General features: G+C 38.8%; 2 protein-coding genes across 2 annotated transcripts; both read left to right on the plus strand.

The window, feature by feature from the left end:
- Positions 1–957: 957 nt before the first annotated feature.
- On the plus strand, positions 958–3,645 carry LOC145157583 (putative disease resistance protein RGA4). The gene has a single exon (XM_079076610.1). The coding sequence runs from the start codon at positions 958–960 to the stop codon at positions 3,643–3,645; it is 2,688 nt and encodes an 895-aa protein (XP_078932736.1).
- Positions 3,646–24,090: 20,445 nt separating this feature from the next.
- Positions 24,091–26,778, plus strand: LOC145157584 (putative disease resistance protein RGA4). Its single transcript, XM_079076611.1, has one exon. It carries the CDS (start codon positions 24,091–24,093, stop codon positions 26,776–26,778), a length of 2,688 nt encoding a protein of 895 aa, XP_078932737.1.
- The last annotated feature ends 45,311 nt before the right edge of the window (positions 26,779–72,089 follow it).

Raw genomic sequence — 72,089 nt, forward strand, 5'->3', positions numbered from 1 at the left:
AAAATTAAATATGGGGTACATTTAGTAACAAACGAGGTACATACAGAATAACCACAAAATTAAGAAAAATTTACAAATTTTTTTTTAGAAAGGGAACTTCCCTAACGAGGGTTTCCGGGCCAGCTTTCGCGTACCGACTAATCCCCCGCTGCAAACATGAGGCTTTGTCTCATGCCCTGGAGTCACTGCAGGCGAACCTCCATGGCCACAAGGGCTGAGTGGTGTCAGGATTTGAACATGGGTCAATAGGTTATCCACCATATCTTCCACATGCCTTACCATGTCACCACAACCCAAGTGGTTAAAATTTAGCCATTACCTTAATGAATTTTTAAGAGATAGCCACAAAATCGAGTTTTTCCAAAAATAGTCACTGAAATCGCAGGTGGTTATGCCACTTGCGATTTCCTGAGATGGCCTAGGGCCACCTGCGATTTCCTCTGCTCGATTTTGTTTTTTTATGGACTTGTGATTTTCTCCGATGTACTTATAAATTTTTCGAGTGAAAATTGATTTTGAGCCAGATGGTTGAGATTTTTTATTAAAGTTGGAAGTGTGTGAGGGTTATACCAGATTTTGAGGTTTCTATATACTTCCGACCCATGAGTCGAAAATGGACCCAATTCGTAGCTTAATCTAACGAGATAGCCGCTAGGAAGGATGAAATCGCATGTAAGCTTAATTAATCACCTATGATTTCGTTGGCCATTTTCTGAAAATGTTAATTTTAGCTATTTAGTAAAAAGTTATTAAGCCTTTTAACTAAATTTTATAAATTACTTTAAATTTCTTTTACTTTTACGTTTTCTTTTTCTTTAATTATTTTAAACAATGGGTCTATTCTCCATTTCTCCATATATCTTTATTTATTGGGTTGTGAGTTGTGACTTGTGGTTTCGTTTTCGCATATTTTTTATCATATCTCTCTCTCTCTCTCTCTCATACACACCAGTGAAAATGGCCGACGCTTTAGTTACTGTTGTTGCCGAGGCGATTCTGAAAAAGGTGGCATCCATAGCTGCCAACGAAATCGGCATTGTTTGGGGTTACAAAGAGAAGTTGCACACGCTTGAAGGGACCTTGAAAATGATCCGTGCCAAGTTACAGGATGCAGAGAATGAAAAAGGTAAAAAACATGGGGTGATGGAGTGGCTGAAACAGCTAAAAGATGTTGTTGGTGAAGCTGATGATGTGATGGATGAGGTTCACTACGAAATGTTGAGGCGTGAGGTAAAGAATCGAGATCAGGTAAGAATAAAGGCACCCTCTCTTCCAAGCTTGAAAAAGTTTTTATTTCGTAGAGAACTGGGTCATAAAATCAAAAACATTAACGAAAAGTTGTCTCAAATCAATAAGGATGCAAACGACTTGGGACTACAAAATGAACAGCCTGGCCCTGTTGTTCCATATCGTCCATATCCGGAGACTGTCCCAAATTTAGACGAATTCAAAATTGTTGGGAGGGAGGATGAAGAAGAGCGCATCATACACCTATTAACCGAGTCAAGAAAAGAAGAAAAGCTTACGATTGTTCCCATTACGGGAATGGGCGGGATGGGGAAGACCACTCTGGCTAAGTCCGTATACAATAATATAAAAATCCAGCAATATTTTGATGTGAAAGCTTGGTTGTGTGTGTCTGTTAAGGTTGACATCAACACACTTCTGGCAAAGATCTATGAATCTGTGGCAGGAGAGAAACCTAAGTCTGTTGAAATGGCCAATTTAATTATCTCTCTTGAAGAGAAGTTGGGTTCAAAAAGATATTTGTTAGTTCTGGATGACGTTTGGGATGAAGGGAGATCACACTGGGAAGAATTTAAGAGGCATATGATGATGATAAAGTCACAAATTGGAAGTGGCGTTATTGTCACTACCCGAAAACTTGACATAGGAACAAAGGCTATGACAATGGATTCATGTCCTTTAAAAGGTCTTTCTGATGATCATTGTTGGAATATCTTTAAAGAGAGGGCCTTTCTAGCAGGACAATCACCACCACCCGAATTGGAGAAGATAGGACATGATATTGTGGAAAAGTGTCGTGGTTTGCCGTTGCTAGTAAAGGTAATAGGAGGGGTGTTGCAAAATTACAGTGACCCAAAGAAGTGGTTGGCGATCAGAAATAGCAAAGTTTGGGATCTAGAAGATGAAACGGAGAGAGTTCAAAAGAGTTTGGAACTTAGCTTAGATAATCTGCCTAGACGTTCTATAGCCAAACAATGTTTTGCATCTTGTTCAATCTTTAAGAAAGATAAGGTCATGAAAAGGAAAAAACTGGTCCAACTTTGGATGGCTTTAGGGTTGATTCAAGCAGATGAGGAAAGAAACAAGGAGATGGAGGATGTGGGGAATGATATTTTTCAAATTTTGGTCAGCAATTCGTTGTTCCAAGATGTTAGAAGGGATGAGGATGGTCACATCACTCATTGTAGCATGCATGATCTGGTGCATGATCTTTCATTATTACTTTCCAATTTTGAAAGCAAATGTTTGGTGGGTGTGATGAATGATGACTTTTGCCAAGAAAATACCAACGTTTTCTTTCTCATTGAAAGTATAATGACGGCTCGAACTTTGCGTACGTGCTTCTTCTTCAGGGAGGTTGAAAAGAATGTTTCATTTCAACAATTCAAGAGCATGCGTATCCTAATACTTGAAAGATCTGGAATAAAGAAGATAGACGATTCAATTGGAGGGTTGGTGCATCTCAGGTATCTTGATTTGTCATATACAAGGATCCGTGTTCTTCCTGAATCTATTGGTAACTTGTACCACTTGCAAACTCTGAAGTTGCAATATTGCTATCATCTTAACAAGTTTCCAGAATCCATGAGAAATTTGATAAGCCTGCGATATTGTAAATCTGTTGGAAGCATTCCCAACAATATCGTGGGACAATTGACTTCTCTTCGAACATTAATGCCTAATTCCTTCAGTGTGCTTAGAAATAAGGAACACGGTATTAAAGAGCTAAGCCGTTTGAAACACCTCAGTGGAAAGCTCTGTATTTCCAATCTAGAATATGTCAGGAGCAAAGAGGATGCAGTCATGGCAGATTTATCTGGTAAAAAAAATTTAAACGATATTGAATTCGAATGGAATACAAGTTATGGAAACGACAAGGAAGTATTGGAAGGCTTGCAACCGCCTGGAGATGTGAAAATATTGACAATTACAAGTTTTTCTGGTGATAATTTTCCAGAATGGGTAATGAAGATGGCAGTCAATATTGATGGGAAAGAGACGCCCCTTGACAAGCTCGTGTCAGTCACATTATCTGACTGTAGGAGATGCCTCTCTCTTCCGACGCTTGAGCACCTACCACATCTTCTGGATCTTGAGTTGATTAATATGGACAACTTGACATGCTTAAGGAGTTCCGATGTTACTGGATCTACCAAGCCTTTGTCTCCTTCCTTGAGATCGCTCCGACTAGAATGCATGAAAAGGCTGGAAAAGTGGATAGATGGAGCACCCAACAGCTCAAAAATGATATCGCCTGTCCTCCAGAGCTTGGATATCGAGAATTGCCCGAATATTATTCTCTTAGATGAATGCCATCCCCATCCTCTTGTTTCCTTAGAGATTATTAACCGGTGTCCATTAAGAGCATACAAGGCCTCACATCTCTTAAAAATTTAATGATCCCCAATTGTCCTAGTCTTTTAGAAATAACCAATTTACCCAACCAGTGTCATTCTTTGAAGACTTTGGACATTACGCATTGCCTCAACCTGACTTCCTTGCCTCAAAAAATGTTTGACTGTTTTGCCTTCTTAAATGAGTTGAGAGTTGGTCCGTTCTCAAAGGAGCTCAATTCTTTCCCAAGTCTCCAAGGCATCGAGAAGTTAAGGGACCACCTTCACTCATTAGAATTGTCCGGTTGGGATCATTGGGAGTCGATACCTGAAGAAATACAACACCTCACCTCACTGACTAAGTTAACCATATATGGATTCGGAATACAAGAACTGCCTATGTGGTTAACCAACATGTCATCTATCCAATGTTTGAGGTTCTATAACTGCAAGGGGCTAAATAAAGAAACAGTTAGACGGGGAGCACCACAGGAAGCAAATGATGTCAGTTTAAATAATTCGAAGGTGTACATAAATAGAGATGTTAATTAGTTATTTGAGTGTGTGTTGGTGTATCATTCGTTCCTTCTCTTGTTCAATTTTAAACTCTCCCCAGCCATCCATCCAACTGTATGAGAGATCGCTGGTGTTCAACAACTTAAAGAGACAAATAGAACTATTATTGTGTAAAACTCCAAACTTTTTATGAATTTAATTATTTTTAAACACTTTATACTAAAATAAACAACACTCTTCAACAATTCTCACAATTATCACTCGAACCTACAACTTCTGACCACAATTAATCAACCAACTTTGCAAGATTCATTTCTGCTGAATTTTCTTCTATAAATGATTATCATTGGAATTTTCTTGCATGATGGGTCTCATTCATTGCAACTGATTTGTACTACACCTAAAGGGTACTTTATATCAGTGTAATGTACGTAAGGACTATTTTAGGATCATTAGTGATAGAGATAACACACTAATTATTTTCAGATGAATTTCAAAATGATAGATCAAGTATAGACATAACAAGATTGGGAACCAAAATCAACACGTAGTGGTGTATTTAACTCAAAAGATGATTTGATAACATAGATCTATAACAACATATACATGTACGTCTCTATTAACCCCTAAATTTGTGACAATATCAGTAAATGATATAAGCTTCACCTCTTTACTTGGTCCATTTCTTTCTCTCTCCCAACTCCAGATTTAAATGTCTTTTTCTTCCAGCAATAAAATTTGGTTCCAATGATGCTGATTCCACATTGCAGGGCATATCATTAACTTTTCACCAATCCAAAGCTACAACAGAAGAGAAATGGTATATTAATGTATATTAAAATATAGAAAGAAAAAAAAAGTCATGCACGAAAATCCACTGCAGAGATGGAATTTCTAGAAGACTTGATTTCATTCTATCAGGACAAGAGCAGCGTTCATCTGTCAACATTGCAGAAAATTAGGGTGCGTTTGGTTGGCAGGAAAGAAATGGAATTCGATGGAAAAGGATTCCAATTCCCTCGAATTCATCTGTCAACATTGTAGAAAATACCCTTTGTACTTATCAGAAAACCCACCACAACCACCGCCGCTACCACCACCACCACTGCTGCCGCCACAACCATTATCACCGCCGCCGTTGCCACCATCGCCATCGCCGCCACCGCCATGACCACCACCCACCACCATCGCCACCGCTACCACAACCCACCATCACCACCGCCGCTACCACCCACCGCCACTGCCTCCGACGCCATCACCACTACCATCATCATCGTCACCACCACCACCACCACCACCGCCACCATTGCCTCCATCACCACCACTACCAATCTCATCACCCACCACCACCACCGCCGCCACCACCACCACCACCTCCACCATTGCCGCTGCCACCAGCCGCCACTGCCACCACCAGCACCATCACCGCCGTCGATGTCGCCACCAGCTGCCACTGCCACCATCACCACCACTTCCGCCACCACAATCAAGGCCACCGCCACCATCACCACCACCATCGCAGCCACCATCACCACCACCTACCACTGTCGCCGCCACCACCGCCACTGCCCCACCACCACTGCCACCACCACCGAAATTTTACCGTTTTTATAATTTTCATAATACATCTTTACATATAAGTTAGAAAACAAGGTAAAATTAAGCAAAAAAGACAAAAAGGGTAATTATGTCATTTTACATGAATTCCAATTCCATTTCCTGCAAACCAAACAAAATCTGGAATTAATTCCAATTCCATTTCCTCCCAACCAAACAGCATATGGAATTGGATTCAAATTCATAATAGATTCCTTTCCCAATTGTAATTCAAATTCCTTTGGCAACATTCTGCGAACCAACCAGCAATTTAGAGTTATTTACTTTTTATGCATGCTGCAACAGAAAAATAAACCAGTAAAAAAGATAACACCCGTATAAGCATGATAAATAACCTGTAACTCAACACCATAAATTAAAACAGAAATCAATACAGAAAACCCAACTTACAGAATTATGACAGCAGAAAACTAACTTCTAATATGTATTTACTAGGTATGTAAATGAACTTAACAAGTAAATTTTATCTACAAACAAATGTCAACACATTATGGATGAAGACACTCTTTTGTTTGAATGCAATAAACCATAGTAGAAAGTATTATTTACTTAAAATACTACAGAAATCCAAAATACTACACAACCTTTTGCATAATCTACAGTTTAGATAGCCATGTTTCGGGCTGTTTTGAAGTAGTGAATGACCGCTTTGACAAATATTTCAGCACATTTCAGAGGGTTGAATTTGGGGCTTACAAGTAGTATGATTACAGTGCCAATCATTATTTCAGGGAAAAAAAAAGAACAGAAGATTTTTGATTTTTCTGTACCTTTATCCAACATAAATCAAAGATAGCATTGTTATCTGCTAAAAACACCAAAACTTCTAAACTTCAGTATGTTGAAGAGGTATTACTCTGCAATATGTTTGGTAATTAAATGGATATTAATCGTGCATTTTCTTCGTGGGTTGCTGCATAATGAAGTTTCAAGCGACTATAGCACACATCCATCAATTCGGTTGATTAGATTCATCACCAGAAATGAGAAGTATAATTTTGGAAAATTAAGGTTTCAAAATCGATTCTTTTTAAAATCAGATATATATACAGCCAAACACGTCAATATACATTCTTGTGTAGAGGTGGAAATGATCAGATTGTGAGCTATGCTATCAATAGCGCACTATAGCACTGCTATAGCGGCGCTATAGCGTTTTGCGGTGTTACTGAACCGTTATTTTGAAATAGCGTTAACGAATAGCGGTGACGCTATTAGCGGCGCTATTGACCGCTATTTTCCGCAAACCTCATCAGCGCTATAACGACGCTACACCCGCTTTTACAATTTCGTACATATTGGGGTACTTTGATAAAGAAAAAAAAACGATTGTGTGTTATTTCAATATTAAATCTTTATTTTTTGTCTTAATATGTCAAAATAATAAATATAATTAATTACAAAACTACAAAGCATTAAATGACAACTTCCTTTTTCATCTGTTTCAGTACTTAGAAACCACAAACAACTTGAGTTACGATGACATTTTGACACTTTTTAGTTTCCATATTACTATATTAGAATATTATATATAGATTATGTTATGTTTTTATATGATTTTTTATGATATTAATTCTATATAGTATTAATAATCTAATATATAAATTTTGTATCAATATATAATATAAATTATACATAATATTAAAAAACCGCTATATCACTGCTATACCACCGCGATAACTGCGATTTCAAATAGCGGCATGTGACCGCTATTGAAATTACGACCGCGATAACTGCTTAGATTGTGAGTTAGATTAGGCAAACCTAATGTTAAAATTGACTTCAAATCGACATAATTTTGGATGTCCAGGCGTTTTGGTCGCTTCCTCACGAAATCAAATCGAAGTCGCATGGAAGGGTTAGGATCAGATGGTAGGTGCAGTGGTTGTTCTAAGCGGCGTGAATGGCTGAGGCAGGCGGTTTGCTCGTTGCCTCCTGAGACCGCCTGAATCCCGATCAGCCCTTTTTGTTCTTCATGCACCAAAATTGAGGGAAATAGAGTTTTATTCAAACCCTAGCTTTCTCAATTTACCCAAATCAGCCCCTTAAATTGTATTTCTTCTTATTCCTCCCATAGTAAAACATTATCTTTAGTCTTTAGTACGGGATCTCTCGATGGTAAAATGAAATATGATTTTTTTGGCTTTTGTGATTGCGCGGTGCTTAGGGTCCTCCTACACGGCGCATAAGCGGCGTAATGTCAGAAACCCTAATCGACAGATCGCGACGCAAAAGTTAGGATACAGTAACATGATTATGTTAGTAGGACGCGACATGTAGGGCTCTCCTACGCAACACGTCGATCACTATTTACAGAAGCATATTGTTTGTTTTTCAGTTTCGAGTATGTTTTGGTCACGTTTATGCATCTGACTTGGATCTCATGTCAATCTGTTGGCTTTACAAAAGTTAGATATCGTTTGCTTGTTGTTTTAAATATTTTGTTGTAATTTTTAATTAATAACAAAATCATGACATTATTGTTTAGATGATTAATCGCATGTGAGATCATAGAAACAATTATATGTCGACTTTCTTTCAACTTTATGGTTATCAAGGTTGTAAAAAGCGTTCGTCGGTGGACTGAGAGATTAATCGGATGATTAATTGGGGACCCTAAATTGATAATTTATTGAATTTTTAAAGGGAGTCGGTCCTACCCATAAAGGTGAAGGACCAAACACTAGATCGTTGAAAACACTTCTTTTCCTTTGATTAAGTTATATTAGTAGCAGATTGCAGCCAATCTTTCTAACCGTATGCGGGCCAAGCTTAGAGCACGTGAAGCTCATAACTACCTCGTAAGGGCTTTAAGGGCTTTGAGACCATAACATGATACACGAAAGTGTCGCTTTCTCTATGATATTGTCACACAGCTACCCGCCTAGAGGAGCTACTTGCTTTGTAGTGTTGTCACACAAGATAAGCACACCGCCCGCCTGCTGGCCGGGCGAATCTAAGTTATCTTCCGCTTAACTGTCCACCCAGTCAAGTGAAAAAAATAGTAGAATCACGTAACACACGCTGCTGGTGTGCTTCCTGTTCCCGAGGAAAGAAAGAAGAGCGACAAGGTTAAGTTTAGATTCAACTGTTTGCAGCATGGGAGCAGATTACCCAAAAAATATTTGGGAAAAACGAAAAAGGATATCTCAGTAACTAGAACAGAATTGCTGTTAATATATCCAGATTCACATCCGCCCATTCAAGAGCGCCCATTCAAGAGATTCTTCGTGTCGGGTCGTGAGCTATGTGGAGTGATAAAAAAAATTGGGATAAATATGACTAATATCATAACAAAGTTCATAAATACCACTAATATCATAAAAAAAGTTAATATGATTAATACAAAATAATCATTCCTCAAATAGTTTCTGTTGAGATAGAACCTCTTCAAAGTGTTACAATTTCATTATTTTCTACTCTTTTGCTTGGTGTGTATTTTCAGCCATTGTTGAGACTGCTGCAGCTGTTGCGGCTGCGGGTGTTAGGCCAGGCCGAGTATTTTAGTATTGGGATTTCGATAACACGAAGCCCCCGAATTTCGGGATGAGTGTGAGAGACTTGATCAAGAGTTTTTGGACTTTAGACAGGTTACAGATTCAGTGACGGAGATCACCCGGATGTTTACCGAGAGGGCGATGTTTTGCCCGAAGTTTGCTTTTGAGCAGGCTCAGATGACTCGTTATCTGAGCATGCTCAAGATTGACATCAGACAGTTCGTTGCTACCCAACGTTGTGATACTTTACTGGAGTTACAGGAGGCCGCTAGGCGGTGTGAGTTGGAGATCGAGCTTCAGTTGAGGGTGTAGAGGCAGGCCCCGAGGCAGTTGCAGCCGGCGCCGAAGCGGTTTAAAGCCGCCGATTCTAGGACAGGAGGTCAGCGTGGCCCACTTGTGGGAAGTGCGGGAAGGTTCATACTGGAGCATGTCGATCTGGTAGTGGGTGCCACAAATGTGGAAAGGAGGGGCATTATGCGAGGGACTGTCGCCAGTCCGCCCCGACTCCAGATATGAGGATCTTTTATCATTGTGATCAAGTTGGACATATGAAGGTCAACTTCCCGTTGCTCGCTACCAAGGTGCCGTGCCGGCTACTTTGCGGATCACTGATGGGAGTCAGGGTAGGGCGGTGCCCCCGAGGGCTCGGGGACGCGCTTTCCAGCTCACTGCCGAGGAGGCCAGGACAACACCAAATGTGGTGGCTGGTATGTTTCTGTCCCTTATTTCATTTAGTATGTTTATTGCATGCTTATGTGGTTGTACCTATGTTAGGTACGTTCTTAGTGAACTCTTTGCCTGCTCTGGTATTGTTTTACTCGGGAGCGAGTCGGTCTTTTGTCGCTCAATATTTTAGCAGGGATTTTGGTTTGCCCTTAGGAGAGATAAAGTGTTCGTTGCGAGTTTCCATCGCCAACGAACATGGGGTTTCTGCTTCATTAGTTTATCAGGGCTGCGTTCTAGAGATATTCGGGGTGTCTTTTCCAATTGATTTGATTTCGATTCCCATGGAGGATGTTTGCGTTATAGTGGGTATGGACTGGATGAGTCGTTTCGGTGCCATGATCGACTGCGAGGGTCAGCATGTGGTAGTTCGAACCCCAAGTGGGGGAGATCTGGTTATCTATGGTGAGGGCACCAGGTTGGGTTCAGGGTTTTGCTCAGCCGCCGGGGCTCGACAATACATATATCATGGGTGTGCGGGTTATTTGGTTTATGTTGTGGATACGCGGGACAGGGATCAGGTCTCGGTTTCAGAGGTTCCAGTCGTCAGACAGTTCGCCGATGTGTTTCCAGAGGAATTACCCGGAGTGCCTCCTGAGAGGCAGGTCGAGTTCAGGATCGACCTTGTGCCAGGTGCGGACCCTATTGCCAAGGCGCCGTACCGATTGGCACCGCCCGAGATGCAGGAGCTGTCATCTTAATTGCAAGAGCTACTAGGCAAGCAGTTTATCCGTCCGAGCAGTTCTCCGTGGGGAGCGCCGATCCTTTTTGTCAAGAAGAAGGATGGTGCACATCGATTGTGCATTAACTACCGGGAGCTGAACAAGGTGACGGTGAAGAACCGTTATCCCCTTCCATGGATATATGACCTCTTCGATCAGTTACAGGGAGCATCTTGGTTTTCCAAGATAGATCTGAGGTCTGGGTACCATCAGGTTAGGGTGAGGGAGGAGGACGTGGAGAAGACTGCGTTCTGGACTCGTTAAGGACATTACGAGTTCGTGGTGATGCCGTTTGGGCTCACCAACTCGCCGACAATATTCATGGACTTGATGAATTGGATATGCAGGCCGATGCTTGATCGCTCAGTTATTGTGTTCATCGATGATATCTTGGTGTATTCCAAGACCAGAGATCCTTTACTATCCGGGTGGCTAGACGTAGTCAAGGATTATGACTGTGAGATCCTTTACCATCCGGGTAAAGCGAACGTGGTGGCGGATGCTTTGAGCCGCAAGTCGACTGGATCTTCTGTTCCGACGTCATGTATGAGGATTTTCATGGACTCTCCAGTAGTGGGATTGATTAGAGAGGCTCAGGCCGAGGGAGTACGAGAGGAAAATTGGAAGATTGAGAGGATCATGGGCAAGATCACCCGGTTTGTTCAGGACAGTCGTGGGTTGTTGACCCGCTGCGGTCGGGTGTGGGTTCCGGTGTCTGGTGGGATTAGACAGATCGTGCTAGAGGAGGCTAATAAGTCTTGTTTCTATATTCACCCAGGGGACACCAAGATGTACCAGGATTTGAGTTTGAGTTATTTGTGGCCATGCATGAAGAGAGAGATCACATGGTACGTTGAGAGGTGCTTGACCTGCAGGATGGTCAAGGCCGGGCATCAGAGGCCGCATGGCAAGCTACAGCCTATGGAGGTTCCCATGTGGAAATGGGAGCAGATCACGATGGACTTTATCACCAAGTTGATGAGGACAGCGAAGAGATATGATGCTAAATAGGTCATCATGGATCAATTGACCAAGAGCGCCCATTTCTGGCTATTCGGGAGAGTTCGTCGGCCGAGAAGTTGGCCGATGTGTATCTCCGCGAGATTTTTGCTCACCACGGGGTGCCGATCTCTGTTGTGTCAGACCGTGATGTTCGATTCACCTCCCGTTTCTAGCAGAAGTTCCATGAGGAACTGGGCACGAGATTTCATTTCAGCACCGTTTACCATCTGCAGACAGACGGCCAGAGCGAGCGGACCATTCAGACCCTTGAGGATATGTTGCGGGTCTGCGTCATTGATTTCAGCGGGAGCTGGGACTCCCACCTACCCCTTTCAGAGTTCTACTACAACAACAATATTCATTCCAGCATTGGTGCTCCACCTTTTGAGCTATTGTATGGGCGGAAATGTCGGACCCTAGTTTGTTGGGGCGAGGTTGGCCACAGGGTCATGGGTCGGATCGAGGTGTTTCGGTAGACCACCGAGAAGATTTAGCAGATCAGGTAGCAATTGCAGACTGTTCAAAGTCGGCAGAAGATTTATGCCGACCGGCGCCAATCCGAGTTGGAATTTCAGGTCGACGACATGGTGTTGCTGAAGGTCTCACCCTGGAAGGGTGTGATCCGCTTCAGGAAGAGGGGAAAGTTGGGTCCCCGATATATTGGACCATTTCGGATTATTGCCAGGGTTGGCAAGGTGGCGTATAGACTGGACCTTCCAGAGGAGCTCCGTCAGATTCATAGCACTTTCCACGTTTCGCAATTGCGGAAGTGCATATTAGACGAGGATGCGTTAGTGTCACTGGATGACATTCAAGTCAACGAGTGTAACATACACGTTCAGTTATCATGTTTTGTTAGTTTAAAAATGAACATTATTAAATAGTATATGGTTTTGAGCATTGAGTTCTAATAAGATAGTTTTATGAGATTTGAAGTAAAACTATGTTTAGAATCATTCGGAAAGTATTGGAAGTCTTATAAGATTCCAATCAAAAGTCAAATATTGAAATTAACGAAAATGTAAAATTGAAGTTGGAAATAAGTAAAAATAAGGTTATTGAAAGTTGTAAATTATCTCGTTAGAAACGTTTAGGCGACAAAACCGACACGATGCTATATGACGTAAAAAGTGAGTTTACGATAAAATACTTTTTAGCCTTTGTGATCTAAATGAAAGTCGTAGTGTTCGTTAAACCGAGAACTTTCATAAAAAGAACGTCAAAATTTAACTTCGTATGAGGAAGTTATGATTTTTCTAAGATTCGGCATAGCAGTACACAACCCGAAACTCGAAATAAAGATCGTATGATTTTTAGCCGACACAACCTAAACGGGAATCTAATATTTCGTCAATAGTAGTACAACGGTAAAAAAACAGACGAAAACGGACGTCGGATGAAGAAGTTATGAATTTTTAACAGACTTTTCCTGTCGCGACCCGTTAAAAATATAATATTAAAAATGATTTCAAAATTAGCCGACGGAATCTAAACGAAAGTTGTAGAGTATAATCTCACCTACATGTGGATATAAAGAACGTCAAAAACGGAGTTTATATGCGAAAGTTACGAAATTTTGAAGTTTATGGCACAAATTACGAGGCTGGACCGGAGAAGTACGCCCAACGTACTACGGACGAAGGACACGTATCATGCAGGATTGACACGTCCGAGGCCCGAGAACCGAACCAGTGCCACGTCGCTTGGTACGCCCCGCGTACGAGGTGTACCCCCCGCGTAACGAACGCTAAGCGTCCACGCAGGTACGCCCAACGTACCGAGGGTCAGGCCCCTACTATAAATAGAATGCGAAGGTCTCCGAGTTTAGGTTACAATTTCTCATATTCTTTCACTCTCTTTCACCCTTTACTCTCTCTCAAATTACCCTAACACCCCTCGAAGCCTAGGAAACACCCCGACACCCGAAGCATGTCCCGACGCACCGAAGACCCGAGAATATAATATTTTCAAGTTGAAACTCTGCCCACGCAAGGCCCAGTTTTCAACTAAAATCCCCGGTTTCGTCAAAGAAAATCATTTTTAGAAACGAAGTGCTGCCCAAGTTATCATTTTATCATTCGGTTATTTCACGGTGAGTTCAATATAGGGACAACTATATGTTATGTGTTACATGTGCAATGTGCTTTCCCGTGTTATTATGATAATGGAGCTATACCTTTGATCATGAAGTGAATGACTTAGCATCACTTTGGTACTGGTATGTAGCCTTTGAGCATGAAGTGAATGACTAAGCATTCACTTTGGCATTGGCAGAAGGCTAGGTAGGGCTGAAAGCCTGTAAATGCTAGCCAAATGATAATTCATAAATCGTTTATTTTCTATGCCACATGGGCTGAAGTCTTATTGATGTATATCATGTTGAAACTGTTGTATCTCATTGATTGTAAATCTTTGAATCAGATTATTCGTTGATATGAAAATCCTGTCATATGATACTCATCTACCTTTGTTGTTCTTTGTCCCCCTTTGCTTCTGTCATATTGATATATATATATATATATATATATATATATATATATATATATATATATATGGCATAACGTTATATTGTAACTGTTATTGAACTCACTAAGCATCACCGCTTATCCCTCTCAGTGTTTAATTATTGCAGGTGATAAGCATCCAATATAGTTATGTACTGTTAGAAGATGTAGAATAGATAATATTATAGCTTTTATATTTAGTGTATAAATTTCTGGGAAGTTATGTAATATATAAAACTTTGTAAAAACCTCGTTAGTCGGTTTGTATCCAATCTTTTGTAATAAGACCATATATGTAAAATATGTTTATGAATATGCATGTAGCATTAGTGTAATAATGTTAAGTATGAAAGGGGTCTTTCAACAAGCGCCTGAATTACATAGAGAAGCCGATGGCTGTCTTAGAGAGGAAGATAAAGGTCTTGCGTAACAAGGAGATACCTTTGGTAAAGGTACAGTGGCAGCATCGGAGGGGATCTGAGCGGGCCTGGGAGCCGGAGGCTGAGATGCGGGTGCATTACCCAGTATTGTTCACCGCAGCAGGCTTCGAGGACGAAGCCTAATTCAAGTGGGGGAGAGTTGTAACATCCCAATCTTCAGGTATGAAGTTTAAGCTTATATATTTATATTTTCAGGGAAACTCGACGAGTTAGAAGGCTCCAACTCGTCGTGTAGAGTTTTAATGGCCGTGACTTTTATAGGACCTACTCGACGAGTTGGAAGGCTCCAACTCTAAGAATTGAAGTCTGAACATGAAAGCCCTAATTTTTAGGGTTTGCACCCTATTTAAAGGACTTAAATCTGATTGTTAGCCTCCCTCATCGTCCCCTCAGTCCAGAAAAACCCTAAATCGCGCCTCTTCTTCCATTTTGATTGTGTGAGTGTTTCAAGAGTGTTCTTTTGTGCTTTTCTTGAAGAAGTGTGAAGTTGGTGGTGCATAGTTGAAGGGAGAAGCTTTAGATCCGAGATTTTCAGTGTTGTTGCAGTCATTTGAAGGTATAAAGTCGATATCTTGATCATCCCTTTGCTAGATCTCTTCTTTTGAAAGTTTATGGCCATTATTGGCTTAGTTTGGGACCATTCTTGGATTTGAGCATGATATGAGGCTATGGTTTCAGATTTGGACATCTCATGGTCTCCATGGACTTAAATTTGCCAACTTTATCAAGTCTTAGCCCTCCTTCATGCCCTAAGTCCCATAATAAGCTTTACTTGAGTGTTTTAGCCCCTTGATGCCTTGCATGGATGTAAAGTTAACAACTTTAAGTGGTATCTTAGCCCTAGGGAACCAGATCTATAGTTTGGGGCTTTGGATTCGCTTGGAAAGGACTGAATATGCTAAGACTGGGAAAATTCGACGAGTTGTCCTGACAACTCGATGAGTTGGATCGGGCTTTCCCATTTTCTGGATATTGTAGGAACTTGACGAGTTGTTCTGCTAACTCGGCGAGTTGACTAGGGTTTTTCCTGGTTTTCTGAATACTAGAAGAACTCGATGAGTTCATAGATGCACTCGACGAGTTAGGTCAACATGGACTGTTGACCTTGACTGTTGACTTTAAGTTTGACGATGGTTGACCAAGTTTGACTTGAAGGGTATTTTGGGTATTTTGGGATTGTACTAAAGTTAGTCACCGGGTGGTTGTAGGCAGTTGAGTTCGGGCTACGAGTTGGGATTTGATCTTACCAGTTCAGCACTATTTGTTAGGTGAGTTTTTCCTCACTATAATCAAGGGTCGAAGGCACCAAGGCCCGACCGTTGGATGGTTATCCTGCTTTGTTACTATTGTGATCTGTTAGATCGGTATCCTGGTTGATAGGATGTTGCTATACTTAGTGATCTGTTGACCGGTTTCACTGTCTGTAGATTGGTTATGTGCTTAATTGCTATTTATATGTCGACATGTATGTGTGTGTGTGGTTGGGTTGAGGCGGTCCTGCTTTGTGCTGTAGGCCAACAGACCCAGGGTGGTCTGGATAGGCTGAAGGCCCTGCGAGGCGGTCCAGTTAGGCTGAAGGCCCGACGAGCGGTCCGGATAGGCTGTAGGCCCTATGAGGCGGTCCAGTCATGCCGAAGGCTCGGGAGCGGTCCAGATAGGCTGAAGGCCCTGCGAGGCGGTCCAGTCAGGCTGAAGGCTCATTATGCATGTTGTTATTGGTTATGTTTAGGTGATGGTATTTTGGGGAGGACTCACTTAGCTTTGGGCTTACGGTTGTGGATTTTGTTTCAGGTACTTCGAATGATCGCAGGAAGGCGAAGGCATGATCGTGCACCTCCTCGTTTTTCATATTGTGATTTCTGGGAAAACTCTGATATTGGATTATTTTGAAAACAATTTGTAAACAATGGATGTTTTGGAATGTTTGAAAAGGTTAAATTTTTTACAAATTTTATGGATGTTTCAATCCTCCACTCCTCCAAACCCTAAGAACGAAACCCTAATTGTAATTTGTGAGATTTGAGATTGGAAGTGAGTTCTGGTGGTGTTTTTGGTGATTTGAAGGAAGAAGAACACTTGGAGGTTTCTTTGGTGTGGTGTAAGCTTTTAGATCAAAATTTCTCTCATCATTTCCAGCTTTATTGAGGTATAAAGCTTTGAGCGTGCTCCATGTTTGTTTAGATCTAGTCTTTATAAAGTTTTGGCGCCATTTTGGTCATATGATGAGATCTAGTGGATTCCTTTCACTCTAGAACTTAGGAGTTGCTTCTCTTGATGTTTCCGAGGTCCTTAGTCCATACAGTTAGAATCTTGATGGTTGTGGATAAACCATGCATGTGTTTAGGTCATCATGGTGATAGTAGAATGCTAAAAGTGAGGTTTGGGTCTTTTTGAGCAATGCAAAGGCTCCAAGTTCACGACTTTATGGATTAAGATGTTCATTTAGACTTGGATCTGAATTTTGGATGTTGGAATGCAATTATTAAGCACTTAAGAAAAAAGTGCTTAATAGGCGCGTACGCGGGGCGTACTCAAGAGTACGTTACGCGTGCGTGCCCGTGTCCGTGATATGCATGCAATCTAGCACGTTGGGCGTACGTATGGTACGTGTAGCGTACCAGGCCTGGATTTGGTTTTTGTAACTTTGGGTAACCTCCTCCCATCAGGCTCGCGCCCGATCCCTCAGCATACAAAACACGAATCCCACCTTTTCCGCCTCGGGGCAAAAGCTCGTACGTATAGCATTCTCCATATCAACAATCTAGCGGTGAATAGCTATGGGGTCCTTAACCCCAAAGAACACAGGCACTCCGCATGCCTTGAACTCTCGAAATGAGGGAGTTCGAGTTCCAATCTGACCAGCAGCCATCTCAGCTCGAAAAGACCTGAGCCGCTCCTCCATAATCTCTATGATCCCCTCCTTGACGGTACCAAAAATCACTAGGGTAGCGTCAAGGATGCCACAAGTAACCTCTGTTACGATAAGCTTGCGCAACGTCTCATCAATCGGCTTTGCACTAAATGTTGAACCCGATCATGAACCTGATCCCGAACTTGAACCTCCTCGTGTAGTCATCACCATCCTCAACTGAAAATACAACATAGAAAGCAATTGATTAGGAAGTTCGAAGGGATTCCCCCCCCCCCCCCCACGGGACTCCTTAGAGCTTCCAGGTCTGTCCTTGTCTCGGGTATAGGCCCCGTGCTTTCAGTAGTACGGGCCCAATACTACCTTCCACACCTACATGTACCTTCCCCAAGGCCATACCTGATACCTCTAATTTACCCAACCATAGATAAAACATGACCTACAAAACACAACACAAACGCATATCCTAGACTCTTCTAGGATTTCTCAATCCTCACAGAACCAGAAACCTCAATCAACACCGCAGGTTGCCTTATGCATGCTAGTTATACATAAATAGAATCAAAAAGACTATCAAATAATGCGTATACCCTAACACCACAACCAAACAAGGAACAAAAAATGAGGTAGAATCCATCATTCTAGGTCTATGCAATCCTAAACATATACAACTTTGAAAGCGTACACTTAGCAAATAACAGAGTCAACATCGATTCTAAGAAATATATTCATAGCATGGTTAAATGTTGGGAAACACTTACTTGAGTTCGACTGATTTCACGCATTGCACTCTCCCTTTTTACTTAAGAAAACCATAAAGCTTGACTTTTGTTTCTTTTGAAAAGGTTTACCATTTCCTCAGTTTGAGTTCTAACACACCCGAGAGTGTGCCCAAATCCCTCAAACCAAGGCTTTGATACCAACTTGTAACAACCTAAAAACCAGATAAAATTTTTCATTTTTGAAAACAGAAATACAATCATAATTTGTTCCCAAAAATCCATTACATCATATTGCATCAAATATCAGAGTATAAAAATAGATAAATGCGGAAAGTGTTGGAGAATAAATGTTGCGCCATTAAGCCAGGCCCTTTCCCTTAGTACCAGAAGTACCTGAAAACACCCAAATAAACCCTAAGCAAGAGCATAGTGAGTTCCCAAAATATCACATAACATACAATCACAGAATACCATGCAACATACAAAAAGTTGCCATGGGCTACCCCCATGGTCTTTACCTGGAATGTCATGGGCTACCCCCATGGTCTGATATCCAAGTGTCATGGGCTACCCCCATGGTCTTCACACAAGTGCCACGGGCTACCCCCGGGGTCTTCATACAATCAATGCATAACAACTAATAATCCACATACCAGATAATGGGCCGATATTGGTGCCTTCGACCTATTGATATAGTGAGAAGACTCACCTCAGTCTGCTGATAAAAATACTGCTCGACTACTAGTCTGAAAATCTCACACTGAATATACACAAACTAACGTAATTAGAATTAAGTCACAACTCAATGCATAGGCCAAAATTCCATTGAAAGTCCAAAATTCACTGGAAGCATACTCCTAACATACAACCTCAGTACGCTCAACGTACTAGGTTCTTTGGTGGTACGCGTATCTTACAAGCAGTTTTTACACATAAAGCCATTACGTGCTTAATGAAGCCACTTCGTCCAAAATCCCATTGAAAGTCCAAAATTCACTGGAAGCGTACTCCCAACATACAACCTCAGTATGCTCAACGTACTAGGTTCTTTGGTGGTACGCGTATCGTACAAGCAGTTTTTACACATAAAGCCATTACGTGCTTAATGAAGCTACTTCGTCCAATTCCAGATCTTGGTCATTTTAAAGGTCATAGGGCATAAAGTCGACAACTTTATGCCTTTACATGCCATATGGGAACCTAACACCTTATTTTATCCATTAAGACTCCATTTAAGATCTTAAACTCATGCATGGTGCCATAACAACCATCAAGTTAGCATTTTTATGCTTTTAACATGCCAATGGAACTTAGATATAACATTTCTAGCCTCTGGAGTTGCTCAAACTCACAAGAGAGGATCCATGGACCAAAAATGGACTTATTACCAAACCCTAACTCAAACTAGTAGAAGGATAACCAAGGTTTGGACTTTTTACCTCCAAAAGCTCCCCAAGATGAAGTAGATGCAAGATCTAGAAGCTCAACCATGTCCAAGACTTGATCACCACCTTCTCCTTCTTGCAAACCCACTAAAATGGCCACCAAAATCACTTATTAAGCTCAAGAATCACACTCTCTTGTAAACTAGGCTTTAAGGACGATAAGAGGCAATGGAGGCTGTTTAGGGTTAGGTCCAAATGGCATAAGAGTGTTTAAATAGGGTTCATGGACCAAATATTAAGGGTTTTGTCTTAAGCCACCTACACCCCGCGTACGCCTTAGTATGCCCTGCATACGTGGTGTATGTCCACATCCAAACCACCCTAGTACACTAAGCGTACACATATGTACACCCAACGTACATAGGGACCTCCTTTGAAAAAATAATTTCATTCCAAGGGTTAAAGGTTAAGTACCCGCATTCCGAATGTTACATATTTTATGAAAATAATATTTTGCAACATATCGAGAATTATTATGTCTAGGAAATAATAATAAAAAAGAACAAAAACTAGTTTAATATCATATGATAGGAATATAAATGTTATGTATAACTTTTTGGTCACTTAGAGCAACCATTTATTTAAGAAGTAACTAACTAGTTGTTGGTAAAGTAAAAAAGACCTGAACTTTTGTTTCCTAGATGGTGATGGCTGAATTTTGATAGGGATGACATGTGATTACTTTTTTTCCTTTCTTTATTCATTCATCCCATGCTTGTAAGAAAGGTCTTACACTTCTATTTTATGTTTTTGACTTTATGCATACTTGCATGCATAAAAGAAAGGGATAATTGGTTCTTTTGCTCATACTTTTGCTCACATTTTGCTCTCAAAATAGGTTGCCAAAACTATAGGTTTTGGAGCCCCTCTTTCCTTTCTTCTTCTTGTAAAATGGTGCTAGATATGAACGGTAATAAGTTGCTTCTCTTTAAGGCTTATTTGGTATGAACATTAAGGCTTAAGAAAAACTTAATACAAGTGATGACTAGCATGTTTTGGTAGTTTATTCTTGCCTTGGTGGATATATTATAGCGGGTTTCTTCTTGGAGTTATAATGCCATCTTCATCAAATTCCTAATTGCGAAAAGAAAACAAAGTCTTCAAAGATTGTAAACTTCTTCTTTTATTTGGTTAGTTTGTAATCTTTCTAAGCTTTGCAAAATGATCATTGGTAGATAAAGTAGTTTTAGTTTATTCAAATATAAAAATGATTTCGTTGCTAATTACGTCAACTTTGTCACTAAAATTAGACTATTTTTGAATAAAAACCCAACAAAAATACAAATCTAAAAAATGAGAAGGCAAGGGACATAAACATAGGAGAATGGGAGGGGGTATTTATAGCTGAATGTGACTTAGTGGAAACGAGACGTGATAAGGATCATTACCAAAATTAAATCCTTATTTAATTTCAAATCAAATCTTCTTCCATCTCCTTCCATAATTAGTAAAAATCGAAAATCATTAAGGATAAACCCTAATGAATTTTCGCCCCCCTCTCCTAGGGTTCTAGAATGTTCCTAATTATTTAACTTTTGAATAAATAACATTCAGTCCCTGTACTTTTAATTAATACCAAATTAATTCTAATTACTTCCAATTAATTCCAAATTAATCCAAACCAGTTTCTAATTAATTTATCAAGATATAACAATAAACTTTTTATTTCCCTCTCTTAAATTATTTTCTAACTCTTTTAACTCTTGAGGACAACCCTAAAATGATCTTGTTATTATTTCTAAAGTTATACTAATTAGTCATGACAATGAACACCTATTTCCAATAATTTATTTATTTATTATTATTATTTAATTCAATAAATGGTACCCCATCTCAATCCCAACCCAATCCCTTAACTTACCCTCTTCCTTTATAATCCCAACCCAATCTTGAAAAAACCCACCGGGAATCCAAATTGGTAAAGCCAAAACTAAAAAGGACGGCCAAAAGAACAATCGAAATTTGTCAAGTCGGTGATGACTTGGCTCGACTTTTGTTGGAGCTTTTAGTTTTGGAAAAAGGGTGTCAGAAGTACTCATGAGAGATAGGGGAAGGGTTTATGGGAGGTGGCCGTGATAAATGAGGCTTGTATAGATAGAAAATTTACATCTAAATTCGTCGATTAAAAAACATGTGATTTAAGAGTTTATAGCTTGTATTTTTTTGACACTTTGGTTTATATTTTACTTATTTGGTTTGGCGCAAAATGGTCAGATCTAGTGATCTAACAGTTGAAACACTAAATTTAACGACCGAAAGACTACATAAAACCATAAATACTTGTGTATCAATTTTATAAATTTGGATTAAAACAGTAGAAAATACCAATCACAAGTACCAAATATAATATATGATATGTTTTCTACGAGACCATATGATTACAAATATTATGTTAAATGTTTTAAGGCTATATGCACCCCTCATTACTAAGTTTACCCACAAACCCTTAATTAACATCTAATTACCCTTTAATATCGATCACATCAAAAAGGGTTTTGACTTTCTTTTTTAATTTTAATTTTTTTTGTCATTTTGTTGTTTTTTCTATGTAATTTATTATTATTAATATTATATAATTGTTAATTAATATAATTTTTTTTATTGTTGCAAAATATCAAAAAGTATATTTTTTTCATGGGAAATCTGGTTTTAAACGTATATAAATCATTAAATCCGTACAATACTTGACTCGTTTTACCAAGAACAACCAATATATAATTCAAATCCACTTTTGAATGAAATTCCACATGAATTTCATCCATACATCGGACACGTTAATGATATAAAAGGAGATGGAAATTGTGGGTTTCAAGCTATTGCTCTTTCTCTTGGTCATAATGAAGAATATTGACATCATATTTGATCAGATTTATACAACAAGCTAATAACACACCTTGGAGACTACGCAACGATTCATGGTGAATATTTTAACGCAATGGGTCATTCGTTGAATTTTAGTAGATCAAATTTTACGACATCTGAATATTGGTTGATTATGTTAGACATTGCTTTTCTTGTTGCTAACAAATATGGTGTATTGTTCATTATTTGAGCAAAGAAGGTTATACAATATGGTTCCCACTTTGGTATGTCCCGCAAGACATCCCAAATCATGTATTTGTTGTGATCGCCCATGTTTACGGTAACCATTATGTGATAGTTGATTTATAAGGAATGTATCTAATGCCTACCATTTTGTCATATTAGCGTACATACAGATTAAAACGTTCTACTGGATGAGAAACCCCGTATAGTATTAGATAAAATGATTATGTTCCGCATAATATGCATAATGCATCATACAATTGTTATGTAGAAACCGTTAGAATATTCGATGATTAATAAACTTATTATTATTATTGATATTATTGTGATTTAGAATGTTTGTCTAATAATAATAATAAATAAATAAATAAGTAAATAAATAGATAATACTAATAATACTAATAAAAGAAAAAACAACAAAAGACTAAAAAAAGACAATAAAAAACAAAAAATTAAATATGGGGTACATTTAGTAACAAACGAGGTACATACAGAATAACCACAAAATTAAGAAAAATTTACAAATTTTTTTTTAGAAAGGGAACTTCCCTAACGAGGGTTTCCGGGCCAGCTTTCGCGCACCGACTAATCCCCCGCTGCAAACATGAGGCTTTGTCTCATGCCCTGGAGTCACTGCAGGCGAACCTCCATGGCCACAAGGGCTGAGTGGTGTCAGGATTTGAACATGGGTCAATAGGTTATCCACCATATCTTCCACATGCCTTACCATGTCACCACAACCCAAGTGGTTAAAATTTAGCCATTACCTTAATGAATTTTTAAGAGATAGCCACAAAATCGAGTTTTTCCAAAAATAGTCACTGAAATCGCAGGTGGTTATGCCACTTGCGATTTCCTGAGATGGCCTAGGGCCACCTGCGATTTCCTCTGCTCGATTTTGTTTTTTTATGGACTTGTGATTTTCTCCGATGTACTTATAAATTTTTCGAGTGAAAATTGATTTTGAGCCAGATGGTTGAGATTTTTTATTAAAGTTGGAAGTGTGTGAGGGTTATACCAGATTTTGAGGTTTCTATATACTTCCGACCCATGAGTCGAAAATGGACCCAATTCGTAGCTTAATCTAACGAGATAGCCGCTAGGAAGGATGAAATCGCATGTAAGCTTAATTAATCACCTATGATTTCGTTGGCCATTTTCTGAAAATGTTAATTTTAGCTATTTAGTAAAAAGTTATTAAGCCTTTTAACTAAATTTTATAAATTACTTTAAATTTCTTTTACTTTTACGTTTTCTTTTTCTTTAATTATTTTAAACAATGGGTCTATTCTCCATTTCTCCATATATCTTTATTTATTGGGTTGTGAGTTGTGACTTGTGGTTTCGTTTTCGCATATTTTTTATCATATCTCTCTCTCTCTCTCTCTCTCATACACACCAGTGAAAATGGCCGACGCTTTAGTTACTGTTGTTGCCGAGGCGATTCTGAAAAAGGTGGCATCCATAGCTGCCAACGAAATCGGCATTGTTTGGGGTTACAAAGAGAAGTTGCACACGCTTGAAGGGACCTTGAAAATGATCCGTGCCAAGTTACAGGATGCAGAGAATGAAAAAGGTAAAAAACATGGGGTGATGGAGTGGCTGAAACAGCTAAAAGATGTTGTTGGTGAAGCTGATGATGTGATGGATGAGGTTCACTACGAAATGTTGAGGCGTGAGGTAAAGAATCGAGATCAGGTAAGAATAAAGGCACCCTCTCTTCCAAGCTTGAAAAAGTTTTTATTTCGTAGAGAACTGGGTCATAAAATCAAAAACATTAACGAAAAGTTGTCTCAAATCAATAAGGATGCAAACGACTTGGGACTACAAAATGAACAGCCTGGCCCTGTTGTTCCATATCGTCCATATCCGGAGACTGTCCCAAATTTAGACGAATTCAAAATTGTTGGGAGGGAGGATGAAGAAGAGCGCATCATACACCTATTAACCGAGTCAAGAAAAGAAGAAAAGCTTACGATTGTTCCCATTACGGGAATGGGCGGGATGGGGAAGACCACTCTGGCTAAGTCCGTATACAATAATATAAAAATCCAGCAATATTTTGATGTGAAAGCTTGGTTGTGTGTGTCTGTTAAGGTTGACATCAACACACTTCTGGCAAAGATCTATGAATCTGTGGCAGGAGAGAAACCTAAGTCTGTTGAAATGGCCAATTTAATTATCTCTCTTGAAGAGAAGTTGGGTTCAAAAAGATATTTGTTAGTTCTGGATGACGTTTGGGATGAAGGGAGATCACACTGGGAAGAATTTAAGAGGCATATGATGATGATAAAGTCACAAATTGGAAGTGGCGTTATTGTCACTACCCGAAAACTTGACATAGGAACAAAGGCTATGACAATGGATTCATGTCCTTTAAAAGGTCTTTCTGATGATCATTGTTGGAATATCTTTAAAGAGAGGGCCTTTCTAGCAGGACAATCACCACCACCCGAATTGGAGAAGATAGGACATGATATTGTGGAAAAGTGTCGTGGTTTGCCGTTGCTAGTAAAGGTAATAGGAGGGGTGTTGCAAAATTACAGTGACCCAAAGAAGTGGTTGGCGATCAGAAATAGCAAAGTTTGGGATCTAGAAGATGAAACGGAGAGAGTTCAAAAGAGTTTGGAACTTAGCTTAGATAATCTGCCTAGACGTTCTATAGCCAAACAATGTTTTGCATCTTGTTCAATCTTTAAGAAAGATAAGGTCATGAAAAGGAAAAAACTGGTCCAACTTTGGATGGCTTTAGGGTTGATTCAAGCAGATGAGGAAAGAAACAAGGAGATGGAGGATGTGGGGAATGATATTTTTCAAATTTTGGTCAGCAATTCGTTGTTCCAAGATGTTAGAAGGGATGAGGATGGTCACATCACTCATTGTAGCATGCATGATCTGGTGCATGATCTTTCATTATTACTTTCCAATTTTGAAAGCAAATGTTTGGTGGGTGTGATGAATGATGACTTTTGCCAAGAAAATACCAACGTTTTCTTTCTCATTGAAAGTATAATGACGGCTCGAACTTTGCGTACGTGCTTCTTCTTCAGGGAGGTTGAAAAGAATGTTTCATTTCAACAATTCAAGAGCATGCGTATCCTAATACTTGAAAGATCTGGAATAAAGAAGATAGACGATTCAATTGGAGGGTTGGTGCATCTCAGGTATCTTGATTTGTCATATACAAGGATCCGTGTTCTTCCTGAATCTATTGGTAACTTGTACCACTTGCAAACTCTGAAGTTGCAATATTGCTATCATCTTAACAAGTTTCCAGAATCCATGAGAAATTTGATAAGCCTGCGATATTGTAAATCTGTTGGAAGCATTCCCAACAATATCGTGGGACAATTGACTTCTCTTCGAACATTAATGCCTAATTCCTTCAGTGTGCTTAGAAATAAGGAACACGGTATTAAAGAGCTAAGCCGTTTGAAACACCTCAGTGGAAAGCTCTGTATTTCCAATCTAGAATATGTCAGGAGCAAAGAGGATGCAGTCATGGCAGATTTATCTGGTAAAAAAAATTTAAACGAGATTGAATTCGAATGGAATACAAGTTATGGAAACGACAAGGAAGTATTGGAAGGCTTGCAACCGCCTGGAGATGTGAAAATATTGACAATTACAAGTTTTTCTGGTGATAATTTTCCAGAATGGGTAATGAAGATGGCAGTCAATATTGATGGGAAAGAGACGCCCCTTGACAAGCTCGTGTCAGTCACATTATCTGACTGTAGGAGATGCCTCTCTCTTCCGACGCTTGAGCACCTACCACATCTTCTGGATCTTGAGTTGATTAATATGGACAACTTGACATGCTTAAGGAGTTCCGATGTTACTGGATCTACCAAGCCTTTGTCTCCTTCCTTGAGATCGCTCCGACTAGAATGCATGAAAAGGCTGGAAAAGTGGATAGATGGAGCACCCAACAGCTCAAAAATGATATCGCCTGTCCTCCAGAGCTTGGATATCGAGAATTGCCCGAATATTATTCTCTTAGATGAATGCCATCCCCATCCTCTTGTTTCCTTAGAGATTATTAACTGGTGTCCATTAAGAGCATACAAGGCCTCACATCTCTTAAAAATTTAATGATCCCCAATTGTCCTAGTCTTTTAGAAATAACCAATTTACCCAACCAGTGTCATTCTTTGAAGACTTTGGACATTACGCATTGCCTCAACCTGACTTCCTTGCCTCAAAAAATGTTTGACTGTTTTGCCTTCTTAAATGAGTTGAGAGTTGGTCCGTTCTCAAAGGAGCTCAATTCTTTCCCAAGTCTCCAAGGCATCGAGAAGTTAAGGGACCACCTTCACTCATTAGAATTGTCCGGTTGGGATCATTGGGAGTCGATACCTGAAGAAATACAACACCTCACCTCACTGACTAAGTTAACCATATATGGATTCGGAATACAAGAACTGCCTATGTGGTTAACCAACATGTCATCTATCCAATGTTTGAGGTTCTATAACTGCAAGGGGCTAAATAAAGAAACAGTTAGACGGGGAGCACCACAGGAAGCAAATGATGTCAGTTTAAATAATTCGAAGGTGTACATAAATAGAGATGTTAATTAGTTATTTGAGTGTGTGTTGGTGTATCATTCGTTCCTTCTCTTGTTCAATTTTAAACTCTCCCCAGCCATCCATCCAACTGTATGAGAGATCGCTGGTGTTCAACAACTTAAAGAGACAAATAGAACTATTATTGTGTAAAACTCCAAACTTTTTATGAATTTAATTATTTTTAAACACTTTATACTAAAATAAACAACACTCTTCAACAATTCTCACAATTATCACTCGAACCTACAACTTCTGACCACAATTAATCAACCAACTTTGCAAGATTCATTTCTGCTGAATTTTCTTCTATAAATGATTATCATTGGAATTTTCTTGCATGATGGGTCTCATTCATTGCAACTGATTTGTACTACACCTAAAGGGTACTTTATATCAGTGTAATGTACGTAAGGACTATTTTAGGATCATTAGTGATAGAGATAACACACTAATTATTTTCAGATGAATTTCAAAATGATAGATCAAGTATAGACATAACAAGATTGGGAACCAAAATCAACACGTAGTGGTGTATTTAACTCAAAAGATGATTTGATAACATAGATCTATAACAACATATACATGTACGTCTCTATTAACCCCTAAATTTGTGACAATATCAGTAAATGATATAAGCTTCACCTCTTTACTTGGTCCATTTCTTTCTCTCTCCCAACTCCAGATTTAAATGTCTTTTTCTTCCAGCAATAAAATTTGGTTCCAATGATGCTGATTCCACATTGCAGGGCATATCATTAACTTTTCACCAATCCAAAGCTACAACAGAAGAGAAATGGTATATTAATGTATATTAAAATATAGAAAGAAAAAAAAAGTCATGCACGAAAATCCACTGCAGAGATGGAATTTCTAGAAGACTTGATTTCATTCTATCAGGACAAGAGCAGCGTTCATCTGTCAACATTGCAGAAAATTAGGGTGCGTTTGGTTGGCAGGAAAGAAATGGAATTCGATGGAAAAGGATTCCAATTCCCTCGAATTCATCTGTCAACATTGTAGAAAATACCCTTTGTACTTATCAGAAAACCCACCACAACCACCGCCGCTACCACCACCACCACTGCTGCCGCCACAACCATTATCACCGCCGCCGTTGCCACCATCGCCATCGCCGCCACCGCCATGACCACCACCCACCACCATCGCCACCGCTACCACAACCCACCATCACCACCGCCGCCACCACCCACCGCCACTGCCTCCGACGCCATCACCACTACCATCATCATCGTCACCACCACCACCACCACCACCGCCACCATTGCCTCCATCACCACCACTACCAATCTCATCACCCACCACCACCACCGCCGCCACCACCACCACCACCTCCACCATTGCCGCTGCCACCAGCCGCCACTGCCACCACCAGCACCATCACCGCCGTCGATGTCGCCACCAGCTGCCACTGCCACCATCACCACCACTTCCGCCACCACAATCAAGGCCACCGCCACCATCACCACCACCATCGCAGCCACCATCACCACCACCTACCACTGTCGCCGCCACCACCGCCACTGCCCCACCACCACTGCCACCACCACCGAAATTTTACCGTTTTTATAATTTTCATAATACATCTTTACATATAAGTTAGAAAACAAGGTAAAATTAAGCAAAAAAGACAAAAAGGGTAATTATGTCATTTTACATGAATTCCAATTCCATTTCCTGCAAACCAAACAAAATCTGGAATTAATTCCAATTCCATTTCCTCCCAACCAAACAGCATATGGAATTGGATTCAAATTCATAATAGATTCCTTTCCCAATTGTAATTCAAATTCCTTTGGCAACATTCTGCGAACCAACCAGCAATTTAGAGTTATTTACTTTTTATGCATGCTGCAACAGAAAAATAAACCAGTAAAAAAGATAACACCCGTATAAGCATGATAAATAACCTGTAACTCAACACCATAAATTAAAACAGAAATCAATACAGAAAACCCAACTTACAGAATTATGACAGCAGAAAACTAACTTCTAATATGTATTTACTAGGTATGTAAATGAACTTAACAAGTAAATTTTATCTACAAACAAATGTCAACACATTATGGATGAAGACACTCTTTTGTTTGAATGCAATAAACCATAGTAGAAAGTATTATTTACTTAAAATACTACAGAAATCCAAAATACTACACAACCTTTTGCATAATCTACAGTTTAGATAGCCATGTTTCGGGCTGTTTTGAAGTAGTGAATGACCGCTTTGACAAATATTTCAGCACATTTCAGAGGGTTGAATTTGGGGCTTACAAGTAGTATGATTACAGTGCCAATCATTATTTCAGGGAAAAAAAAAGAACAGAAGATTTTTGATTTTTCTGTACCTTTATCCAACATAAATCAAAGATAGCATTGTTATCTGCTAAAAACACCAAAACTTCTAAACTTCAGTATGTTGAAGAGGTATTACTCTGCAATATGTTTGGTAATTAAATGGATATTAATCGTGCATTTTCTTCGTGGGTTGCTGCATAATGAAGTTTCAAGCGACTATAGCACACATCCATCAATTCGGTTGATTAGATTCATCACCAGAAATGAGAAGTATAATTTTGGAAAATTAAGGTTTCAAAATCGATTCTTTTTAAAATCAGATATATATACAGCCAAACACGTCAATATACATTCTTGTGTAGAGGTGGAAATGATCAGATTGTGAGCAATGCTATCAATAGCGCACTATAGCACTGCTATAGCGGCGCTATAGCGTTTTGCGGTGTTACTGAACCGTTATTTTGAAATAGCGTTAACGAATAGCGGTGACGCTATTAGCGGCGCTATTGACCGCTATTTTCCGCAAACCTCATCAGCGCTATAACGACGCTACACCCGCTTTTACAATTTCGTACATATTGGGGTACTTTGATAAAGAAAAAAAAACGATTGTGTGTTATTTCAATATTAAATCTTTATTTTTTGTCTTAATATGTCAAAATAATAAATATAATTAATTACAAAACTACAAAGCATTAAATGACAACTTCCTTTTTCATCTGTTTCAGTACTTAGAAACCACAAACAACTTGAGTTGCGATGACATTTTGACACTTTTTAGTTTCCATATTACTATATTAGAATATTATATATAGATTATGTTATGTTTTTATATGATTTTTTATGATATTAATTCTATATAGTATTAATAATCTAATATATAAATTTTGTATCAATATATAATATAAATTATACATAATATTAAAAAACCGCTATATCACTGCTATACCACCGCGATAACCGCGATTTCAAATAGCGGCATGTGACCGCTATTGAAATTACGACCGCGATAACTGCTTAGATTGTGAGTTAGATTAGGCAAACCTAATGTTAAAATTGACTTCAAATCGACATAATTTTGGATGTCCAGGCGTTTTGGTCGCTTCCTCACGAAATCAAATCGAAGTCGCATGGAAGGGTTAGGATCAGATGGTAGGTGCAGTGGTTGTTCTAAGCGGCGTGAATGGCTGAGGCAGGCGGTTTGCTCGTTGCCTCCTGAGACCGCCTAAATCCCGATCAGCCCTTTTTGTTCTTCATGCACCAAAATTGAGGGAAATAGAGTTTTATTCAAACCCTAGCTTTCTCAATTTACCCAAATCAGCTCCTTAAATTGTATTTCTTCTTATTCCTCCCATAGTAAAACATTATCTTTAGTCTTTAGTACGGGATCTCTCGATGGTAAAATGAAATATGATTTTTTTGGCTTTTGTGATTGCGCGGTGCTTAGGGTCCTCCTACACGGCGCATAAGCGGCGTAATGTCAGAAACCCTAATCGACAGATCGCGACGCAAAAGTTAGGATACAGTAACATGATTATGTTAGTAGGACGCGACATGTAGGGCTCTCCTACGCAACACGTCGATCACTATTTACAGAAGCATATTGTTTGTTTTTCAGTTTCGAGTATGTTTTGGTCACGTTTATGCATCTGACTTGGATCTCATGTCAATCTGTTGGCTTTACAAAAGTTAGATATCGTTTGCTTGTTGTTTTAAATATTTTGTTGTAATTTTTAATTAATAACAAAATCATGACATTATTGTTTAGATGATTAATCGCATGTGAGATCATAGAAACAATTATATGTCGACTTTCTTTCAACTTTATGGTTATCAAGGTTGTAAAAAGCGTTCGTCGGTGGACTGAGAGATTAATCGGATGATTAATTGGGGACCCTAAATTGATAATTTATTGAATTTTTAAAGGGAGTCGGTCCTACCCATAAAGGTGAAGGACCAAACACTAGATCGTTGAAAACACTTCTTTTCCTTTGATTAAGTTATATTAGTAGCAGATTGCAGCCAATCTTTCTAACCGTATGCGGGCCAAGCTTAGAGCACGTGAAGCTCATAACTACCTCGTAAGGGCTTTAAGGGCTTTGAGACCATAACATGATACACGAAAGTGTCGCTTTCTCTATGATATTGTCACACAGCTACCCGCCTAGAGGAGCTACTTGCTTTGTAGTGTTGTCACACAAGATAAGCACACCGCCCGCCTGCTGGCCGGGCGAATCTAAGTTATCTTCCGCTTAACTGTCCACCCAGTCAAGTGAAAAAAATAGTAGAATCACGTAACACACGCTGCTGGTGTGCTTCCTGTTCCCGAGGAAAGAAAGAAGAGCGACAAGGTTAAGTTTAGATTCAACTGTTTGCAGCATGGGAGCAGATTACCCAAAAAATATTTGGGAAAAACGAAAAAGGATATCTCAGTAACTAGAACAGAATTGCTCTGTTAATATATCCAGATTCGCATCCGCCCATTCAAGAGCGCCCATTCAAGAGATTCTTCGTGTCGGGTCGTGAGCTATGTGGAGTGATAAAAAAAAATTGGGATAAATATGACTAATATCATAACAAAGTTCATAAATACCACTAATATCATAAAAAAAGTTAATATGATTAATACAAAATAATCATTCCTCAAATAGTTTCTGTTGAGATAGAACCTCTTCAAAGTGTTACAATTTCATTATTTTCTACTCTTTTGCTTGGTGTGTAAGAATGGATTAATCGCTAAGCGCTTTCTAGTAGGTCGGGTAGCGCCTAGAGAGTAATCGAAGATTAATCGAGGCCTAGTCGAGATTTTTACAACATTGATGGTTATTAAGTTGATCTATGACGACATACAGTTTATATGACTAAGTCTAGTCCAATGTCATTGGCCGCGTACCAATAACATCGGACTGGGCGGGACTTGATGATATATGGTCCATTAGCATGGCCTAGACTGCTCTATAGTGCCGACCTGGCCTGGCGCGCTCCTGCCATCCCTGCCTGGCGTTCCCTTGCCAGCCTTGCTTGGCGCTCCCTTGACTAGCGTCAGCTTGCTGGCCTTTCCTGGTGCGCACCCGCCAGCCTTGCCTGGGGCGCACCCGCCAGCCCCGCCCGGCGTCTCCGGGCGGCCTTGCCCAACTCCTTGCTAGTTGGGCCTGAATTGGGCTGGCCTAAGTCCTGACCTAATTCCCCTTGACCTAATTGTCCACTGTAAATAGAATAGTGCCTCCTCCATGAAGGAGGACTCTTCCCCAAGTAGCTCAGCCACCACTAGACCTCTGCCCATAGCTCAGCCGCCACGATATACTCCGGCCGGGTGGCTCAGCCGCCACCCGCCGCCGTCATCCACCACCAGCAACACCAAGATGGTCCTCTCCAGCTAAGGAGAACCATCTTAGATCTACCAGCTCATCTAACTTGATCGTCGGAGTCCGCTCCTGGGGCACAGTCCCTGGGGCGGCTCTAACGACTTTGCTCTGTGATGTCCAGATCTCCGCCGCAGCAGCAGACCAGAAGAAGAACCGCCGGAGGTCAATGTCACATCATTTGGCGCCATCCCAGACTTGAACGAGTAGCCACCATCTCAGTTGGTCTCAAGCTCGTTTTTGCCCAGATCCTTTCAGATCTGATGTGTTCTTATCTAAGGTTTGCCCATATTTGTTCATTTCTACATCCCTTAGTTCAGATCCATTTGGATTTTGGCAAAAATCTACCCAGATATGATTATCTATGTTTCAGATCTTTCGATCTAATGCACCTTTTGTTCAGATCTGTAGATCCACTTCATTTTTTGCTCAGATCTCTAGATCTGAGCGTTTTTGTTCACTTAATCACCTCTCAAGTTTAAAAACACAAACTCAAACCCATTTTTACTTATATTTTCGAGGAGAGAAGAGGCTTTTAGGAGCTCTTCTCCATCTTTGTTCATATTTTGGTGTTTTATCCACGCAACTTGAGAGTTGAAGAACTTTTTTTCGTAATTATTCACCTTATTTTCAGTCTATGCTACAAAAAATCACTTTCAGTTTATGATTTTCTTTGCAAAGCTCCTTTGAAGTTGTCTATTTATTGTTTTCTTTAAAAGCTTAGAGATAGAAAACGAAAATTTCTCAGATCTGTTGGTTGCCCATATTTTGATGGCTTGTTAAGCAAGTTGTAGAGAAAAGAAGGTTTTATAAGAAGAAAACCTCATTAGATCACGTTTTTGTTTATATCTTGGGGGTTTTCAGCAAGATTTGATAAGAAAAGAAACTTTTGTTGTTTATTTGGTGTTTTTTATTTAGAAGTTTGAGAAAAGATAAGGAGAGTTTTTCATGGGTTTTTACCCCACTTTCAGTTCATATATTTTTAGAAAGCCCTCTTTTTTGTTTAGGATTTTATGTTTACAAGTTTACTCAAGCTATATAGAAGTCTGGAGAAGGAAATAAATTTTATAAATTTTTACCCTCTCAAATTATCAGAAAATCTATTTTCCCATCTGAGTATTTCCATATATATTTTGCAAAGTATTTTTCAGATCTATCTTTTGTTCCTTATTTTGATGGTTTAGTCCATCTTTGAGGAGAAAAGAAGCTCTTTTTCAAATGCATCTAAATGTACAACTTTATTTAAGCTGTGTTGTAATTCTTGTACATTTCAAAACTTTAGTTAGGTTTATTTTTACCCCATAGTTTTACCATCAGTAAATGGTTTTAAAAATAAGAGGGGGAGACAGGAGGAGACTTCTACAAGAAAAAGTAATACACAAAATAAAAGACGCATACAAAATCAAGTGTGTAAGAAAAATCTTTACAGCTCATGTTTACAACAAATTGTACAATATTACAAAAATGAACTATGACTCCTAAGCCTCTAAACGACAAAAGAAAAAAGAAAGAAAGGGGAAAGGTGGCTGGATCCCACCAATGCATGTACATGTTGCATTTCGATTGGTGGACTAATAGCGAAAAGTAAAAAGGTGGGACCACCTTGTCCATTTACCTTCCAAAAAATTCAGATCCTATCTCTAGGAGACCAAGTGTGACAACCCGTAATTTCTATCTTGTAAAAGTCAAACTTGGTCAACTAAAGTCAAACATATCAATCAAAGGTCAAACTTATTTCTTTTATTATCTTAATATAGTTAGGGTAATGAATTTATAGGTGTATAAACCTAGCATTCTTAAGTGTTGTGTGTTTTGGAGGAAATCATTTTGGACCGAGAACCCTCGCAAGGGCCGTAAACTCTCGGACCGCAAACGAGCCTTCGCGGCCGTAAACATCCTTCGTTCTCGGCCGTGAACTCTTCGGGCCGTAATCAGACTTCAAACCGTAAACCTTCGGTTTACGACCGTGAACTCACCCCTATATATATCGGTGTTGACTGATTTTTGACTCACTTCTACACTTCTGACCGCAAACACACCCATTCTCTCCCAAAGATCATCAACCGTAAACCCTCTTTTCTCTCATCTATCATCCGAAGATCCTCCAATTCACATTCGGATCTTGTTGTGAATCATCAAAAGTTCATCCTTTCAGAAATCAAGTGTTCTTCATTCTGGGTTTTCGGCCGTGAACACTTCAAATCTTCAAGGGCCGTGAACCCTTTACGGCCGTGAACACCGAAGGCTGGCCGTGAACATCAAGCAGATTCTTGATTTCGGTTCTAACACTCCTTTTGTAAGTGTTCCTTACATCCTAGGTTGTTTTCCTAATACCTTTGAGGTTATATTCACTAATTTCATGTGAATATGTTGCATAAATTGCTATTTAGGACTTGTTTTGTCCCGGGAACTAGCTTGTGAAATCAATCATCCTATATGGAACATTCAATCGAATCACTCCCAAAATGTGAGTTCATACCCCTACAATATACAGTTTTAAATGCTTTTAAGGGGGGAATACAAGTAGAACACAATCTATATTGTGTTAACATTTACATGTGAAAATAAATAGACAAAGGATTTCTTATGCTTTTATAAGTTGTTAAAATCATTTCAAAAACTCTTTTAAACTATTTTAAACTTCTTTTTATATCAAAATCATATTCGAGTATATATTTATGTATAAATATGCTTTAACGGACTTAGGACTATTGCTAAATATGCTTTAACACAATCTATATTGTGTTAACATTTACATGTGAAAATAAACAGACAAATGATTACTTATGCTTTTATAAGTTGATAAAATCATTTCAAAAACTCTTTTAAACTATTTTAAACTTCTTTTTATATCAAAATCATATTCGAGTATATATTTATGTATCAAAATCATATTCGAGTATATATTTAGGACTTGTTTTGTCCCGGGAACTAGCTTGTGAAATAAATCATCCTATATCGAACATTCAATCGAATCACTCCCAAAAGGTGAGTTCATACCCCTATAATATACAATTTTAAATGCTTTTAAATGCTTTTAAGGGGGGAATACAAGTAGAACATAATCTATATTGTGTTAACATTTACATGTGAAAATAAACAGACAAAGGATTTCTTATGCTTTTATAAGTTGTTAAAATCATTTCAAAAACTCTTTTAAACTATTTTAAACTTCTTTTTATATCAAAATCATATTCGAGTATATATTTATGTATAAATATGCTTTAACGCACTTAGGACTATTGCTAAATACCGTAAATCCTGTTCCTTGTTTGGTTGTGGGCTTAGGGTAGGATCACTAGTCCGACTGTCGGTAAAATCATAGTTATACTTGCTAAATATATGCCTGAATATTAAACTCCATTTTCAAAAGTACATACTTAACTTAGTTGCACACGTTGAACAATTAAGTCTTTTCTACAAATCAGTAACAGTTCAAACAAACATACTAGTAAACTATAATAGGTATAGTTTAGAGGATCACTACATACTATTTCTAGAACAGAGAAACATACATGAGTCAATACATACATACTATTACTATTCAGTACAAAGTATACTATAACAAGAACAAGAAGGAACATACATACTATAACAAGAACAAGAAGGATCATACATACTATAACAAGAACATATAACTAAAATGTGAGATACTATTTCATGGCATATCAATATACTTGTTGTGTCACGTTTTGTAACCAGAGTCTCCTGGAGGGAGAAGGTGAGTTTGTGTATAGATCTATACGGGATTGACCATCCTACACCTTGCTGCTAGCTACAGTGGGACCTGCAGGTCTACGGGTGACAAATATCATACCATTTTCGACATCTGAAGAACGTCGTGTTTTATACTAGTCAATCGAGTATGGTGTGACAACCCGAAACTTCTACCTGGTACATCTAGTCAGTTAATCTAAGTTAAACTCGTTTCTGTTAACTCCTAGCACTGATTAAGGGTTCGTTTAATCGTTCTAAGCTTGAGCATAACCAAGGTCGAGATTAGGAATGAGTCAGCTAGTCGTATAAGGACGAAATTCGGCCATACACCCCTTTTGGAGGAGTGTGCGGCCGCACACATGGGTGTACGGCCGTACACAACCCTCATGGCCACACACCCACCCCTATATAAAGGGTAGACCCATTTCCTTTCATTCCTTTAACATCCTGGCAGCACACAACACCTTTTCTCTCAAGACTCTTAAACCGCAAACCCTCCCAAGGCTTCAAAAACGTGAGTAATTCATCCCTTAGCTTGTTGTGCTTGAAAAACCACTTAATCTAAGCCTAGAATCATTGAGTCCCGTCATGTTCTTCATCTCTTTGAAGGAGTGCGGCCGCACACCCACATAAGGTGGCCTCACACTCCTAAAAGACCCTCCAAAGTAAGAGTTGGACTTCCACATTCGAGTTGGACATGAACCTAGCTTTGATACACCTTATAATTGGCTTTTTGGACATTATCATGAAGGGTGTACGACCACACACACCTGTGTACAGCCGCACACACCCTTGTGCGGTAGCACACTCCTTGTGTGCGGCATCACACTCCCGTGTGCAACCACACACACACCCTAGGACCACAAACTCATATCTAAGACCCTAAACTTGTACTACAACTTAGTATGGACCTAGAACACTTCATGGATGCAAGTATGGACCTCGAAAACACCTCAAAAGCACCTTCCATCATGAGTGTATGGCCGCACACCCCTTTGGGCTGCACACCCATGGCCGTACACCCCTTTAAGGAGGCCATACACCTCCCTCATGCAATCCTTTAAGGTCCTAGCACTTAGTGTGAGTTGCCCCAAGTTCTTAGAGTGGTTCTCCATCACATCTAGTAGTGAAATACCCTCATTTGACTCATTTATGTGTCATTATGTGTAATTAGGATCAAAACGTGTTCAAGGCTTCACTTGAACATCCGGCATTCCGTATCGATCCTTCATTCACATCGCCCGAGGTGAGTTCATACTCCTACATTTTTCCGAGTTTTCATGTTTTCAGGGGGAATACAAGCAAAAGTACAAGGAAACTTGTACTCAAAATATATTATTTTGTTTAAGATAATTATATTTTCAGTATGCTTTTAACATGGAAAACAGTTTTTACCAAACGATTAAGAAATCAACTCGTAGAAACAGTTTTCAAAACTAGGGTAACGAACTTGTGAATCATGTAGTAAAATGTATTATTTTATAAAGGATTCATGCAAATCATAAACAGGATTTTCAGTATTATTACTTGTAAATTTGTTAGTCTAAGTTGAGACACGTCCTTGGTAACACTCCCACAGAATCAGAGTGTAGGACTAGCACTTGTAACCAGAATCTCTTGTAGGGAGAGGGTGACTGTTGTGTATAGATCTATACGGGACTGACTATCCCGCACCTCGCTGCGAGCTACAGTGGGACCGACAGGTCTACGGGTGATAAAGTCATAAAGGATACTGGCCCCGATACGTGCCATATCAAGTTAATGTATGGTTATAAAACTCGCAATGAAGATAACAAAGATTTACTTTTGTAATATTGAATCAAGTGAACTAACCTCAAAGAAATAACCGATTTGATTACTGGAGGGTATTAATAGTACCTTCAGGATTTAGTTCAACACGTTTTCTTTTATTAGTTTTATTTAAATAATAGGGCTAATATACCGATGCCCTACAGATAGAACTAAATGCCTGCTAATCCGAAGTTAGGGATCTTCGACAAAACCAAGTGGCATTGCAAAGGCGTGTGTGGGAAACAGAACAGCAGCTGGCTGAACACAGGGCATAATCTAGTACTAACCAGAACAACACTTCTCGCGAGTAGAGAGTACTCTACTCTCTCTCTTTTGGATATAGATTGAGTCTGGATTTAGACTCTAGTATTATTTTCCTACTTATGTTTAGACCTTGAACCTTCAAGTTTCGTTAGGTCTTTGTGCTGTCAAAGTTTTCTCTATATTGGTATGCTGTAGACCTATTACAAGGTCAATTTTTCCGAAATCTGTACATCTATAATACCAATGATATTGACAAACATCTAATTCTCTTGGAAAATCTCGACATAACTCACTTTTGCTAGGTTCTGGTCTTTATGCCTTGTGGATCTTCACAAGGACGCCAATCTCAGCATGGGAAACGACACAAATCTCTTTTCTGCATGAGACCTTAAAAGGTAAAATCCCTCTAGGGATCAAACTGTTTTTGATCCCATTCGTCGCCTCCCTATGTACATTCTTGAATCCATTGGACTTACTACAATTGAGGTAGCTAATCACATTATGGCTACGAGTGATATTGCCCCATATCACTCTTCCCCGCCAAGGCCCATTCAGCTTACCAAAGTCCCGGACCCACAGCCAAAACCAAAAAGGGTTAAATCCCTTGCTATCTCAAGAAAAACACATGTCAATGTTGTTACTAAAGGAGTTGGTCCCTCAAAGAAGAGAAAGGCTAAGACCGCAGAGCCTACTCCTACGGCTCAACTTTCTCCTTCCAAGGTTCATGACCCACCTGTTAATGTCTTTGATGACAACCAAGATGAGCTTTCAGAACTCCAAGATGTTTTTAGATGGAAAATGTTGAAGATAACCCCTAGTCACAACCGAATGCAAACCAAGGCAAATGTCGGAGTCTCTCAAAAGACTCACGTAGCCATTCTAGTCACCGCAGACTCACCTGAAAGAGCCCCAACTCACCACTATGATATAATGAGTGTATCGGTTTCATCTTAAAATGGAGACAGACCCCCATCTGGAGCCCGAGTGGATCCCTATTTTAATACTTGTCCTAAGGTATACAAGGCTTCACGTCTGCATGTTTTCTCTCCTGAGGAGTTGCACTCCATATTTCTTCATGTCACACATACACATCAAACACCTGTTGCACCGCAGGGCCCTTCTTCAGTCCCAAGCCAGAACGGAGCCGAGGAAAAACTTGATTTTAGATCTAGGAGACCAAGGAAGCTCTGGAAATCTTGTACCGCCTACATTACACTCATGCAATTTAGGCATGATGAGCACAAATATGCAAGGATCCATGGACCCGAGGGACACCTCGACGTGTAAAGGATTTGACGGTTATGCATCCGACGACTCTTGGTCCCGGTATCGCCCAACAACAGAATATGGGCTTCAGAAGCTTGAAGATTTTAAAAGAGCTCTGCAGGCAAGTAAAACTCAACAGGTACAACAACAACAATATAAATAAGAAGCTCTTCTCCTAATGGCCAAATATTGGGCCACCATGTTCAACAACGCTATGATAGTGCATGACATTCTCACAATTCAGCAGTGGATGTCAGATATGGATAACACTGTTCACAAGATTCAAGAGATGGAGAACGTTGTTAGTACTTCCAAGCCTCCCCAACACAATGAAGCTCATGATTCCAAGATGACGGTACAGCCATAGAGATCAGCTCTGCTCCGATGTTTGGTTTAGATGATGATAACCTTGATGATATTCAACAGTCTCCTCCTTCAGAGGACTTTATCATGGTTGTCGATGACAAAGAATCAAGTGGTTCTCAGCATTCCTCTTCGAAGCCAAAATAGAAGAAGAAAAAGAAGATAGTCGTATCAAGAAAAGAATTCCTCGACCTTCAACCCAAAAGTCGATCAAATTCTAGCTGCAGTCTCTTCCAAGACCCCGCAGAGCACTAAGATTCCAACCCCACAATCACTTATTGATCGTGTTGATGTCTTAGAAACCAGAGAAAGAATGACTTCAGAGAGAGAGAGAGAGAGAGAGAGAGAGTTCTTCTATGGATAAAGATAGGCATCAGGCAAATCGACAATCAAAGGACATCTGATCACAAGGAATTTCTTTCCAAGGACAAAGACCTCATCAAGGAAGTGAAAGAGCTAAGAACCGAACTCCAACAAACCCTTCAAACTCAGCAAGCAATTCAAAGCAGCTTGTTGAAGAAACTCACAATGCATATGAATCAGGGTTTGCGGTTCTTCAAGAAACAATCTGTCACACCCCCAAACCAAGGATGGCGGAAACGTCTGGAGGTGGAGGACCTCATCTAAAGTATCACAACAACGAGTATAATAGTGCTCAAAGTAAATACAACCATCATAGATATAATTGAAAAGGTTACACCATAGTGTATGTTTACATGTTTCAAAATCAATTACATTATGATGACAAAATAAACTGTTTGACGATTTAACGTCCCATCCTCAAAGTGCTGATGTTTTCCTGTTTCACTGATTTCCTGAGAATACAAGTAGTTTTGAAAAGTGTCAATAATTAAGTTGGTGAGTTCATAAGAGTTTTGTTTGAGAAAGAAACTATTTTCCTTGAAAAAGCGACAGAGTATGTTTCCAGAAAATCCAATATTTTCTTAATTAAGTGTGAAATGAAAGCTCCTATGTTATGCGATAATGAACCCTAGAGAGACCTGTAGGTTCCTTCTATAATTACCCAGCGTATATAAGTTATATAAATTTAAGTTAAATAAACCGTTGAATATAATGGGTCTGCCCTAGGTCCACAACCAAACAAGGAACAGGAGATAAGGCGGGCCCACCAATTCTAAGTCGATTGTGACTGGATTCTTATATAACCCTAGCATATACACTTCGCAATTATAGCTGAAGCCTAACAATTCTAGACGTAATGTAGTTTTAATAGGAATATGTTTCCAAAGAAAATCCGATATTTTCCTTAAAGAGTGAATCGTAAGTTTCTATATTAATAAATAGTGCATCCTAGAATTTCCTATAGTTTCCTTCTATAATCTCTAAGTGTATATAAGTTATATAAAATTTAAGTTAAATAGACCGTCGAATGTAATGGGTCTGCCCTAGGCCCACAACCAAACAAGGAACAGGAAATAAAGCGGACCCACCAATTCTAAGTCGATCACGACTAAATTCTCTATAACTCTAGCATATACACTTAGTAATTATGGCTGAAAACTAACAATTCTAGATAGAATGCAGTCTTAAAAACCAAATACCGAGACTATGCTTATCATAATTCATCAAGTAGTTGTAGTGGACATAAACTATACATATCATAATTCACCAAATAGTGGTAGTGATAGTAAACATGAATTATGCATATTATAGTTTATCAAATAGTGGTAGTGGTAGTGAACATAAACTATACATATCATAATTCACCAAATAGTGGTAGTGATAGTGAACATGAATTATGCATATTATAGTTTATTAAATAGTGGTAGTAGTAGTGAACATAAACTATACATATCATAATTCACCAAATAGTGGTAGTGATAGTGAACATGAATTAGGCATATTATAGTTTATCAAATAGTGGTAGTGGTAGTGAACATAAACTATACCTATTATAGTTCTAGCACGTTTGTTTGTGATGTATAAGGACCCTTTTCTATGTAAGTCGAATGTATAGCAAAACTATAACTATGTGTTATCATGCCTTATTTTTGTACTAATGGTAATAATGGAGGATTCTTACAATTCAGTGAGTATTTTCTGTTATATAATTATACCACAACAAGAAACACATGTAAAATATGAAATCTTCAAAGATCAACACTTTGCTCAACAAGTTACAAAGTGTGATGAAAGTTATAAGCTGTTATCTAGATTTTTACCTTTCTACACTGTTTTAGAAAAATCATACGAAGTCGAAAACTGAATCCGTAAATTCTGAGAGCTCATAAAATGTGTCTAGTTTATTCATAATTTTTATTATGATTTTTAGAAGTCTTTAACTTGTGTTAAAATGTTCATATTCACAGACTGGTCCGAATTCGTTTCTGAAATGATAGGCAGTTTTGTAAAAATCACCATAAATCGTAGAAAAATCGTATGGAGATGTGCAAGTAGTCATTTTAAAGGTATGAACCTGAACTATTTGCACCTAATACAGTTTTGAAAACTAATATGTTTAAGTTGACGAAAACAGTCCGTGAATGGAGTTGAACTTTTCTTATGAAGGCTGTTAAATGAGTTTAGTTGTGTTCTTGGTGTTTTAACTTGTATTCCCCCCCCCCCCCTTAAAACTTAAGAAAAACATGAAAAGATAGGGGTATGAACTCACCTTGGGTGTTCTTAGTGGATGGATGTTGAAGAAAAGAACTGTTCTACTCAAGAACACTAAGAAGATCCCTTGAAGATTTCGAGAATCTAACACAATTACGATGGAGTTTGTGTAAGAAAAACTATGATTGGAGTAGAAGGAAGTGTAATAATCATATGAAAGATGATGATACTTACCAAATGGAGAAGAAAAGTCTTGGAAAAAGCCTTGGAAATCTCGGAATTGAAAGAGAGAAGTTGAGAGAAAAGTGTTTGCTCTTTGGGTGGAAATGAGATAAATGAGTGAGAATGAGGAGAGAGGGTGAGTTTTCCAGCTCTTAGGACGTGGGAATGGCTGGAGATTGATGGAAAAGTACAAGGAACTGACTAGGTATGGTGGGGAGGGGTGTGGGTTGGTCATAGAGTGGGTATGGGTGGTTGCTTGTGTCATAAATCAAAGAAAAGTCAACACTCCACCCCCTTGTACTTCAACCACTAAATCTTGGATATGATTATCACTAAAAACGTGGGGATTAATGAAATTTGAGGCTTTAATTGTTAAAATAAAGTTTTGGGTGAAAATCCCGCGTTAAAATGATGAAAAACGGGTCTAAAACGAAGTTGTAGTCGAAAACCGGGAAGAAATGGCCTTTCTGCGAGGCTTCTCGCATGGGGGGGCCGAAAGTGGTCAGGTTCGGTCCTTAGAAGACTGGGACCGAAGGCGAAGGTGTGCCAGGAAGCGAAATGGAGCGAGACTTGTCGGAAGCGAAATGGACCGAAGGGTTCGGTTCGCGTGCGAGGTTCGGGTCCGAGAGAGAGGGTTCGGTCCGAAGGTAAGTTCGGTTCCTGGAGCTTCGGTTCTCAGCAGTTCGGTTCCTTAAGAGGACTTTCGGCCCTAAGAGGGTTCGCCCCTAAAGAGTGGGTTTCGGGTCCTTAAAGCTATTTTACCCGTTTTAAGTGGTTTTTGACCCGATTAAGGGTCGGGATGACCCGAAAGATTATAAAAAGTTAAAAGAGATTTTGAGAGAGATTTGGGAGAGATTTCGCACACTTGGAGAGATTTCTCATACAGAGAGAGATCTGGGAGAGATTTCACATACTTGGAGAGATTTCTCACATGGAGAGAGATTTGGGAGAGATTTCACACACTTGGAGAGATTTCTCATACTTGGAGAGATTTGAGAGAGATTTCACATTCTTGGAGAGATTTTTCCTACAGAGAGAGATTTGGGAGAGATTTCACGTACTTGGAGAGATTTCTCCTACTTAGAGAGTTTTGGGAGAGTCAGAGTGAAAGAGATTTGGAGAGACTTCTTTTGTGACCTTTTTGAGTGTTTGGCTTGGTAACGCAAGGTTCTTACACTCTGTTAAGCCTTGTTATAAATGTTATACGCTCTCGAGGGGTATGGAATAATGTTTTATCGAGTAGATTTATCACTTACCCTGATTAGGGTTAGAATTTCCGAACACGTGAAAACTCTAAGTGATACTTTATATTAAGATTGCGAGTTGTTCAATAAGAAATATAGTGGAAACCCCAAGGTACAAGGGTTAGATGAGTTGACCGGTTTGACTTGTTGACTTTAGTTGACTTTGACTTGGCCAAAAATTGACGGTTGTCACACAATCAAGGGGTTGAGAAGATCTCTAACTGCAAAACAGAGTGTTGATGAAATCCTCCGTCTCAGAAAGGAGATTTATCAACACCTCTTCAACCCGAAGATCCCCACAAACAAAGATGTGTGTGCACAGATGACAACTCAGTTCAATGCCACTGTTCAGAAAATTAAGGATTTAAAGCATTGGTTTGAGGAGAAAATGGAGCCTGCTTTCTCAAAAGGTGGAAGTGATATTGATCCGAACAGAGGGATAAGGATTGAAACTGTTTCGACATCTGAATCGTCAAAGTCCAAAACCCCTCCAGTTCAAAATTTTCAAACACCTCCTCAGAAGCAACCTCCAACCGCAGAGCTCAACAAAGAACCAACTCCTCGCTCGTCTCCTGAAAATCCAACTCCTTAGGGTTCACCGCAACAAAAGTCTCCTCAAAAGTCAAATTCTCAAGATTCTCCCCAACCATCAACTTCTCCTCACCCTAAGAACTTGGAAGATGAAATGTCTTCATATCACACTGATGACTCCCCTGTCACAACCCAAAAGAAACATGACTGGAGAGCTGCTAAATTCGCAGATAAGATCTGGAAAGAATAAGGGTTAGATACTATGTTTGATGAGTCCTTGATCAACTCCTGGGTAAACCCAACCGAAGACTGTTGGATTCTGATTATAGACCAATTCTCACATATGCTGAACCACCATCAGACGAATATTGGGATATTCCAGTCTCCCTAAATTCCAAGTATTTTCCACTCTTTCAAACTCTTTATCTTAGCATTACCGATGAAAGAAGACTCCCCATGGAGTTTGAACGTCTGAATCTCTTCCATGCAAAACACAGTGGAAAGTTTGAGAACATTTGGTCCAACGACATACCGAAAGCGGGGAAAAACTATAAAGTCAGGAAATTCATGAAATGTGAATTTTCCAGTATACCTTGACCTAGAGAGGAAGTGAATATATCAGAACTCAAGCTGACTTTTGGTGCAAGAATCCCGAAGAGATCTTTTTGATAGCTCTAGTGTTTCAGCTTAAGGCAGAAAAATACCCAAGATGAAAATTGCCTTTGAAAGGGCTTGTGAATTCTTGAAGGCCTTGGTATGTGATTTTGGAAAAATTGATGCTGAAATTCATCCTATTCTTGCCAACAAGTTTGATTTTCCTCCTTTCGAGCACGTGTCAACCATCACTGAATGAGTCCAACAAATGACCCTTGGTGCAACAAGCTACCATGAGCTAGGGATTGTATACAAGAAGACTCAAGATGGTCCAAAGTTCTTCATTCCGGTAACCGCAATCCACCGTCTGTCACAACTAGCATTTTGGCTAGTAAATTCTAGTCTCATGTAAACATTCTCTACTGTTATGCTTGTAACCCTAATTTCATATTATATACTATGTTCATTCAATGACAACAAACTTGATCAACATTCTTCAGTAAAGCTCAAAATCATATACGATACATCTCTTATAGTCAATTATGTGTTGAAAACCCTAAAAAATTCCGGTTCAAGTTTATTATGAACTGGGATTCTCTTATTGGGCCTAATGGACCAATAAACCTTCAACTTGACTATCTTGGGCCTAGAAACCCTAATTGGGCTCTAATTAGATCCACAATCGTAAAACTTTAGCATTTTGGGCCATGTGGACCTAAAAGGGCTCTCTTATCCTAAATGGGCCTTGTTGGGCCATGAATGATTCCATTAGTCCTAATGGGTCGTAAATTACCTATGGGACTTCTATTGGGCCGTAAACCCCCCCTAAGGGCCCAATGGGCCGAAAAATATTATTAGGCTTCCAAAAATTCAAACAAAGCCAATAATGGGCCCAAATCATTTCATCCTCATCTCTCTTTAGCCCAATTCTCGGCCCATTATGCATATAAACAAAAAAAAGAGAAAGGCGGAATTAATTTGCAAGTGACACATGATTGTTGCATGGTGGATTTCCATGCAACATCACCTCACATCTCTCTCCCTTCTCTTGATATTCGGCGGAGACCCCCCCCCTCTCCACATCTCACTTCAAAATTTATTCAAACTCCCTCTCAAATCCTCTCAAGCTCAAAGAGAAACTCTCTCATTTCCTTTGCCATTTTTCGTGATCTTGGGTGAGACTCCAAGAGTTTTTCAACAAGCATCATCTACTTGGTAAGTTTTCATCATACATATGTCATTGATTTCCATTTTTAAGCCAAGAACACCCCCTTACATGGTTCATTTCGTGTTCTAGCTTCCTAGGACCATCTAAGTTCGAAAATCATTCTCAAAAAGCTACCTAGGGCCGAGATCTTCTCACATCTTCATCAAAAACCAAATCCAAACCTCAAGGTGAGTTCATACCCCATTGTTTTCGGTTTTACTTTGTTTTTGGGGGAGAATACAAGTATATATGTGTAGATCTATGTATTAGTGCATGTTATGTGTGATTTTCTTGGTTTATGTTGTGATTATGTGATGAAATATGATAGATCTCGAAATCTATAACAAAAGATTGTGAAATTTACAAACTATAACACTTTACACACCATAACATGGGAATGAATGTGTACATATGTGATGATTGTTGGAAAAATGAAACAAAATCTTGAAATAGGGCCATTTTTGACAAATAAACAAAAATATGAGATTTTTATGACACTTTCGGTTTTTTTACAAGGACTAAAAGAGTCACTTTTATACAAAAATGAGTTTTTATGATATTCTTGGAAAGAAAAGGGCCAAAAATGCAAATTTTTGTATATTGGGCGATAAAAATGGGCTTTTCGGTTTTATTGGGCCTAAATTGTGAAAATCTCGATTTTTATGAAGTAAAATGTCAATTAACTCAAGTTTGAGTCTAAAATGTAAACCTATGGTTTCATGGGTTAAAAATGCAATTTTTCCAAAACTTGGGCCAAAAACGTAATTTCTATGAAAAGTGAGACTAAAATGTAAATTTTGATAATCATGGGCCGAAAATGTCATTTTTATAAAACTTGTGTCGAAAAGTGTCATTTTACTTTAAAATGGGCTGAAAATGTAAATCTTTACAATAATGAGCCGAAAATAATAATTTTTTTATATTTTGGGCCAAAAAATTTAATTTCATGATATTGGGCCTAATATATTCATTACATGTCCATTTGGGCCTTTGTGGCCCATTTACATGTTTGTTGGGCCTAATGTGTTTATTACATGTTAATTGTGTGCCTTAGTGACCCATTAACATGCTTATTGGGCCCAGACCATACATCACATGCTTAGCAGGCCATAGCTGCTCCATTTACATGTTTGTTGGGCCTAATGTGTTTATTACATGTTAACTTGGGCCTTTGTGACCCATTAACATACTTATTGGGCCCAGACCATACATCACATGCTTAGCAGGCCATAGCTGCTCCATTACATGTCTGTCGGGCCTTATACATTCACATACATATTCTTTCTGGGCTTTGCAAATCTTAACTATATATACGAAAACATTATACATAGCGTAATTCCATACTCGCGTGAAAACAATTAATGATCTAGTGAGACATGTCGGTTGACACCTTAGAGTGTATAATTGTAGCCTGTAGTTATCACCAGAGTTTCCTGGAGGGAGAGCGGGAGTTTGTGTATAGATCTATATGGGGGTGACTCCCCCATACCCGAGCTGTTCGCTACAGCTAGACTAGGCCAGTCTAGGGTGACAAACCTTACCTAAATCAAGCCGGCGCCTAAAAAACGCCACGACAGGCGAATTCGTCATAATCAAGTATGGTTAAAACGGCTCACATAGAGATCCCCTCCAACATAATTTTATGGAACACCTATAAAATCTTGTTGATACAAAAACATACACACTGATATTCGGTCTGAGGGTTGAGACCACAACACTTTTATAAATAGAAAATATAGGATTTTCTGGGGTAATACACAGTTAAACCATACCTTTTACTTGCTACAGAAAATACAGGGTTCTTATTACATTCGATATACATTCCAAATACAGAAAACACACATGCATTAATACTTGATTATGATACATCATGTTCAAACCATTTTCAGAAAATATCGGATTTTCTGGTGTTTACAAACAATTCAAAACTTTTCATTCAAATATGCTTATGAACTCACCAACATTATATATGTTGACGCTTTTCAAAATAACTTGTATTCTCAGGGAATCGTTAAGCAGAAAGGTCAGCAGGAAATGGTGGAATTTGTTATATTTTGTTATCATCATACATTAAATATTTTGAACATGTATTTTATGATATTGTACTTGATGTAAACAATGCTGGTTGTATCTTGATATGTATGATGATGGTGTTGTCTCGTTTCAATTATATACAATTGTGATGATATTGCAAGATGAAGTCACGCGCAAGCCCCCAGACGTTTCCGCCGTCTAGTTCGGGGGTGTGACAGATTGGTATCAGAGCATTGTTTATAGTGAACTGGCATATCTAATCATACTTGATATGCAACTATAAATACAATGGGACTAAAACCCTCTGAATAAAACGCATACCTAGGTATACATTAAAACTATAACACTAAAAGTCTCTGGAGGAAATGGAACACTGTGATTAAAACTGGGCAGTTATGTAGTCATATTGGGGATAAATATAGCCTGATCAACTATATTTATTCAAAATATGACCAACATGTGTTTGGGGGTAATCATGGCGGGAAATTGACCTAGAAACTTACCTCGTATCCAAAACTTCTCAGGAACTCAAACACAAATGATTAAAATACTATAGGAGTATTTTGGTAATACTATATATACACACTCCCTTCACACTTCTAGTTTCTCGCGCAGTCGCCATGGATGGAGCACATCAGGCCCCAGAATAATTGAGGAAGACCCCGTGGTGGATGCAGCCCCCAGTATCAGACCCGAAGAGTACGTGGAGACGGACTATGAGTTTGAGGAATCCGATGAGGTCACATAGGAGGGTGGAGATACTAATGAAGTACCTAGTGAACCTCCCACTTCCGAGACAGTACATGATTACTCCACAGCGCCACGGGATCCCGTAGATAGGAATCACTCCCTAGAGGAGGAGGTTGCCACTCTTCGGCAACAACTATTAGTGACAGAAGCCCGAGCTGTGCAAGTCGAGCAAGAGAGACATGAGGTAGTTAGGGAGATGGCTGAGCTAGCAGATCTTGTAGCACGACATTTCTGTTGGATTAATGTCTAAGTCCATAACTATATTTGGTATGTACTTGACCCGACCCGGCATGGTCCATTTGGGTTGCACTTCACCGACACAATTTATATGGATAGTCTTTTGAGAATAGTATATTTATGATTTATGTTAATATATTATAAGTTCTAATATATTAATATGGAATCATATTATTTAATTAGTATTGATCAAGAATTAATTTAGAATTAATTAAGTGATCAAAAAGAACTAATTAAATATGGACTCTTATATATATGGAATGGGCCAAGTTCATTTAGGTTGGGCTAAGCTTTCATGGATGGTCCATGGAGCTTTTAACCCATGGATCCTATGTAAATGAAAGGTCATGGGTATTAGGGTTTACATGGATGTAACCCTAATCCTCCATAATATATAAAGGGGTCCTTGGCTCACAAAATTGGTACAAGTGTGTGAAAATAAGAGTGGGCCGATTTTAGTGTGCATACATATTCTCTCAAGTTCTTCCAAGGTGTTTTGGTGATTTGTGATTCCATTTGAGGCTTCCACACTATTGGGGCTAAGCTCTTAAAGCTTGAAGACATCAAGCTACATCAAAAGGTATGTCATCTAACTAGAACTTTGTAGTATAGGTGCTTCATAATATGCTAGTTAGAATGAAACCTTGGAATAGTTAATATTTGCATGTATAATAGAGAAAACATAGATCCAAGGTTTATAGGGTTGCATGTACACCATAGGAGTGTTAGAATGCTCAAAACCCAACAGTGGTATCAGAGCCATGGGTTGTTTTCTGTTATATTGATGCAAATGTTTTATTTTCACGTTGAAAAAAAAAGGAAAAAAAAACATGACGTTTGTCAAATTTTAAGATAATTACTTATTTTGTGAAAATCGAATTATTTGTAAAATTTGAATCATTTGTTATATGAGTTGAATTAGGTCAAATTTAGTAAAAGATAAAATGATATGATTATTTTATTAGTTTTAAAAGTTTGATCTAAATGTTTTAAGGAGTTACATACTTTGTCATAAAATTTTGGAGCTCAAAAGTTTTTTTTAAAGTTGTGATCTTAAGGGTTTTTGAAACTTCCATAAGTTATGGATATGAAAGTTTTTTTTTAAAAAAAAAATTGATTCAAAGTTTTTATGGAGTTACAAAATTTGGTGTTAATGTTTTAAAGAATTCCATAACTTGTTCTTAAGTTATGGAACATGGAAAGTTTCATCATTAAACACCATTAATTCCATAAGTTATGGAATCCAAAGGTTTTCAAGAATTACAAAACTTGCCCTCAAGTTTTGGAATTTGAGAAAAGTTTTTTATGAAAAAAAGAATTGAATTCTAAAACTCTTGGGTTCATAACTTAAACAATTAATTAAATGGTTTTAAGTTTGAATTTAATAATTGGAATTATGATGTTTTGTTGAATAGTTCAAATTAACTCTTATGGACTTTATTAATAGTTAATTAAAGCATTTAATTAAAAGAGTATTATTAATCCATAAATATATGGTTTGAGTTTAATTAAATTAAAAGTATAGTTTAATTAATAGATTAAACCACCAAGTATTTTAAATGTCTAAAATACACCCTTATACTATTATAATATTAAAAGTTTAATATATTATATGTATAAGAGCAAGTCGTCTTACCATTAGTAGGCCTCATTCACGAAGCCGGTCTATAAGGGGGGTATAAGGTTACTGCCTATAAAATGGCAGTTTAATGGGTGTCCACTCTCACTCACCGCTTCCTTGACCGGTGGATGGTCGTTAGCCGAACAGGTAGGATAAGGACTATAATTCCCCCTTCATTATAAGTATAATGATAAATACTAAGTAACTAAACACTTATAAATTCTCAATCTTAGTTACTTAGGAAAATGTGAATAAGGTGCTAATCCATGAAATTACACTTTGCACTTTGTTTAAGCTGTTAGTGGAGCGTGTGTGGTTAACCGGCACACTAACCTGGACTTAACAAGGTAGGCAAAGGGTAACTTAATGTTTATCATAGTATCGTTGGAGCGTGTGTGGCTAACCGGCACATCGATTGAGGGGTAAATATTAAGGGTACCAAGTATATTTGCATGGTTACTTCACACCTTGTTTTGTGATCCTCGGCATCCCAGTCACAAAACCTGAAGGGCACACTCGAAATTAAAACATGCCATTGAAAAGTTCAATGAAGGGAAACCACGAAGAAGGCAACGGGCAGGGAACCAAAAGCACAAATCAGGGAACAAACCACAGAACCACAAGAACCTGCACCTACAAAGACTTCACCAACGCCATGCCTCGAACCTTCAATGGAACGGGAGGTGTAATATGTCACACCCCAAAACCGGAACGGCGGAAACATTCGGGGGTGGAGGACGTCATGTTTAGTATCACAAGTCATGCATCATAGTAATCAAAGTAATAAGCAACCATTTCATTAGAAAGAAAGTGTTTACAAAGTATGTGATTCACATAAAATAGACTACAAAGTAAATAACAAAAAGACATGAAGCTATTATGCTCCATCTTCTGAATCCCAGAGCGCGTACCTGTCTATTGGTCTCCTGAGAATACAAGTTATTTTGAAAGAGTAGATCAACATTTAAGCTGGTGAGTTCATAAGATTTTAGTGATGTAAGTAAGTTGTAAGAAAGTTATAGTAAGTTGTAAGTTCTTTTTAGAAAAGTTCGCCTGTTCGTCCAGAAAATCCTATATTTCCTGCTTTGATGAAAGATAAGTAAAAATGACTCTACAATCCTTTCTATGAGTACGAAATGGATACAAGTTATATAAAACCCAGAGTGAACAAACAATCGGTTGTGTGTATTTGCCCTAAGCCCACAACCAAACAAGGAACAAGAAATGAGGTGGAAGGCACACATCCCATTGTTTGTTAGATCTTCGTTGTATATAACCCTGGTGTACTCGCTTGGTACTCACGGAGTTAACTGTAATAGTTCCTTTATATTTGATGAAAGGATCCTTTGAAATCAAGCCAAAGACTCCATGTGAGGGAGTGTACGGTCGTACACATGAGTGTACGGCCGTACACATGTATGTGCGGCCGCACACCCATCATGACCGTACACCCCCCTCCATAAGGGTGATATCCTTCCATTACTTGAATGTACTGAGTTTTAAACCTTTAAACAGACTATAAACAATGCTAAAAGATAGCAGAAACGGGTCTGACACTCGGTTGAATTGACTGGCTGGACTTACAAGGCAAAGATTTTCGGGTTGTCACATAATAACCCTGAAACGATGGATAGAGAATGTGGAATCAGTGTTTGAAATCTGCGGATGTCCGGATGGGTGCAAGGTCAAGTTTGCGGCCTGCACATTCGTTGATCAAGCTCTCTCCTGGTGGAATCGTCACGTAGAGGCCATGACACTCCCGGTGGCAAATGCGATGCCATTGGAGGAGCTTAAAGAAATGTTGTTGGCTGAATACTATCCAAGGGGAGAAATCCTAAAAATGGAACAAGAGCTGTGGAACCTCACGGTTCAAAACTCCGACATCGATGCATACATATCAAGGTTTAGTGAGCTGTCTCTCTTGTGTCCCGGAATGATCACATCTGAAGGGAAGAAGATCGAGAGATTCATCTGGGGATTAACCGCGCCAATCCAATGGAATGCAATTGCAGCAAACCCTGAGACGTATGATAGTGCAAAGAGGCTGGCCAAGAAATTTTACGATCATGGCAACAAAAAGGGTGCCAAAGCAGGAGAAGCAGAAGTTAAGAAAGAAGGTGAGAACAAGAAGGGGAAAAACAACAAGCGGAAGGGAAAACAAAATTCTGAATCATCAAAGAAACAACAAATTGTGACTGTCCATGCTGCTACTCAAGCTACCACAACACCACATGCTCCAGCCTCATCCACACCAAATAATCCAAAGCAATACACAGGGACCCTACCCAAGTTCGGCAAATGCAATTTCCACCATCATGGAGAATGTAGAGAGATGCACTGCACAAGCTGCAACCGAAAGGGTCACACTGCAAGATACTGCAGGGCTTATCCACAACAAAACCAACAGTCAAACAACAACAACAACAAAAACAACAACAATAACAACCGCAACAACAGTAACAACAACAACATCAATAATGGGCCCAGTTACACCTGCTATGGGTGTGGAGAAACCGGCCATTTCCGGCGCAACTGCCCCAAGGCAAACAATCAGGGGGCAGGAACTTCAGGAAGAGTGTTGATAATGGGTCAACGTGAAGCAGTGCAGGACCCATCAGTTGCTACTGGTACGTTCCTACTTAACAACTCGTATGCATGCATCTTATTTGATAGTGGGGCGGAGTGAAGTTTCGTTAGTAATAAATTCAAACACTTACTAAATCAATAACCCCAGAAGATCAACGAAGCCTTCACAGTGGAGATGGCAAATGGGAAAACTGAAACAACCAAAGATATCTATGTAGGGTGCACATTAACACTAAACAATCACTCCTTTCAAATAGACTTGATGTCAGTAAATATTAGGAGTTTTGATGTGATAATCGGCATGAATTGGTTAAGCCCCTACCATGATGATATTATGTGTTGCGAGAAGGTCGTTCTCCTTCATCTCCCCAATCATGAAACCCTAATAATCTATGGCGATAAACCTGGCGCTAACCTTCGCCTTATCTCGTGCATCAAGGCACAAAAGTGTCGACACAAGAAGAACTACGCATTCCTCGCTCATGTGGTGGATAAGACCAAAGAAGAAGTAAACATTCAAGACATTCCAGTGGCATGTGACTACCCGGATGTGTTTCCCGAAGACCTTCCGGGAGTACCCCCTGAAAGACAGGTCGAATTCCGAATCGACCTAATACCAGGAGCCACACCAATTGCCAAATCACCCTACACGTTAGCTCCCGTCGAAATGCAGGAGTTATCCAGCCAATTAAGCGAGCTGCTGAGCAAAGGGTTCATCCGACCAAGCTTCTCACCCTGGGGAGCTCCGGTCTTGTTTGTCAAGAAAAAGGACGGATCTTTTAGAATGTGCATCGATTATAGGGAACTAAATAAGCTTACCATCAAAAATCGGTACCCACTTCCTCGAATCGATGATCTATTTGACCAGCTTCAAGGAGCTAGTTATTTCTCAAAAATAGACCTGAGATCCGGTTATCATCAACTCCAAGTTCGGGAAGAGGATATTCCCAAAACTGCTTTTCGAACACGATACGGTCATTACGAATTTGTCGTGATGCCCTTCGGTCTAACAAATGCCCCCGCTGCATTTATGGACCTCATGAATCGAGTCTGCCACCCATTCCTGGATATATTCGTGATTGTCTTCATCGACGATATTCTTATCTACTCTCGAAGCAAAGAAGAGCATGGTCAACATCTCCGCCAAATCTTGGAAACCCTAAGAGCTAAAAGACTTTATGTGAAGCTTTCCAAATGTGAATTCTGGATCCGCAGTGTAAACTTTTTGGGTCATGTAGTCAGCAAGGAAGGGATTCACGTAGATCCTTCCAAGATAAAGGCCATTGAAGGCTGGGCTATCCTGAGAACCCCAACAGAAATCCGTCAATTCTTGGGTCTCGCAGGCTACTACCGGAGGTTTATCCATAATTTCTCTAAGATAGCCAAACCCCTTACCACGTTGACGCAAAAGGGTGTGTCTTTCAACTGGACAGAAAAGCAAGAAACCGCCTTCGAAACCCTGAAACGAGCCCTTTGTAGTGCGCCAGTGCTATCCTTACCAGAGGGAACCGAAGATTTCGTAGTCTACTGCGATGCTTCGAATCAAGGGTTGGGCTGTGTCCTCATGCAGCGTGGGAAGGTGATAGCCTACGCATCCAGGCAGCTAAAGACACACGAACTAAATTACACCACTCATGATCTCGAGCTGGGAGCGGTGGTCTTCGCCCTAAAGATTTGGAGGCACTACCTCTACGAGACAAAGTGCACCATTTTCACCGACCACAAAAGCCTCCAGCACATTCTGAATCAGAGGGAATTAAACATGAGGCAGCGAAGATGGGTTGAGCTGATAAATGATTACGAGTGCGAGATCAAGTACCACCCGGGAAAATCTAATGTGGTAGCCGACGCCCTAAGCAGAAAAGAATACTCGGGTCACCGGGTGAAGACCTTAACAATAACAATCCAATCCCACCTAACTTCACAAGTCAAGGAGGCCCAAACAGATGCATTGAAGCCGGAGAATGTCGCAAATGAAATGTTGCGTGGGATGGACAAGAACTTTGAAGTCAAGGAGGACGGAACTTACTATTTCATGAACAGAATCTGGGTCCCTAAACTTGGGGGATTCAGAGGAATGATCATGAATGAATCCCACAAGACGCGATATTCCATCCATCCGGGTTCAGATAAGATGTACCTGGACATAAAGCAGCATTATTGGTGGCCAAATATGAAGGCAAAGATCGCCACTTACGTGGGCAAGTGTCTCACTTGCGCCAAGGTGAAAATGGAATACCAAAAGCCCTCGGGACTATTACAACAGCCAGCGATACCTGAGTGGAAATGGGAAAGGATTACTATGGACTTCGTGACTAAATTACCAAAGACATCAGACGGATTGGATGCTATCTGGGTAATCGTCGATAGGTTAACAAAATCCTCTCATTTCCTGCCAATAAAAGAAACTTAAAAGATGGAAAGGTTGACGCGAATCTACATCAAGGAAATCGTAAGACTTCATGGAGTGCCAATGTCTATTATCTCGGATCGAGATAGTAGGTTTACCTCACGTTTTTGGCAGTTACTTCAGAAGGCAATGGGAACGCAACTGGACATGATCACCGCTTATCACCCTCAAACCGATGGCCAAAGTGAACGAACCATACAAACACTCAAGGACATGCTATGAGCCTGTGTGATTGACTTCGGCAAGTCATGGGATACCCACTTGCCCTTGGTTGAATTCTCATACAACACCAGTTATCACACGGGCATCAAGGTTGCTCCTTTTGAGGCTCTTTATGGTCGTAAATGCAGATCGCCTCTATGCTGGGTTGAGTTGGGTGACACCCAACTAGCGAAGGGACAATCACCAGACAACACTCTCACAGGGCCAGAGATCATTCGAGAAACGACCGAAAAGATAATCCAAATCAAAGCCCGACTTCAAGCATCACGAGACCGACATAAGAGCTATGCTGACAAACGGCGAAAGCCTCTGGAATTCCAAGTCGGAGACTGGGTACTATTGAAAGTCTCTCCCTGGAAAGGAATGATTCGCTTTGGGAAATGGGGAAAACTAAACCCGCGGTACATCGGACCGTTCGAGATTCTTGCCCGAATGGGTGGATTAGTGTCTAAGTCCATAACTATTTTGGTATTTACTTGACCCGATTGTGAGCATGGTCCTTTTGGGTTGCCTTCACACTGGTGACTAGACAGGATGACAGTTGAGGAGAGAGGTTGATTAGGGCATAAATATGATTTATTTATTATATTATATGATTAATATAATAATTTGGAATCATATTATTAATTAGTATTTAATCAGAAATTAATTAGGAATTAATTTCGGGATTAAAGGAATTAATTAAAAGTACAGGGGCTGTTTTGTAATTATTTGATAGTTGAGACTTTGGGCTATTGGATCACTTTTATTAAGGCTTGAACGAAAATCCTAGAAGGATCTAGGAGTTTTCGTCCAAGGGCTTAAGGAAAGGAGTCCATGGACTTGCTTAGGCCCTAAGCTAAGGGATTAGGGTTTCCACCTTGAAACCCTAGCTAGCCTCAAGTATAAATAGCACCCTAAGGCACTAGAATTCGTCCAAGCCTTGGGAAACCCTAAAAGGGACGAATTTTAGGGCAAGATACCCTTCTCTCCTCTCTCCCATATTCATCCTTTCACCTAGTGTGTTTGTGAGCCATTAGAGGTACTACACTTGTGGTACTTGCTTTCGAGAGCTAAGGTGATTCAAGGAACTAGTTGTTATTACTATATAACAACAAAAGGTATGTATTCTATTATTCTATATGGATTTCGAAAATAATAGTAGCATGCCAGGTTTCCTTTTGTGTTCATAAAGTTGTATGTCTAATAGTGAAAACATAGATCCAATTAGGGTTGCATGCACACATAGGATTGTTTGTATAAAACTCATCAGTGGTATCAGAGCCATTGGTTTTGTTTTCAATTAGCTTTATTCAAATGTATGAACTTGACATATTAGGGTTTATGGCTAATAAACCCTGGAGGCTTGATTTTCGAAATTAGGGTTTCTAAACCCTAGATTTCGAAATTTTTGGTAAGATTTCCTAAACCTTTTTTCTTTGGCCCCAAGATTTCGATTTTAGGGTTGTCTAACCCTAGAATTTCGAAATTGCCTCTTTCCCCATGATTAGATCCTAAATTTTAGGGATTTGGATATTGCCATATCTTGTAATTATCCTTTAAATGTTTAAATTTGGTAATTAAAGATTTTGAATATCCCATCCCATAATTTCGAATTCTAGGGGATTTAAGGGATTAGGTTAAATTAATTGTTTAATTTAAGAGATATCCTTACCAAAGTAAAAGATAATTGTCAAATTAATTAGATAATCATTTCTTTATGTGATAAACTTGATTTATTTGAATTATTTGATAGATTATCTTGCAAGAAATTGAATTAGGTCATATTAAGATAATTACTAATTAATTGGTTAATTATTATTAATAATTTGATCTAGAATGTTCTTGCTTATGTTTTGAAAAGTTTCAAAACTTGCCCTCAAGTTTTGGAATTTAAAAGTTGATTAAAAGTTTAATTTTGAAATGTTAAATTCTAAAACCCTCGTATTTTGAATAAGTTCAAATTACACCCTTATGGTTTTGGAAAGTTAATAAAACCACCTAGTATTTTAAAAGTATAAAATACACCCTATACTATATATGTAACATTAAAAGTCTAATATTATATATATGAGTAAAAGTCAGTCTTACCGTTAGTAGGCCTCATTCACGAAGCTGGTCTATAAGGGGTGTTTAAGGAAATTGCCTATAAAATGGCGATTGAATGGGTATCCACTCTTACCCACCGCACTCTTGACTAGTGGAGGGTCGTTAGCCGAACAGGTAGGATAGGACAGAAACCTTCCATTATAAGTATAATGAAGTACAAAGTAACTAAATGCTTTTACAAATTCCCAAATCTTAGTTACTCTAGGATAAAATGTGAAAGTGATGCTAATCCATGGAATTACACTTTGTGCCCCTGTCAATCGTTGGTGGAGCGCGTGTGGTTAACCGGCACACTAATTTGGGATTGACATTGGCGACAAAGGGTGGCTCGATGTTTTATCATAGATCAATGGAGCGTGTGTGGCTAACCGGCACATTGATTAGGTGATGAAGACATTGAGTGCACCATGTTGGTTCGCATGGTTATTCACAAACTTGTTTGCGATCCTCGGCATCCCAGTCGCAAAATTTGAAGTGCATATCGAGATTTAAACATGCCATTGAAAGGTTCAATGAATCTCAAAAGATCTAGGAGTTTTCAATTCATTTAAAACTTAAATTTCTTTTTCGTTTTCATGGTGGGAATTGGTAAATCGTCATTTACCTACCTTCAAATATTCTGCAACTAGATTACGGCATCCCTCTTCTAGGTTGTAGAGTATTGTGTTGGATCCTAGCCTTGATGTTTCATTTGGGTGTCACATCAAGGATTCTAATCAACTTAACTTGGATTTTCTCCCGTTTTGTAGATGTCAAAGTATGACAACTATGGTCTTCCCAAATCCCTTGGAACAAGCTTTCCAAATGAAGATGACGTTCCACGATACGATCAAGGAAATGAGAGTCATGCTTCACTTCCTCCACCTCCTCCAATTATTCTCCCTAACCCACAAGTTCAAAGGCTTGAAAAGTTCAAGCTCACTCAAGCCCTTATTGGCAAGTAAACACGAAGATGGGAAACCTGTGTGTGCACACATCTTAGAGATGAAGTCACACATTGATAGGTTAAGGATGATGGGTGTCGATATCTCAGAAATGTTGGCTGTTGACTGGGTTCTTCAGTCACTTCCTGAATCATATAGTGAGTTCGTTAGAGAGTACTATATGATGGACCATGACGTGACCCTCATTGATTTGACCTATTTGCTTATAGCTGCTGAATCAGAAATGATCTGGCGTGCTAATCGAGTAAATTTGTCTGGCAAATCAAACTCTCAAACTTCAATGGAAATTGAAAATAGTGACATTGGAAATCCAGAAAAGGTAAATTCTGAGATAGTTCCTTGTGCCATTTCAAAAGAGTCCATCTGCTTCTACTGCCAAGAGAAGGGGCATTGGAGACAAAGCTGCCTTTTTTTTTACCTGAGAGATCTAAGAGATGGGAGAGTCAAGACGTATGGCTCTACTTCAGGTAAAATCCAATAACTAACTCTATAAATTCCTATTCTTTGATTTTCAATACATGATGTGATAAGATTACATTTTGATGTTTTGTAGGATCGAAGAAAAAAGAGGAAGCTTAAGGGAAGAAGTAAGCTGAATCTGATCGTGAAGAAATGGATTTCGATCACATTGCTTGAAGATCGGATTTTTGAGCTACTACTTTAGAGTTAGAATAGATTGCTTAGAAATTGAAATAGCATAGTTTTCATTTGAATTGCATTGTAAGGACAAGTTTTTCCGCAATAGAATGAATTTTGATTTCGTCCTATTTATTTATCCTTGCAATGGCATATGTGAAAATGGATGTTTATGTATTTCTAATTTTAGCAATGTTGAATTGGATGTGATTCTTGATTATGTTATTTGTGAAATGTCGAGGATTTGCCAAATAAAGGAAGATTCTCATCACCCAAGTTTCAATTGGACAGAAACTTGGAATCATACAACTTGGTTGCGTGATGAATGAGAAACTTCATATTTTGGAAATTAGACTAATTCTTTGGCAAAGTGTCAAGAGAAGGACCAGGAGATCGAGTACACTAGGTTGTGCGTTGATCAAGTCCACCACAAGAGTGATAAAGATATTCGTCATGATTTACTAAAGGTAGTAAATATGATTATACTTATAAGATTAAGTATAATTCTGAGTTGATTGAAAGAGTTTAAATCAATAGCAGAACGAATAAGAAGAATCAAGTAGGCAGAAAGATAAAAGTTTCTCTATTCTAAGAAGAAGGGAGAGTACCTTCTATTGTGTTTTATGATAAGTCTTAATGATTAAGAACCATATCTCAATTGATCCTCTAAGTGAGTCTTAGTGCAATTGCATGTCTAAGAAGAGGAATCAAGAATTGTAGAAATGGTTAAATCAAGAAGTCAATCATACTTCGTTCCAATATCAAGTCTTAGAGTCAAGATTCTAACATGAGTGACAAGTCTTAAGTAGGTTTATAACACTCGACAAATGTGGAATTTGGAAAAGTTTTCTTATTCTTGCACATTTGAAATTGGTAAGTTGTGATGTCTTGGATAAGACAAAGACCAACCAGGACCAATTGTGTGAAGTATTGAACTTGACAAAAGGCTACACTAACTCTTGAATATTTGTTTGTCAAGAAATGGTTCTTGACAAGAGAATCTTATATGTCAAGGAGTCAGTGGGAGTCTTAATGGTCTTGAAAAGTTTCAAGAACAAATCAAGAGTAAACCTAGTTGATCATCACTAGCACACGACTTGAGGTTTAAAGCCTATCGTGGATGACATACTCTTTTTCTGTGCCATTCCAATTGAGTTAATTATGCGTGTGAGTTCTATGAGTTCTCATTTGAATGCATAAAGACAAAGCACCTCGATTAACGGAAAGTACATTGATATGAAAGGGTGAGTTGCTTGGAAGACATGGTGGGCATTCATGTTACCATGAGGCAAGAAATCAAGATTGAACAAGTTCAGTCCATAATGTTTTGGATTTGTCGCAAACTTTCGTTTTGACAAATTCACATGGATAGGAACACATACATCATAAAATCTAAGTGTCATAAGGTTTTCCTCCTTCATGAAAATGATTGTGAGGAAATGCTTTCACTAAGAGAGATTTTAAGAAGATAGCAATTGTGAAAATTGTATTCTCAAATTCGATTATGATTACGGCATCCCTTTTCATAGTTCGAATTGTGAGATTTGGCAATTGATCTGAACATTTGGGACTTAGTAACATAAATTCTGAATTGTTTAGACACACATGTGAGCTATCTAAGGCAAAGGTGTATGAGCTTAAAAAGCTTAGATAAAGGCTTATCAAAGCATTAGGTATTAGAAATATGAACTTAAGGAATTCAATAAGCATTGTTTTCTAGAAGTCCAATTGTTTTCTGAATACATGTCAAAGCTAGTGGGAGCATAAGTGTTATGCTGGTAAGAAAATAATCATCATGTTAGTGGGAGCATGATTATTATGGTAAGTATTGCAAGTTAGCAATATTAATTATAGAAAACAAAGATTTACTTTGCAAAGTTGCAAGGGTTGAAAAGTTGTTTTGCTATAATTAAGGGAGAGAATATTATACTTCGTTTCAAAATTCTAAAGCTTAGATCGAGAAATGTTAATAAATTTAGTCAAGGATACATAGTGCATTCTCAAAATTCGATTATGATTACGGCATCCCTCTTCATAGTTCGAATTGCGGGAACATGGCACATAAAATATTATGGCAGAAGGCTGATAAAGTATCACGTCTTTATATGAGACATTATGCATCGTGTCTAATACGCTTCGGGTATGGGACCGATTGCATATGTTATAATATTTGACCATTCTAAATTTTCCAAATGCCTAGGGCATTAAGAGGGAAAAAGGACTAGAATCGGTTTTGACTAAAATAATTAAACAACTATCAAAGGACGGTCTGAGGTTCACTGAGGATTTGTCGCTTGTGAGTAGTTGGAAGTATAGTACTGGATGGACTATATTGACATTATTATGAATAGATAAGATTCTATTAAGAATAAGTTGTCATATAGCAAATATGGAAATGTTTCCATTAATGGGAGTTGGATATTAAGACTCTATGTAGATTAGAAACTTTTATGCAAAAGGATGTTCAAAGGAATGTACTTTGAGTGAGAGACATCACATCTATAAAATTGTTTTGTAACAATTTCTGATAGAGAACTTAGTAATTTCATTAGCCGGGTCTTGGTGACTTTTGTGCTATGACATTACGAAAGAATCATTGCATAAAGTGTTAGAATCTGACATATTCTAAAAGTGGCAAGAATTTGGTATTCTTATACTAATAATAAAAAAAAAATTGGGGATTGTGAAATGAGTTTCATTGGGAAAGTTTTTCAATTGATCTATTTCACAGAGTATGGACCATAGAAACCAAAGTGTGCATGTTTGGAGCATGGGACAATTGTGGTTATAATTCGAGTAATAAGTTGATTGTCTGAAACAGTAAACAATGAATAATGAGTAATCAATATGGTGTTTAAATAAAAGTGTTTTTATTTACGCTCAAAAGTTTTGGCGCCATATAGGATTAATATTATTATTGCGTTTCACTTTGCATGTTTTGACTTCCAGAATAACTAGGTTATTCAAACATCCACAGTCGGTCATACGTTGGAAGTAGGTATGAAGGAAGACTGTCATGAATCTGTCTGTAGATTGTCTAAAATGTTTAGACATAGCACAAGTTTGCTGCAGAGTTCATGAGTGCTTTGATAAGATTAGAGTATTGGATTAAACCCACGCTCATTTGAATCACTTCATGGTTTTATCACGAGTGATTGGTGAGACGATAACATTGTATATTCTTGAAACCGAGACGTGTGAGTTGTTATTTGCTGGTCGGTTGCACATTGACAATAAGTAAACGTACCAGTAACTTGGTGTTATAAAACTTATTGTTGTGTGTGATTCGATTAGTAGGTGCAATCAAGCATTTGAGTCGAAGTTTATCCATTCCTTTTACCCAAGGTGGGATAAAAGCGATATCTGTGGGCCCCTCGATGATTTAGTGATGACAAAGGAAAGTGCTCGGCCGGGCCAGGACTGATTTGATTTGTTCAATTAGTCAGTCGTCATAAATCGGAAATCGGGAAACGACACATAGACTGAGAGAATGATTTCAATCCATATCTCATGTCTATACGATATCTTGTAAAATGGAGGAATATATGATCCCTTATCTAAAGGACACGCGTATCTGATAAGATCATAGTTGACAGCGCTTTTGGAAGCTACGATTGCTGATCAGGTTCTGAAGTCATACGCAGAATAGTTATTAGACTTATCCAAGTGGGAGACTGTTGGATTAGTGTCTAAGTCCATAACTATTTTGGTATTTACTTGACCCGATTGTGAGCATGGTCCTTTTGGGTTGCCTTCACACTGGTGACTAGACAGGATGACAGTTGAGGAGAGAGGTTGATTAGGGCATAAATATGATTTATTTATTATATTATATGATTAATATAATAATTTGGAATCATATTATTAATTAGTATTTAATCAGAAATTAATTAGGAATTAATTTCGGGATTAAAGGAATTAATTAAAAGTACAGGGGCTGTTTTGTAATTATTTGATAGTTGAGACTTTGGGCTATTGGATCACTTTTATTAAGGCTTGAACGAAAATCCTAGAAGGATCTAGGAGTTTTCGTCCAAGGGCTTAAGGAAAGGAGTTCATGGACTTGCTTAGGCCCTAAGCTAAGGGATTAGGGTTTCCACCTTGAAACCCTAGCTAGCCTCAAGTATAAATAGCACCCTAAGGCACTAGAATTCGTCCAAGCCTTGGGAAACCCTAAAAGGGACGAATTTTAGGGCAAGATACCCTTCTCTCCTCTCTCCCATATTCATCCTTTCACCTAGTGTGTTTGTGAGCCATTAGAGGTACTACACTTGTGGTACTTGCTTTCGAGAGCTAAGGTGATTCAAGGAACTAGTTGTTATTACTATATAACAACAAAAGGTATGTATTCTATTATTCTATATGGATTTCGAAAATAATAGTAGCATGCCAGGTTTCCTTTTGTGTTCATAAAGTTGTATGTCTAATAGTGAAAACATAGATCCAATTAGGGTTGCATGCACACATAGGATTGTTTGTATAAAACCCATCACCTACGCATCCAGGCAGCTAAAGACACACGAACTAAATTACACCACTCATGATCTCGAGCTGGGAGCGGTGGTATTCGCCCTAAAGATTTGGAGGCACTACCTCTACGAGACAAAGTGCACCATTTTCACCGACCACAAAAGCCTCCAGCACATTCTGAATCAGAAGGAATTAAACATGAGGCAGCGAAGATGGGTTGAGCTGCTAAATGATTACGAGTGCGAGATCAAGTACCACCCGGGAAAATCTAATGTGGTAGCCGACGCCCTAAGCAGAAAAGAATACTCGGGTCACCGGGTGAAGACCTTAACAATAACAATCCAATCCCACCTAACTTCACAAGTCAAGGAAGCCCAAACAGATGCATTGAAGCCGGAGAATGTCGCAAATGAAATGTTGCGTGGGATGGACAAGAACTTTGAAGTCAAGGAGGACGGAACTTACTATTTCATGAACAAAATCTGGGTCCCTAAACTTGGGGGGTTCAGAGGAATGATCATGAATGAATCCCACAAGACGCGATATTCCATCCATCCGGGTTCAGATAAGATGTACCTGGACATAAAGCAGCATTATTGGTGGCCAAATATGAAGGCAAAGATCGCCACTTACGTGGGCAAGTGTCTCACTTGCGCCAAGGTGAAAGTGGAATACCAAAAGCCCTCGGGACTATTACAACAGCCAGCGATACCCGAGTGGAAATGGGAAAGGATTACTATGGACTTCGTGACTAAATTACCAAAGACATCAAACGGATTGGATGCTATCTGGGTAATCGTCGATAGGTTAACAAAATCCTCTCATTTCCTGCCAATAAAAGAAACTTAAAAGATGGAAAGGTTGACGCGAATCTACATCAAGGAAATCGTAAGACTTCATGGAGTGCCAATGTCTATTATCTCGGATCGAGATAGTAGGTTTACCTCACGGTTTTGGCAGTTACTTCAGAAGGCAATGGGAACGCAACTGGACATGATCACCGCTTATCACCCTCAAACCGATGGCCAAAGTGAACGAACCATACAAACACTCAAGGACATGCTATGAGCCTGTGTGATTGACTTCGGCAAGTCATGGGATACCCACTTGCCCTTGGTTGAATTCTCATACAACACCAGTTATCACACGGGCATCAAGGTTGCTCCTTTTGAGGCTCTTTATGGTCGTAAATGCAGATCGCCTCTATGCTGGGTTGAGTTGGGTGACACCCAACTAGCGAAGGGACAATCACCAGACAACACTCTCACAGGGCCAGAGATCATTCGAGAAACGACCGAAAAGATAATCCAAATCAAAGCCCGACTTCAAGCATCACGAGACCGACAGAAGAGCTATGCTGACAAACGGCGAAAGCCTCTGGAATTCCAAGTCGGAGACTGGGTACTATTGAAAGTCTCTCCCTGGAAAGGAATGATTCGCTTTGGGAAATGGGGAAAACTAAACCCGCGGTACATCGGACCGTTCGAGATTCTTGCCCGAATGGGTCCGGTAGCCTACAAGCTGCAGCTACCTTCAGAGCTTGACAATGTACACCCCCTGTTCCACGTCTCGAATTTGAAAAAGTGCTTATCAGATGAAACTCTTGTCATTCCTTTGGAAGAGATCGAGATAAACGAGAATCTCCTGTTCGTCGAAGAACCAGTCGAGATATTGGATAGGGAAGTGAAGCGCACGAAGCAGAGCCGCATTCCGATTGTGAAGGTTCGATGGAATGCTAAGCGTGGACCGGAATTCACATGGGAACGCGAAGACCACATGAAGCAGAAGTACCTTCATCTATTCTCTCGTTCTTGAGTCCATCTTTCAAAAGAATTTCAGGACGAAATTCCCTCTAACGGGGGGATGATGTCACAACTAGCATTTTGGCTAGAAAATTCTAGTCTCATGTAAACATTCTCTACTGTGATGCTTGTAACCCTAATTTGATATTATATACTATGCTCATTCAATGACAACAAACTTGATCAACATTCTTCAGTAAAGCTCAAAATCTTATACGATACATCTCTTATAGTCAATTATGTGTTAAAAACCCTAAAAAATTCCGGTTCAAGTTTATTATGAACTAGGATTCTCTTATCAGTTTTACTTTGTTTTTGGGGGAGAATACAAGTACATATGTGTAGATTTATGTTTTAGTGCATGTTATGTGTGATTTTCTTGGTTTATGTTGTAATTATGTGATGAATTATGATAGATCTCGAAATCTATAACAAAAGATTATGAAATTTACAAACTATAACACTTTACACACCATAACATGGGAATGAAAGTGTACATATGTGATGATTGTTGGAAAAATGAAACAAAATCTTGAAATAGGGCCATTTTTGACAAATAAACAAAAAGATGAGATTTTTATGACACTTTCGGTTTTTTTTACAAGGACTAAAAGAGTCAGTTTTATACAAAAATGAGTTTTTATGATATTCTTGGAAAGAAAAGGGCCAAAAATGCAAATTTTTGTATATTGGGCGATAAAAATGGGCTTTTCGGTTTTATTGGGCCTAAATTGTAAAAATCTTGATTTTTATGAAGTAAATTGTCAATTAACTCAAGTTTGAGTCTGAAATGTAAACCTACGGTTTCATGGGTTAAAAATGCAATTTTTCCAAAACTTGGGCCAAAAACGTAATTTCTATGAAAAGTGAGACAAAATGTAAATTTTTATAATCATGGGCCGAAAATGTCATTTTTAAAAAACTTGTGTCGAAAAGTGTCATTTTACTTAAAAATGGGCTGAAAATGTAAATCTTTACAGTAATGAGCCGAAAATAATATTTTTTTTATATTTCGGGCCAAAAATGTTAATTTCGTGATATTGGGCCTAATATATTCATTACATGTCCATTTGGGCCTTTGCGGCACATTTACATGTTTGTTGGGCCTAATGTGTTTATTACATGTTAATTTGGGCCTTAGTGACCCATTAACATGCTTATTGGGCCCAGACCATACATCACATGCTTAGCAGGCCATAGCTGATCCATTTACATGTTTGTTGGGCCTAATGTGTTTAGTACATGTTAATTTGGGCCTTTGTGACCCATTAACATACTTATTGGGCCCATACCATACATCACATGCTTAGCAGGCCATAATTGCTCCATTACATGTCTGTCGGGCCTTATACATTCACATACATATTCTTTCTGGGCTTTGCAAATCTTAACTATATATACGAAAACATTATACATAGCGTAATTCCATACTCGCGTGAAAACAATTAATGATCTAGTGCGACATGTCGGTTGACACCTTAGAGTGTATAATCGTAGCCTGTAGTTATCACCAGAGTCTCCTGGAGGGAGAGCGGGAGTTTGTGTATAGATCTATATGGGGGTGACTCCCCCATACCCGAGCTGTTCGCTACAGCTAGACTAGGCCAGTCTAGGGTGACAAACCTTACCTAAATCAAGCCGGCGCCTAAAAAACGCCACGACAGGCGAATTCGTCATAATCAAGTATGGTTAAAACGGCTCACATAGAGATCCCCTCCAACATAATTTTATGGAACACCTATAAAATCTTGTTGATACAAAAACATACACACTGATATTCGGTCTGAGGGTTGAGACCACAACACTTTTATAAACAGAAAATATAGGATTTTCTGGGGTAACACAGTTAAACCATACCTTTTACTTGCTACAGAAAATACAGGGTTCTTATTACATTCGATATACATTCCAAATACAGAAAACACACATGCATTAATACTTGATTATGATACATCATGTTCAAACCATTTTCAGAAAATATCGGATTTTCTGGTGTTTACAAACAATTCAAAACTTTTCATTCAAATATGCTTATGAACTCACCAACATTATATATGTTGACGCTTTTCAAAATAACTTGTATTCTTAGGGAATCGTTAAGCAGAAAGGTCAGCAGGAAATGGTGGAATTTGTTATATTTTGTTATCATCATACATTAAATATTTTGAACATGTATTTTATGATATTGTACTTGATGTAAACAATGTTGGTTGTATCTTGATATGTATGATGATGGTGTTGTCTCGTTTCAATTATATACAATTGTGATGATATTGCAAGATGAAGTCACGCGCAAGCCCCCAAACGTTTCCGCCGTCTGGTTCGGGGGTGTGACACCGTCTAACAAAGAAGCAACTGGATGTCACTCTAACCTCGGTGTAAAGATCAAAGCACACTACTGAAGAGGTTAAGTTCGAGATTACAAGAAGGATCCAGTGGCTATTCGAAGTCAGAAAATTTTGGTGGATCATCAATAAGTTCCTTAACATGAATAAATGAAGAATATAGCTGAGAGGTCACTTTGGGGGAAATTATTGAAACAAGAAAGTGACCCTCGTCAGCTAAAAGGAATCGAAGACCTTTTGCCTTGATGAAATCGAAGAGAAGATCCTACCGAAGGCTACTTTTGTCATTTTGTGACCCACATACTTGAAGATTACCCGCATAGATGAATCATGCACGAAGATTGTTTAAGTTACTTTTACTGACGTTGCTTGTATTCATTATCATATCCGGTGTACCATTCATGGTAACCGTAGTCAGTCATTTTATGTTATTTTACTCCTTCATGTAACTTTTGGCACTCTATAAATAGAGCCTCCCACTTCATGTATTCCTTACCAATTACCAATTACCAATTACCAATTACCAATTACCAATTATCAATCTATAATTGAAAGTTTATCAATATCAGATTGTTCATCTCTATATCTTAAGTTATCGTAACTGATACTTAAACCGAGTCACTCTTCACTTGTGTTGTTTATCTTATACTAACTTGTGTTTTCATGCAAACCTTGTTACGATTCAACTTTGTGTCTACTTGTTTACTACTTATTGATATAAACGTGCTGCTATTTATTTTCCTTACATTTCCGCAATCTAACTATTATTATTGTTGAGCTAACAAGATCCACTGAGATTAACTTTAATTCCGCAACTTATTATCTCGTTACTAACGTTTGTTCAATTTTTTCTCTCAACAGAAACACATGTTTTTCTTAACTTGGAACTTTAAACATGATGTTTTAACTTAATTAAAAACGAAAATTTTTGTTATGAAAATGGGATGTAACACCCAATTTCATATTTCTATGGAGTTTCTCCACTTGTTCAATCAACTTCAATACACGTGTTACCAAATACTTGATGTTCCTCCAACATGTTGATATGCGACTCCATCATTTTCATCTGCATCCTTTCATAACAATAATGTTTGTTTCCATTTAGGTCCTTTCTCAATTCATTGAGTGTCATGATGTAGTGTTCCTAATCTCCTTCAAGCTCAAGATCAATCAATTCAAAGTAGCCAAATTTGATCCGAGTTTTCTTTAAACAAACACAATCTAATCAAACTTTAGGTTAAATAGCTCACTATTGAAAATGGGCCATTGAAGAACCATTGAGCTTAATTACGTTCCATACACGACATTCTTTTCTGCAAGGGGTATCGATAACTACATTCGGGGTTAGGGTTAACTGGGTTACTCCAAGTGATAATTCCCTCATATGTGTTGTGGTTGAAATAAAGTGTAGTTGCAATTTATATTCAAGGTTTATTGGAGGAATAATTGCTTGAGATAAAAATGGGGAAAGAAGTTGATTTAAGGGGTTGAAGAAACCCTCGTGTTGGGAGTCTCATTTGGGTCCACATGACACGATGGAGCATACATGGCCAAGGTTGTGCCATGCCACTTTTCCATCAACTCACATAACTGGCCATAAAAGTTCGTGGGTGGATAGTGACAATAATCGTTAAAAAAATTAATATCAATCTCAATCTAATAAATGAAAATTTCTTAAATTTTTTACAATTAAGAATCACATTTAGGAATACATGAATCCTTAGTTCATATTTATAGGATAAATATATCGAATATACAAAAAATAACATAATATCACTACCAACAACTCTTCTAATTAATTTTTCCAAGAGTGAAGGTATATTAATGTTCTAAATGGCGTGAGACGTGGTTTAGTGGCAAGGTCAAACCTTAAACCATGACGACCCTTGGCGAGCCATGACGTTTTTCAAGGCGTGTCAGTTTATATACATTAAAAAGATAAATCACATAATTATAGAATTATATCAAATATATTAAGTTTTTAGAAGTGTTATATTAACATATAATATGAAAAGGCTAATAAAAATTCAATTGTGTTTAGGCCCAATCAGAAAAAAGACAAAAAAAAAAGAAAAAAAAACCCGCGCCTTAAAAAAACTCATGCCATAATGCGCTAAGACGCGCTTTGACATGTTATTTGGGCGCCACGCGTAACAAACCCGTCTTGGACGTTTTTGTAATGGCTAAACTAAGCCTCGCGCCATGGCACACCTTTTAGAACCATGAGATGTATGCATGCATTATCAAAATAGATTAGCGAGTAAGCCTCGCGCCATGGCACACCTTGGTCCCTAATTCTTTATTTTTTTTAAATCATATGGTCCCTAGAATGTATTTTGGTTGCGTGTTGGGTCCATTACAAACATAAAAAGACTAAATTATCCTTCTTTATTTCATTTTTAATTTGTTTATGAATAAATTTCACGAATCATCCATTGTTCCGGTGCCAAAAGACACATTAAGTCCTTATTTTAATAAATTAACTCGAACCGTCCTCCATTTGGTTAAAAGTTATACGCTTTATGCCTCCGGACATAAAACACAATTTTGTACTTATTTATTTCTTTTTTGATTTATTTTCTGTTTATCTGCTATTTATTAATTAATTATTGATTTGTTTATTATAAAATTATTTATTGTCTTTAATAAAAGAAATAGGCTCTAAACCCTAAGCACGTCGTCTCCCTCCCCCATTTCTTGTTTAGTGTGTCTCTTCTCCACCCGTATCACTGCCAACACTAATACTCCGATAACTGTAAGACAACTTTGGCCACTCCAAGGCACCTCTGGCGACACTATCAAACCCTAACCCACCACAACCAAACCCACCCTCCCCTTTCCTTCCCCATTTTTCTTCTGTCCTCCTTGAAACTAGGTCACAAGTCCATCATGCAGACGCATGATGCAATCTGAATCTTGGCAACCATCATGCAAGATCAGAGAAGCAGGTTCAGATTGAACCCAAATCATCTTCATCAACGGTCCTCCTCTGCAATGCGATTCAAAGAATGATGACAACAACCACAACCCACGTTCCATATCCAAATAACTGGGAAGCTTTTGATGTCGACGGAGAAAGAGAGAGGATTGTCGGAGATTCAAGTTGTTTCTTTAGGGTTGGTGAGGGCAGGGCTCTGATTTCTGGACGTGAAGAGAGAGAAAAGAGTTTCTTGAAGTAGTCCTATATGGTGGTCAGTTTTTGACTTCAAGGGGTGTGCTCCGGTGGTGGTTGTTTATAAGTG

This window comes from Lactuca virosa, chromosome 2 (assembly GCF_052849685.1).
Source record: "Lactuca virosa cultivar CGN04683 chromosome 2, Lactuca_virosa_CGN04683_v6, whole genome shotgun sequence".
In the NCBI taxonomy this organism is placed as follows: Eukaryota; Viridiplantae; Streptophyta; class Magnoliopsida; order Asterales; family Asteraceae; genus Lactuca; species Lactuca virosa.

Excerpts from the sequence above, each read along its gene's own strand:
- LOC145157583 (XM_079076610.1), top strand. The coding sequence starts at position 958 with ATGGCCGACGCTTTAGTTACTGTTGTTGCCGAGGCGATTCTGAAAAAG.
- LOC145157584 (XM_079076611.1), top strand. The coding sequence starts at position 24,091 with ATGGCCGACGCTTTAGTTACTGTTGTTGCCGAGGCGATTCTGAAAAAG.